The 72089-nt window shown below is 38.1% G+C and overlaps 1 protein-coding gene across 1 annotated transcript; it reads right to left on the bottom strand.

Moving 5' to 3' along the window:
• Positions 1-13034: 13034 nt before the first annotated feature.
• Positions 13035-70873, bottom strand: LOC149260783 (uncharacterized). Its single transcript, XM_089460967.1, has 3 exons — positions 70744-70873; positions 65355-65437; positions 13035-13365 (listed from the first exon to the last, which is right to left on the bottom strand). Exons 1-3 carry the CDS (start codon positions 70871-70873, stop codon positions 13057-13059), a joined length of 522 nt encoding a protein of 173 aa, XP_089317093.1. The 3' UTR covers positions 13035-13056.
• Positions 70874-72089: the final 1216 nt, after the last annotated feature.

Here is a 72089-nt window from a genome sequence, read left to right as displayed (position 1 = left end):
CTGCTAAGCAGTAAGCCATACACTTCCGGTATGTCCACAATGACAATGTTGATGCATTGGTGAACTCAGTCATCATGAGATAATCAGATGATCATGTCCCGAAGTTCACTAATGGCTGGTATGCACGTTCGATCTAACTGGATGATCTACGTAGATGTCTTGCTCCATTGCGCATTGATCTGCTTGGCAATGGAGAGTGGCATGACGTTGGCTGATGCACCAGAATCAACCAAACAATTGTGAACATTGCAGTTAAAATTTTCAAATGAAAGCAAGAATGGAGGGCAAACAAAGTTTTCTTCTTCCATCTGGAGTGTGTTGAGCACAGTTGTGAGTGAACCGAGAGATGTGCTTGCTCCCTTAGTAGTAGAGGTTGTGTTGTCTATAGATGCTTGCCCCAATGCGCGCAACAGAATATCCCGTTGACCCTGGATCTTAGGTAACTCGAACAAAGAGATGTTTGCATGAGTTTTCTTCATATCTTCCACAATATTGCAATCAAGAGCAAGTAAACTCATCGAGATGTGTGGGGTTAGACTCGTATTTGTACTCTCTGGCGAAGTGTTATGAAGTTTACTGCTCATGGATGTACTCTTGTCTGTAGCTGCCTTTTCAGACTTTCTTTGATATTTCTACTTTGGGACAACTGGTGGATCAACCTTCCCCGTCAGCAGTTTTAGCTTTTCTCGCGCCTCCCCAGTAATAGGGGGAGCTCCTTGAATTCTAAGATTTTATCGACTACTTTGCTTTGGGGGCTGCTTCTCGATGTTTGTTTTCTATGTTTCTTGTGAGCATTGATACATGTTGATCACCTGCCCAGTGCTTGGTGCCTCATCAGAGGCAGCATCTTCCTCATCATCTTCATCTTTCGGTTGACACTGCACATTGTTTACCACGTTTTTCATATTGACATACATCGAGTCTGCAACTCGTTTTTATTCCGGACAAGTCCCTTCCGAGTGACGATCTTCATGGAATGAGCAAAACTTGGAGTTCGCAAACATGTTCGCATGGAACATTGAGCTAAAGCTTTGTTAAGTTTTAGTCGGGAAGCAATTGCTCCCTGATGACATGATTCCCTTATTTTTTCTGGGAGGTCATATGCTAGCAGATGTCTCGATAGTTCGTTGCTTTAGCTCATACATCTTTATTGTCAAGTTCTTGACAAGACGCATAAGGGTTTCAATGTCACTTGCTTCCTTGTCTTTGCCCTTGCTCGTTGTATCCTGGGTCTTCCTGCTCGTATCTTTAGAGTTTTTTGTTGGTTCATCATCCTTGATGAATCCAATTGCACACACATCTTTTTCCACAGCGATCGCCTCTTCACAGTTCTCAAGTAATGTTGGTTTCTCATCTCGCTTGACGAACTGAACAATACTGGTTAGCAATGCAGACGTATAATAGTCGACAATGATGGAGTCATGAGGCTTTTTATCTCCTGCAAACTTGTTTAAGTTGTGTAAAAACCTCTGATTAAAATCTTTCACTTTTTCTTTCGACTGCATCTTCAAACTTCCCAATCTTTGAGAAACATGGAAGGGGTCCTGTAATCAACAAATGTTTCCAAAAACATTCCTTTGAAAATACCCCAATTTTGGATGGAGTTGACAGGAAGGTTGTGATACCATACAGCTGCTCGACCATCTAAGGTACATGGAAAAAATCTGCATGCAACATCGTCGTACCGTACCTCGAGTGTCTGTAGTTGTAGGTAGAAGTTTTCCCAGTGGTATTCAACCTTTACTTCTTTGTCTAGGTCATACTTTGTCAACATCCTCTCCAAATTCTTTGGCATCTTGTGCAAAACACCTGGGAGAGCCAATGGTCCCTGAGTCATCCATTCTAAGTTTTGGTCTACCATGTCTTCTTCTTCTTTGTCCTACACCTCTTCTTCAGAATTTGATGGTTCTAGCTCTGAGTCTACTGGTTTGTTTCCGTCTCCACCTCCTCCGTTTTCTTCCCCTCTGCCTCCTGCATCGGAGTCTGAGCCCAAGATCACGAGGGTGTCCTATTCTACCTGTTGGAATACTGGAGGTTCCTCTCCATTCTCAACAGCTTCTGCTAGACCTTCGAGTGTGGCAAGAACTTCTTCTTCCACTAATGAGACAACAACTCCTATGGGAGTGGTCTTTGGCTTCTTTTATGTGTATGAAATATCTTGTATTCCTAGGATCAGTCTGACTGGTTTGGAAAATTGACAGGTGATGGGATAGACAGAGCGGAAGTGCTAATACAAAATTTCATGTTCACGTCCAGGAGGTGAGGAGTAACAAATTTCAAAGTTGCGCATAGGTGAGAGGGAGTGCGAGTTACTACCTTGACTAGATGATTGATGAGTGGGGGTGATACGAAATTCAGCCATAAACAACTGGTGGCCCTCCTTCTAGCACCAGAAATGTTGACGGTGTTGGACCTGCCAACATTCAGGGGATCTCCCCAGTATGAAGTCCCAACTAAACCTCACACCATTTGGTGTAGGAGTCCCATCCGATATGATGAATTGGTTGCCATTATCTTAAATATTTTCCTTAGTTGTTACTTGTTAGGACATGAGAGTGGTTTACTTTGTCCGCGAACAATGAGGTTCGCGTGCCTAGTGAGTGCTTAGTGTCACTTGTGTCAAGGTTCTTTCACTGTGGAGGGAGAGGGTGAGAGTGAGTCTCAAGTCCAAAAGGAATAGTCCCAATTCCATTAAAGACACACAACACAAAAGGACATGTCCATCTTCCGACGGAGTAGTCCACACAATGCAGCAGTCACAAAACACAAGGTGAACAAATACAACGTACAACACTCAGTGGAATAGTCCACACAAGTGCGACAGTCATTATAACAAGTTTATGAAATTGAATTTGTCAAGTGTCCAATGGAATAGTCCACACGGGCTAGACAACGTTAACAACTGATACAATACATTTCCAATAACATATGTACTAGAACAACCGAAATAGTTCAACTGTCTTAATATAGGTTAAAGTAACATGCATTACAAGCATCCAAAGAATAGTCTTACAAACAAATACAATACATGTGTGAAAATGTGTTGGCCTGTTAACAGGCTTCTGAATTAAGCAAAAGTTCTAAGACACATCGATACACCATTACATCACTAACCATGATAGTGGGGCGTTGGAGCCACTACTCGCTCCTCGAAGAAAAGACTACAGACTCTCAAGGCTATGTGGGAGGAGCCAAGGTGAAAATTCCTTTGCATGTACAAATGAGGGGTATATATAGCCAAGGGTGAACTTGACCCTTGTGACTCTTCGAATTCCCTCATGACTGTTTCACTTACATGACTCTTCAAATTTGTATGTGGGTCTCTTGGAATTCCACGTTACATTGATTACAACAGTATGGCCCACAGTAGTGATGTGGCCGAGATGACTCATGACATGACTTGACATGACAGTGCTGGTATGTTCATGTTGATGGTGGTGTCCATGTCGAGCTGCAGTGCTGCTGAGTGATGAGTGTGCTCTTGGTGTATCATAGCTTCACCTCTGCATGGCAAGGTGTGCGGAGTCTTCGATGGTCTTGGTGTTCGCTTGATGCTGCATGTGCATGTATCCCCTTTGCTGGTACTTGGCTTGCTTCATCCACTCATCCATTCGTGAACCAATCTCCTAGCATGTGCTCCTTGTTCATCCCGTTCGTCGTCGCGCTATGTCTCATCCATGTATCTGTATCTGCAATAGCTCATGACGATACAACATCAAATACATAAATCTTCTAGTTTACCATGATGCATCATCTTTCATTTTCGAGTGTAGGTGATTGGGAGAGAGGACAAGGCTCTGAAACTACATAGATCACATTTCAGGTCGGGATGCGGGCCCTGTGGCACTGTCAAAGAAAATTGCACAGAGGTCACTGTGAGACTAGGAGCGGGCTGCGGGAGCTTGTTGACCAAAACCATGCAGAACTTGGAGGCATGCATGAAGGACAATTCTGCGCAGTTTCTGAGTTGAGCGGGGTATCGAGTAGCTAGAGGACAGTCCAAGAAAACTACGCATTTTTTAGGAGCAACAGGTCGGCTCATAGAGGGATTGGCTTACAGAACTACGCATTTTTTTGGGAAAGTGCAGTAACAGGAAAAGGGTGCTTGTCCCTCATGTATGTGTAATTTCTTCAGTCAGTGGAGGCGAGCATGCTGATAGCTTCTGCACAATTTTTTGGAGTGAAGCCCGGGGTCACTTCCGGGTCAAACTCTCTAGTTGACCAGTGGGAGGCTTGATAGATTGGCTTGTGGGAAATGCAGATTGATATGGATTCTTGGGAAACTTTTGCATTTATGAGTGACAGTTAGCTAGGCCAATGCCAAAATTGCACAGTGCAGATTGCCTGGGAGGTAGCCTCAAGCTCTGCACAATTCTGGGCAGCAGTACTTGATCACTGAGGGCTGAAATTGCATAGTGCAGCTCAATGGACGTCTGGATGATGGGGGGTGTTTCGATCGATAGATTTTCGGCAAAATGGCTAAGTGTGTGAGTAAGTGGACTTATGTATACATGACCTCACAAACACACACTCAACATGAAATAACGACAAGACACCTCGAACCAACAAGACAACACTTAGTGTGACTGACCAATGAGTGCGAGTAATAAGTGCGACACTTGAGATAGATTGTTGAATGACCGCGACGACACTTGGGCAATATTGTATACAACTTCGCGTGTGAGTGCAACAGATGCTTGCATAGCGAATACAACTTGTACACATGAAGATGAACCTTGAACATAGCCAGAACATGACTGCAAGCATGAAATTGTGACCAACATGCTAAAATATGTTCGGTGAACGGTCAAGCGAGGAGGGTGCAAAGACTCGACACGAGCTTGAGTGTTTGCAAACATCAAGGAAAAAACCAAGGAAGGCTCTGAAATTAGATGCAGGCCAAAGTTTTGGAGGGTGTTGCAGCCGCTACAATAGTACCCTAGGTCATTGCCAATAAGAAGTTTTAGGCTATTATAAATAAAAACCAAGTTTTTCTACCTTCCTTGATCCCAATTAATTTCTCTTCACCTAATCTAATCCAAAGATAAGCATAGGTGCTCTAATTCCTCTCAGGGGAAAAGGAATCCCCACAAATGGGGGAAACCATATAGAAAATTGTAGTAGCTCTAGGATATGTTTGTGAGTGAATAGAGTAAACATACTCTTAGTACCATACATGTTCTTCCTATTATGTACCTAAGCACCAACAAGGTAAAAGTTGCCCATCATGAAAATAGTTATAGGCTTCAAATTATACCATATGAGTGAAATCATGCATAAACGTACTTGCTAAAGCCATTATATGTATTAGTAGTTAAGTACATCTCAAACTTGAGTATCAGAGCTATGATATGCTCCAAGAAGTCATCATATTTCAAGCTTTGATGCATTGGATGAAATATTATACTTGTGATCATGAAGAATTTGGTACAAATTGTACTAATGCTTTATTAATTCACCAACATATAGTTGTTGAGATAGGAGAGATTACATTTGGGAAAATGGGCTTTTGGTATTAAGAAACTAGTAAACGACATTTTGAACAAATGTGGCAAAGGAAAGAACCAATTATAGAAACCCATAAAAAATCATTAAAAGTGGAGTAGGAAGAGAATCATTGTGATTTTTAGCTAATTCTGTAGAAAACGAAGCAGGTATATTTGTGAAAAAAGATAGGAATATGAGAAGCAAATGTTGCCAGTGGAGCATTGGGGAAAAGACGTTAATAGTCATCTACAATTGAAACAACTTGCTTTGATACATGGTGTGTGTGTATGTGTCCAAAAACAAGCTCATCTTAACATGGTTCCAGTTTTTGCCAACTACCTAGATTTTTCCTAGATTATAAAATTGTGAGTAGTTTAACAGATCGAAGTTTAGGCATTGATCACTAGCAACAATGGGAGGTGCTTCATATTTACAGGGTGCAAACAGTGTGACAAATTCCTTTGATACATTCTAAATGTCAAGGGAGAGACTTAATTTGGTGGCGAATTCTTTCTTCACAATGGAGGAGTGTTAAGAATTTTACCTAGTTGCTCAAATTTGTATTCTCCTACAACTAGGCATGATAAGCATATATAACATATCCTTGATGGTGTTACACTTCTAACAGAGAAAACTTGGTTCTAATTTGCAAACAACATGAGAGATTAGATAATCATGGTGAAGGTTTAACATTGTGTGCTTAACGGTAGTGCTAGAATTATGTAGGAGAGTGAATGAAGGAACAAGCATGCCAACCTCTTCCAATTATGTTTTCAAACAACAATTCTACTTTTGTTAGTTTTCCTATTTCAAAGTTTTTTCAATGCAATTATTATCATTAGAGTAGAGTGCAAATCACTCGGACAATGAGGGTGTTTGCAAGAACAATTAATGAGGACACAAATCCAAAGAGAGTGCATGCATTCACACAGCAATTATCCTCCGATTTGTGACACTTCTCTCCAAGCACAAGGACACGATAAGTGGGTTATGATTACAGTTATTCTAAGTCATATAGGGAGCTTCATGTGTGTGATCAAAGACGTTTTATCTTCTCTTTTTTTTTTTCTATTCTATATAAGAGATGCATAGTGCACCATTGTGTCAATTAGCAAGTTTAAGTTTTTTAACTCATTCATTGTCTTTTTGTACTTTACAATTTGAAATAAAACATTGATACAATTTTGGGTGGTCCTATTCAATGTGATTCCACTTTTCATAATCTATTTAGTCAACCTATTGGTTAATGTTTCGATTGAACCTTCCGACTTTTAAGATACGTAGATTTAGGGTTGACTTTTCTCAGTCTAGAATATGTGTACCATGGATTTGAAATTTAACAATATCAAGTTGCATTTACCTTAAAGAATTGTGACTTTTCCAAGGCCAACTTGACATCTTCAAGCTATCTTGTTAGTGGGGGAGAATTTAAGATTGATCCAAAGAAAGACATGCCATTGCCAATTGGTCAACACAATCAAATGTCCATGAAGTGAGGGGCTGTCTAGTTGCATACCAACAAATTAGGAAGATTGTAGCATCTTTATCCAAAGTTGCAGCTCCTTTATATGCCTTACCTTTTAGTAGCAAGGCCTCTATATGGGTGGAAACAAAAGAAGCCTTCCAAGTGTTGAAGACGAAAATCAACAATGTTCCTATTATGGCACTATCTAATTATAGGCAATCCTTTGAGATTGAGATTAATGCAAGGTTTGTAATGGGAGCCATTCTTAAGTTGGTTTGTTACTATTCCAAACTCTTTTCAAGTGGAATCTTGAACTATCCTCCATCACAAAATTGTATGCATTCATGGAAGCACCTTCTCAATGGCAAGGAAATAATCATCTATCGTAATCATCAACCTCTTCAATACTTGTAAGCACAAAGGAAGCTTCATTGAAAAAGCACTTAAAATGGGCAAAAAAGGTCTTGTAACATTTCACTCTGCTATCAAATAGAATAAGGGAGTCACCTATTACATATACAATGATGTGTAATATGGAAGTTAAAATTATAAAAATTTTAATATATGTAATATAATAATTTAAGATATTAAATTTATATATTCATAAAATATTTTTTAATATAATATTTGTATGATTTTGTTTTTGTTTTTTAAGTTACGTGAGTTTTAAGATGATTGGCATGTTTAATTTGTGTCTTGAATAGTTGCGATCTAGGGGCATTTAAGTTATCAAAATCATTCAAGGATTGCACTCAACCCAGGCCATCCCAGGTCATTCTAGCACTTAGCATGGTTGGATTTTTCCCATAGACTTTTGAATTTAGGTGAGGCTCTTATATTGATTGACAAACACCTTGCAATTATAGAGATCCACTTCCACCATTCAGAATATTTCTTTAAAAATATTTATAAGTCCAAAATATGTAGAAGATATATATCTCTATAAGAGATTGAATTTTTTATCACACAAAGAAATAGATTTTATTCACATTACATCATTGTTAATATTATTATTATACATTTTTAAATTTCAGTTTTTTTTTAAACATAATTTAATATAATAATAAAAAAATAAATATTATGAAAAGAAATTAATTTAAAATTAAATAATTATATTTTCAATATAAAATTTTTTATATTTTTTATTTATATTATGATATAAAATTGATTAATTTGAATTTTTTATATATTAAATATCAATAAAATAAAAAATTATTTTAAAAAATTAGCAATTACAATAAAAATAATTATAAATAAATAATATATAAAAATAATAAATATAAATAAATAATATATAAAATAATGAGTTTAAAGATAAATAAATAAAATATTTTTTATTATAAAATTAAAAATTTATAATTTTATTTAATAATAATATATTAAATATTATTTTTAATAATAATTAAATAAATCTATATAAAATCCATTTTTATTGGATTACCAAATATTTTAAAAATTATTTTGTATATGAAAAATGATATATATATAAAATAAATTTTAATATATTAAATATCAATATAATATATTAATAAAATATAAAATATATTTAAATAATTAAATTTTAATTTTAAAAGTGTATATCTATATATATAGCTCTAAGAGTTAGTTCAGTTGGTCAAAATAAGTGCTTCGCCATCCGAAGGTCACATGGTCCAATCTCCCCAAAGCCCTTGGGGTCAGGGCTTGCTAGTGGGCCGTAGGGCTAGATTCCCTTCGGGGTCGATTAGCCCAAATTTTTCCGTGGACGTAGCGCCACCCATTAGCAAGGCCGTGGGGTTAAATTCCCTTCGGGGTCGATCAGCCCAGATTTTTCCATGGACATAGCGCCACCCATTGACCAGGGTGTCCGTGAACCACAACCTAACATATATATATATATATATATATATATATATATAAAGTTTATTAGTAGTTGTTTACATATTTTTTAACATAATGATTTATTTTATTTTTTATATATAAATAATGATGGAATAAATTTCAATATATTAAATTAATAAAATATCAAAATATAATAAAAATTATTTTTATTATATGATGAAAAATATTTTTATATTGATATGTTAAGAGCGTATAAATAAATTAGTTGTTTTTAATAGATGATAAAGTTATTAAAATATAGATATATGATAAAATTATATTTATTATTTAAGATGGGAAAATTATTATTATTTAAAATTTAGTAAATGAAAATTAAATTAATTAATTAAAAAAAGAAAAGAAAAGAAAAAAACCATTTTTTTAAATATTTAAAAAGAGTTTCACTTGGTTTCGAGAATTTTATGATATAAATTCTCTATTAATGAGGTCAACCACGAGAAGGTGGAAGCTCATTTGGCCCCACCTTCTCACTTCTAATTTATGATTATACGATTTCACTCATCACTCTCCCAACCCCACCTCCTATTTGATTTCCCTATGCAATAAATTAAAGTTCATTTGACTCATCGCTCTCCCAACCCCACCTCCTATTTGATTTCCCTATGCAATAAATTAAAGTTCATTTGAGCTACCCCTCAGGGCTTCTATAATACTATTATTTCACTCAACACTCTCCCAATCCCCCCATTTAATTTATTATGCAATGACTTTAAATTGAAAATAGACACCAAATTTTCATCATAAAAAATATTATTGCAAATACAAACATTCCATATCAAATTTTCGCATTCCAAGCATATACACAATTACAAATGACAATCAACAAATAAATGAACAAACCAGTCAAACAACAATTATTAAGAGTAAAAAAACAATAAAAAATACATTCAACCAAGAGTATACACACATAATCAAGAATACATTTCAAGTTTTGATCCATTACGCACAAGATTGCATTTACAAACAATACAAAAGCACAATACATACATAAACATACAAACATAAAAAAACATTACAAATACACAAGCATAAAAATATCCCATTAAATCTTATTATTGCACACACAAAATTATAAAAGCATACAAACATTGCATTTCAGATTTTGATCATTACACACAAATGTTTTAAATACAATTATATAATCAAGAATACATATCAAATTTTGATCATCATACATATAAGATTGTAAACACCCAATCATACAAAATTAATGTAGACACTCAATCAAGCCATATGCTAAAGAAAATTCACATACATTTCAAAGCACATATCAACATATCATCCACATTCATTGTAAATGCATAACTATGTAAATGAAACCCAAACAAGAAACATTGTTTCAAAGAATCAAACATAATGTAGATACTAGACTAAGCATTGAGCCTAAAGAAAATTCATACATTTCAAATTATATGTCATCATGTCAAACACATCCATTGCAAATATAGAAACACATAGATGAAACTCAAACAACAACTATTGTCATACACAATTGCAAATAGACATCAAATATTGAACATCACACAAAAGATTGTAAATACACAAACATTACACATCAAAGTTTGGTCATCACACACAAAAATGTTTTAAATACACAAACTTATTATAGACAACAAGCATTAATAAAGGATATTCTCACACATTTCAAAATGTCACACATTGAGTAACCACAATCATATAAATGAATCTCAAACAACAATCATTACACATAATTCTGCATTTAAATTCATGAACAAAAAGTAGTGAAAAAACACATCAATCAATGTATACAATAAAAACATACAACTTGATCATACAAAAATTCAACCAATCAATATGCATACAAAATTTTTGCAATTACCACACCCCAATAAATGTATACAATAAAGACATACAACTTGATCATACAAAAATTGAACTAATAAACATACATACAAAAAATGTGAAATTATCACAAAAACCATGGTTGGAAAAATATTATATTGGTTAAATCAAATGCATATACATAACTTCAAGTTGATTTAAGATTTTAAATTTTCAATTAACATGTTATAATTATCTATATTGATGCATTATTTGATACTTTTAATTTACAATCTATTAAACTAAAACTATCTAGTTCTAAAATAAACAAATAAAAGTAAATGAAAAAGTAAGGTGGAGAGAGGGACACAATCCTCAAGAGCAATGAGAAAGGGCTTTTAGCCCCTTCAAACAAAATAATACTTTTTATTATTATGATGTTTTTAGAGTAATTACATAATAAAGATGAAAAATAAATGAATGCTAGTTTATTTTGGGTCATAATAACATAATGAATTCATATCTTCTGTCATGACATGTAGATATTTCATCTATCATGGCATGCTTGTATGTCCTTCATATCCTCTGCAAAAATAACAAATTATTAAAATTTAGTGGTCATCTATTCCTTATCTATAAAGTAGCAATTTTTTTTTGAATTAAATTTAATATTTTAAGCAAAGTGACTAACCTAATTTAATAATTGAAAAATTCTCAAAGACGGATCATACTCCATTACTCCACAATAAGAGAGCCAATGTTGGAGCCCATACTTTCACTAAAACCAAAAAATACACAACCACTTATTAAAAAGAAATTCAAGTAATAATAACAAAACAAAAATAATAAACATCGAAGTATAAAATGGTAATGCAAACGCACACGTATAAGTATACAGGTCTATGTCCATTGTTATATTATATGGGCTTGGAGAAAATTAGTAGAGAACCCATAACTGTGTTTCTAATTAGGAGAGGGGTGGAGAAAGGATTTAAATGGAGGTTGTTTTCATTCTAATGAAACCCTTTGCAAAGGGGATGTTATGATTCTGAGAGAGAAGCCAGGCTTGGTAGAGAACAAACACCTTCCTTATAAAAAGAGAATGTCAGTTTTTGGTTGTTCAGAATTGTTCTCATAAAAAAAGGGGAAAATGAGTTTTGAAGAGGATTCTTTGCAGGATGGCTTATACATCTATGGCAAATTCCTTCCCCATAGATGCTTGGCATCTTCTATTTCTAGCCATTATAAGTTTATGACATATTTTATGAAAGTTGTGAAAGATACCTCTCACATTATAAGCCATTTATAATGGGAATTCGCACGCTAAGTAGGGAATATCCCTTTGAGGAAAGATTATTTGTTATATTGGTTAATGATTCTTTTGTAAAAAAAATATTATTAACCATTATTTTTGTAATTTCTGGTTCTTTCTTGTCAATTTAAGTTGGGAGAGCATTGTAGTTAGGCTTATATATAGCTAGTTTGAGTAGAGTGATTCTACCGAGAGGGTGCCTCAGGCTTGTGAGAAGCCGTTGTAATCCCTTGAGGATAGCGGTATAACTTTTATATCGTGTGGATAAGAAAATATTGACTGTTGTTTCAACCTATTGTTTGTTGTCCACTATAATCCCTTGAGGACAGCGGTATAACTTTTATATCGTGTGGATAAGAAAATATTGACTGCTGTTTCAACCTATTGTTTGTTGTCCACTATATTCATGTTACTGTTTGTTGTCCACTCTATTCATGTTACTGAATTATTAGATTTAGTTATCTTCTAATATGCCATGTCTGTGGTCTTTGAGTTCACCATTCAACATATGTGTTTAAAAAGATTGGAAATTTTTATTGATGTTTTAGTATTGTTTTAGCTCACTTATAAGAAAGATGCAAATACAACAATACACCCATTCATCAATCTGATCCATTCAATACAATCCACAGTGCAATCAATAATGATTTTATAACACCCTGCAAGCTTAGCATAGTCAGTCAAGAAAATGCTTACTTATGATAGATGAATCCACAGAGGCGATATTTGCCCGTAACGAGTTTCGTTGTGCAATCATTTATTCTTTGCCCTGTTTCTCTGGATTTTGTGATCCCTCTGCCACGTCACCATGGGTGCAGAGGATCTAGGATTTAATTTTAAAAACGAAGAAAATAAGAAACAAAAAAAATGTTGCAATTTAATTTTAAACAAAGGAATTACAATTCAATTTACAGGAATGGAGCTATGTCAATGAAATTAAATCCATTAACCTATAATCAGAGTGATCGAATACAAAGAGTTGGAAAATAAATTTACCAGAGCCAAATGATATGATGGACGATGCATCCCTGGGCTTTCAAATGCAACAGATTCAGAAAAGTCAGATTGATTCGAGGGAGCCCTCCAAATCCAATCCGAAACCCCACTCCCATCTTCAATGTGACCCACTTTACCGCCAGGTTCTGAGGAATTTCGTCCCCAGAAAAACGCTCCCAGTGGCCACCGTCCAGATACCTCTGTCAGATGAATCCACAACAACATATCGACCCACTTTTTTGCTCCCAGTGGCCACCGTCCAGATACCTCTGACAGATGAATCCACAACAACATATCGACCCACTTTACCGCAGGCTCTGAGGAATTCCTTGTCCAGAAAAACACTCCCAGTGGCCACTATTCGACCATTGTTGGCATTTTCTATCACGGAGATGAGATGGTCATCGCCCAGATCCAACAGTGAGATTGGCAGGCAGAGGATCTATGCGAATGGAAGTTATGCCTCTGTGAATTAAAACTAGGCAGATTGCGACCTGGAGAGGCCTGGTGAGAGCCACTGGTTGAAGAATATTGGAAGGTATTCTGTAAAATTGATTCGCAATTTAGTGGTTTTATTGATTACTTGTTGCATAGCCATTGGCGCCGCTGCACATAGTAATGTTAAGCTCCATTAATTTAACACAAAAGCTACCTTGATTTATGGAGTTGCAGCTTTTCTTAACTTATGGAAACCAACTGCAGTAGTTTCCTTAAGTTAAGAAAATCAACTGCAATTACTAAATTAATAATTGGGAGCTACTAAAGTGGTCCATTACTTTGATCTCATCTCTACCTTGATTTGTGGTTTTTCTAACACATAGCATTTAGAAGCTTGATGGAAGCTTAGCTATATGTTTATCTGTTGATCCCCAAGCTCATATCTCAACCCCCTTCAGTTCTACACCATCTAGCTGAGATAGCAGAGCTCAGAAGTGCCTTCAGAAGTTTGTGTTCTTTTGCTTGGACAGAAGCTGGAGTGCTGAAGGAGAAGCTTGTGGACTGTGGCCTGCATCAATACATCACCGATGGCTGGAGGTAACTCGTATCCCTGGGCAATAAAGTTTAATGATTCTTTGAGTTTATTCCGCATGAAGAATCATTGTTAAAACTGTAGAATGTCTAACAGTTGGTATCAGAGCCCAATTTACTTCTGCCTGGGTGTGCGATTCGAATAGCATTAGAAATTAGTTCTGTTTTTTCGAGGTTTCATGATATGAATCCGCGTTCGAATTGTGGAGAGGCGTTTTGAAAATGTATACTTTTCACTGCATGAAGCATTAGCATGAGGATTCTAAGCTGGTGCTTCTTCGATCAATGGAAAATATACGTGCAGTTTTTTTTTGTGAAGCCAACGCTAACACTGTTAGCATGTTTTTTAAACTGCAAATTGTTGTCTTCTACTGTCTACGGCGATAAAGATAATGAAAATTGGGGCAAAGGTGATATGGAATGGGTAGAATTGAAGGGCAGAGGGAATTGGTGCCGAAGTGGTTTGAAGGTTGATGAGTGCTTTTAATGAGTGATATAAATTAGTGGGTTTATGGATTTTGAGTGTGTCGAGATTATCCAGAATCCGCCAAATAAAATAACAGATTCTCACTGCAAAGCAATGGCCACTACGGCGAATGCATTTGGAATGTTATGCATTACAGTATTCTTTAATAATTTATTTATTTTTACCGGTTCTCCCCCTCACATACTAGACGCTCTCCATGCATGCGCATCCTCGATTTGCATTCTTGTGCAAGTGTTTGGCTACAGAACTGAATATAATGTGAAAACTGTTATATTTTTTTAGAGGGCTGGAAAAAGGGATTAGAAGATGGGCTTTTTCCCTTTCAACATTCCCATTAAGTAATCAAATACCCGACTTCCACTGTCACGAATGCCTAAATTCATTTGTTATCCAAAGTCTGATGCCAGCAATCCGTGAAGCCGTATATTGAGCAATGTGGACGTTAACATACATGTCTTCATAATATACTGCCATCGCCTAGGATTGAAAGCAAGAGGGTCTGTGTAGTACTTGCTGTCCAAGTTGGAGAATTCATCAAATATTATGCACGTCCATCCTTTGGGAATCGTATATCCTTAAACAATAATTATGTATTCTTCCCTTCTTCAAAATGCAGTCTGCGCCCGAAGAAGTATTGATTTGGGGTATTTTGCCAATGACCATGTGGAGGTCCTGCTCCTGGGCCGGTTAAATCGCCCCGTTCAGCGTTTGCTGTTGCCCTGTTACGTATTAAAACTGGTTCGATTGCTGGATGCCAGATATGAACTTAACTCATTGAAACGGTTGATGTTAACCTGATATGAGTTCAACAAACACATCATGTTCCCCATTTTGTTCCATTTATTTATGAAAATGATGGTTTAAATATATTGCAAATGAGTGATATAATACATGGTGGAGAAGCGTACTTTGAGTTTAATTTATGTGCTAAATTTGATAAATGTATTAAATTCTTAATATATATTAAAGTTATTTGTGGTGGCATTAATATATGGTGTCACAATATTATTACAAAAGGGCCCAACATTGATGCCGAGCAATGCCCCAAGGAAGCTTTGATGCCCAGCAATGGCAATACAATCCTCCAATTCCATGCAATTGCATATCTTGCGTTGGATAAATAGCATATGGATCAAAATCAGTATAGCATTGGATAAATAGTTTTGCCATTATAAAAACGTTAATATATTAGCAGCAAGGAAACAAACGTATTGTTTTTGGAGCATATACATTGTAGCGTTGATATTGCATTGGTATTGCAGTGTTTTCGACCATTAGTGTTTTGACAGTGCATATGAATATGCACGATTGACTGTAGGGTATGGCAGCGTAAATAGATACAGAAACCGCGTCCATCGGTTGTGTGAAATGCCTGTATAAAATGTCTTATATTGTTTGTATCTTTGATGCGACCTGGCAACTAGGTTATAATAAGGACAATAGTTGGACGTAGATCCATGTGGCCTAGCAGCCTTCACTATTGTTTTATTTACTGCGTTCATCAAAATTTATTAGAATATTTCTGCTGCATAATATTTTTATATTATATCCGAGAATGGGAACCTGGTAAATTGTCATGTGGTAGTTGGATTACAACCTTTTATGTTGGATTATTGTTAAAAAGTCGTTTTATAACACATGGCATTACTTTTGATGATATACCATATTGTATGGTTTGTCTCGTTTGGTTATATATATTTTGGTTATAACTTTGGTTATATATTTTGGTTATATAACTTTAGATGATTTTATAAACGTATATTTAAAGTAAATGAAAAGGTCAACATATGACTTGATTCATTCAAAAATATTCATGACATAAAGGCTCTTACCAAAGTTTCGGGTATGAACGAGAAATGGTTGAAGTCTATTCTTTTTTATATGAGTCATGTTAAAGGAAATAGTTCATGCATTCTTAAATATTTCAATATTTCAATATTTGAAATAATTTAGTCTTTGAATATTTCAAATTTGCAGTTTTGTTTGCAAATTGTTTAGAGCCCATTTTGTAATTGATTTAAGAATTAGTCTTAAATAAATTATGGGACAGTGAGACTAAGGAATGTAAATTTGATTTTAATTCCATTTATCTTGTGAGCAAAATAGCTTGTTTGCTGGTCTATAAACTCCAGGTTTAGTTTATAAATTAAACAATCAACTTGTAGTCATTTTCGGTAATGCTGACTGCTTTTGATTTTGCTGGAGAATTATTACAGTTTTATGGAGTTTATTAAAATGTCATTTTGACTTACTCCTTTCAGTAAACATTATTTTTCTCTCTGGTTAAGTTTTGTTTATGCAACAAAATTAATGTCTAGCGATCCATGTAATTTTAATTAATTAGAGAGTAGCCACAGCATCTTTAATTAAATAAAATTATATATTGATTGGCAAGGTCACATAAAGATTATTTAGACATTAAATTGTAATTAATTACACTGAATATAATAAATTTTATCCCACAGGAATTTTTATTATATTTATGTGATTAATTAGGATAAAATTTCATAACCTACCCACAGGAGTTATGAATTAATAAGTTTTATCATAAAGTTTCATTGAATCTGCTTGAATTGAAAATTTAGCCCACAGGCAATTTTCATGTCATTTGATTCAATTTTTTTTAGCATGTTTTACATTGGTAAAACATGAAAGTTCATAAAGTTTTATTGAATCTGCTTGAATTGAAAATTTAGCCCACAGGCAATTTTCATGTCATTTGATTCAATTCTTTTTAGCATGTTTTACATTGGTAAAACATGAAAGTTCATAAAGTTTTATTGAATCTGCTTGAATTGAAAATTTAGCCCACAGGCAATTTTCATGTCATTTGATTCAATTCTTTTTAGCATGTTTTACATTGGTAAAACATGAAAGTTCATAAAGTTTTGTTGAATCTGCTTGAATTGAAAATTTAGCCCACAGGCAATTTTCATGTCATTTGATTCAATTCTTTTTAGCATGTTTTACATTGGTAAAACGTGAAAGATCATAAAGTTTTGTTGAATCTGCTTGAATTGAAAATTTAGCCCACAGGCAATTTTCATGTCATTTGATTCAATTCTTTTTACCATGTTTTACATTGGTAGAACATGAAAGTTTATTAAGCCTCAACATAAGCATGTGATTCTTTATTTTAATGCAGTAGTACAACCTGCAAATTTCTCTAAAATTCGTTCTGACATTCCCGAACTTGAGGAAGTAATCTCGTTTGTTTGTTATGAATCTAATATGGTTAACGTTAATAGCCAGTGAGAAGTGAGCAAAGCATCTTATCAGGAAACAAGATGGGCTCGCATGTGGAAGCTATAAGAACATGTTATTTAACTTTAAGTAGTGGCTTTGTTTTGGAGTTAGAAAAGACCTTTTATGTTCCAAGTTTTTCTAGAAACTTGATTTCAGTTTCAAGGCTTGTACCTTTTGGATATTCCTTAACCCTTTCAGAAGAATCTTTCAGTCTATTCTATAAATCTGATTATGTTGGGAATGGTATTTTGTCTAATGGTCTTTACTGCAAAACAAAGTCACATATGATTCAATGCATGTTCACACTGGCACTAAAATATGATGATTAATAACACTTCTTCATTAATGATTGATAACACTTCTTCATGAATAACACATCTTCATTGATTCCCCTCTAGTCATGGTGAGAAATTGGTTTGCAAGCTCAAGAAGTCATTGTATGGTTTAAAACAAGCATCCTCCCAATGGTATTTGAAATTCCATAATGTAATTTCTTCTTTTGGTTTTGTAGAAAACATTATGGATCAATGTATATACCTGAAGGTTAGTGCGAGTAAAATTTGTTTCTTGTTTTACAAATGGATGACCTTTTTGCTAGCAACCAATGATAAGGGTTTGCTACATGAGGTGAGACAATTCCTCTCTAAAAGTTTCGATATGAAGGATATAGGTGAGGCATCTTATGTCATTGGCATTAAGATCCATAGAGACAGATTTCGAGGCATCTTGGGTCTGTCCCAGGAAACCTATATTAATAAAAATTTTAGAGAGATTTCAGATGAAGGATTGTTCACCAAGTATAGCTCCCATTGTGAAGGGTGATAGGTTCAATTTGAACCAATGCCCGAAGAACGACTTAGAAAGGGAACAAATGAAGAACATTCCATATGCTTCTGCTGTCGGAAGCCTAATGTAGGAATGTTGGGACGATGTCAGAGTGATCCAGGTTTAGACCACTGGAGAGCTGCAAAGAAAGTAATGAGGTACCTTCAAGGGACCAAAGACTACCTGCTTATGTATATCCTGTTTGAGGCTGCTTTACATGGTGTATGGCTTAAGAATTTCATTTCTGGGCTTAGAATTATGGATTCTATCTCTAAGCCATTGAGAATATATTGTGATAATTCAGCTGCTGGTTTTATGGCTAAAAAAGTGGGAGTCGAAATAAACACATCGACATTAAGTTTTTAGCTATAAGCGAATGTGTTAAAGAAAATAAAGTGGTCATTGAGCACGTCAGCACTGAGTTAATGATCAATGATCCTTTGACTAAGGGCATGCCACAGTTAATTTCAAGGATCATGTATTGAATATGGGACCTGGTTCCATTATGCAGTTTTTTCATTGTATGGACAATGTTAATGAAATTCTTAATTATTGTGATGTTTTTTTCTCATATTATGTGCACCTTAAGTTGATTTGAGAAAATTCATTTAAGAAGGACCAAGAATAAACATAGGGTTTATTCATTAAGAAATTATTGCCACATAAATTATAATAAGAATAAATGCATAGTAATACATGGAAGGTAATACTCGTCATTAGAGGACTTATCGCCATGATTCATGTATCTATTACTTAATACAGATTATCAATGGTTTTTAAGTTGAGACATTAAGTTTGGAAGTATGGACCAAGTGGGAGAATGTTAAGCTCCATTAATTTAACACAAAAGCTACCTTGATTTATGGAGTTGCAACTTTTCTTAACTTATGGAAACCAACTGCAGTAGTTTCCTTAAGTTAAGAAAATCAACTGCAATTACTAAATTAATAATTGGGAGCTACTAAAGTGGTCCATTACTTTGATCTCATCTCTACCTTGATTTTTGGTTTTTCTAACACATAGCATTTAGAAGCTTGATGGAAGCTTAGCTATATGTTTATCTGTTAGTCCCCAAGCTCATATCTCAACCCCCTTCAGTTCTAAACCATCTAGCTGAGATAGCAGAGCTTGGAAGTGCCTTCAGAAGTTTGTGTTCTTTTGCTTGGACAGAAGCTGGAGTGCTGAAGGAGAAGCTTGTGGACTGTGGCCTGCATCAATACATCACCGATGGCTGGAGGTAACTCGTATCCCTGGGCAATAAAGTTTAATGATTCTTTGAGTTTATTCCGCATGAAGAATCATTGTTAAAACTGTAGAATGTCTAACATTGCTGTCCATTAAGTCAATCCAGGAGGCGCAGTATTTTTCAATCTCATCTCTCGAACATTGTGGATATTTCTGCATATTTTGAAAGCCATTTATGGAATTAGTACAATGCTTTGCTGCCCATGAAGTCAACACCACCCGACACAGTCTTCTTAAATCCCCATTGCCAAAACCTTGTGGACATTTCTGCATCTTTTGAAAAGAATTCAGGAATTAGTATGGTGTAACATCCCATACCCAATTCGAATTGCCTGTCAAGAAAGAAATCAGGGTTAGAAATGGAAATCAACGCAGAGATTCATAAGCATGAGAAGCCTAATCATTAAACGGTCCAGGAGTGAGAAGGCGGGACAAATTGCCCCCATAGACATCGTTCCATACTCCTCTCAGAATCAGAATCTGCAGGTGGTGCCAAATGTTACTAACCCAGAGGTAAATCCATGTCCATGAACCCTGGATCCATGACTGGCTGAGGATCCTTTCTCTCAATTTATGTGGAATGAGGGATATATGCAGAGGATCTGATTCAAAAAACCCAAGAAAACAAGACTCGTTAAAAAACACTGAAATTCAATTTACAAGCTATGTGGATGAAATTTCCAAGCTATGCTTCATTTACCTGTGATCCAGAGTCAGATGCCTCAACTAAGCTGTGATCCAGTCCCTGAGCTACCTGCCTCCTGCACTTGTCTTTGATGCGCTCCCTGCTTCCACCTCTCAGGGAACACAAGCATGCCTCTGCCTCCACCTCTCAGAGAAATAGACATACACATACAGGTAGACACACAAAACAGATACAGAAATAGACATAACAACAACATAGACCAGACCATATCCAACATGGAGCTCCAAACAAACATACAGACCAGAACGACCGCAGTTACTAGACTAGACCACACAATGCAGGAAACTCTGAAACTCCGAGAGGAGGAGGAGAGGTGAAGGAATATGAATGCAAAAATGGAATAGACTCTTAAAACAATCAAGATCCTTGACCGCTAAGATAGCCCATGCCACTTCTCTCGTTTGATAAGCAGCGCGAGTTATCTCTGGCATGTGGTGTTGCGATCATAGGCTGCTAATTCTGTTAACAACGGAGGGCTGGGATTGCAGCGGTGGTTGTCTTGCAGACGTTGTTGCCAATTCTGTTTGCAACTTAAGGGATAGGATTGCCAAATGTGGAAAGATGCTCCATCCAACTGAGCATGTAGTCACTTTCAGCCAGCTTTTATAGCTAGATAACTAAAAAGCACAATCCATGTCATCCCACCAAAAACAGAATCCACCAATCCACTATGGTGTTGGTTAAAACATCTTGTTTTTTAAGAAAAGAAAAAAAAACACAAACCATGTCATCCAAGCAAAAATCCACTATATTATTGGTTAAAAAAATTAAAATAGAAACATTTAAATACAACATAGGTCAAAAATATGTTTTTTCATTTCATTATGATGAAAGTTGTATACCTTAGTTTAGGAATTAAAAAATTGAATAAGAAAATAACTAAATATTATGATATCCAAAAATGTCAATGTCTTTTTTACTGAACAACATCAAACAATATAAATGTTGATAATGGCAATATACAACTAGATATTAATGTTAATAATTCAATCTCCACCTACCCTTAGTTTATTCTCATGGCTGAAAACTACTGTGAGAATAAGAATGAAGCTCTCTTCACTTCATCTAAGTTTCTAGATCAAGCAACAACTTGCACAATTAATCATAGACAATGGAAACAAAAAGAACTTGCTTTCTCAACAATTGATTGAAAAAATTCAAATTTCTACCACTCATCCCCAACCATATCATTTTGGATGCATCCATGAAGCAATATTTACTTTATGTTTGTAGTGGTTTATCAGATTTTCCATTAGACCATTCATTGATACAATTGATTGTGATGATACACCCTTCTATTGTTGAGATGTGATTTTTTCTGAGCCCTACCAATTTCACATAAAGACATAAAATTGTGGGTATTATAACTTCTACAAGCTCTGCAAGGAAAATAAGGTCTACAATGTCATCTCTTCTTTCCCTTATTTTGCATTTGCTAGAAGATAAGTTAATAACCATATAGATATCCACAAGCTCAAAATGTTTAATATGTTCTAATGTTCATCCTTGTTGGCATTCATCTACTTGCTTTATAGTACTCACACTTTTGCATGGAGATGTCTTTCAAAGCACCATTTACAACTCCAATCCTCAACTTACTTCAGACCATGCCCTAGTTAGCATCCTCTTCATGGTATCAAGACCATATTGTTTGCATAGGTGCCTCTGTAACCAACAATTAGCTCAATCTTTATTAGGAGGACATTCTATAACTCAACATCATGTCTTGCAGTTGTTCCATTCGCTCTCATTTCAACATCCATTCTTATAATAGCCAATTAGCTTATTCATGTCAACTCAGTTCTTACAAAACAATGATGTCTTTCACTAGAAAGAGTGTACAATCAATAGAAATTAGGGACAATTTATTTTCATCATGCCAAAACTCATCATACTTTGTCCGTAGTTCCTATTGGATTTAGTCCAAAATGTGATATATTTGTGTGTTATTTATTTTGTACTTTATGTCTTTTAGTTTATCTACCTTGTCGTGAATATTTCATTGGTGACTCGGTCAAACATGCTCACTCACCGAACTTTGTATCACATATTGTAACCCTTGGAGACCTGGTCAAGTATGATCACTCCCCACCATTTTTTCACAAATATAACCACATAAAACAATAGTGTACACCATGTATGATTTGATGTTCTCCTTTTGGTAATTTCATTCTTCTTTCTTCTGTAAATATGTACAATGCAGCGTACCTATACTCATATCAAATGGAAATAGAGGAAAATGTAGAAGGAAAATCCAAATTGACAAACCTTTCCATCTTTTGAAGTTTGTGAGTGATGTAGTATCTATTATAGATGGCTTTGTGATCTTGCACATAAGGTCTACCAAGGATTTTGCATGTGCTCTACATTGCATCCATATTATGGCTTTAAACCTTCCACAACTATAAGTTGTAAGACCTCGACACTTATTGTGAACACCATTGTACTATACGTGTCTCTCTGACATATGATTAGTTGGGAACTAATTTTTTCCATCTTCCCAATGTTGCTAGTGTTTAATTACTAAACTTCAATATGTTAAACTACTCACATTTTTATAATCTACGAAACAACTAGGTAGTTGGTAACAACTTGAAGCATGTTAAGATGAGCTTGTGTTTGGACACATACTTACACACCATTTATCAAAAGCTTGAGTTGTTACAATTATAGATGACCATTAGCGTCTTTGCCCCATTGCTCCACTAGAAAAATTTGCTTCTCATATTCCTATCTTTTTTCACAGAGATATCTGCTAGATTTGCTACAAAATTAGTTCAAAATCATGGTGTTTCTCTTCCTACTCCACTTTTAATGCTTTTTTATGGGTTTCTATAATTAGTTCTTTCCTTTACCACATTTGTTTAAAATGTTGTTTACTAGTTTCTTAAAGCCAAAAACCCATATTTCAAAATGTAATCTCTCTTGTCTCAATAACCATATGCTGATGAATTAATAAAGCCTTAGTACGATTTGTACCAAGTTCTTCATGATCACAAGTATAATATTTCATCCAATACATCCAAGCTTCAAATGTGATGACTTCTTGGAGCATATCATAGCTCTAATACCAAAACAAAATGGGCCCACTCTCAACATTGTTCTCATATGAGTTCCTTGCCATAAATTATGACTTCTATTAATAATAATGATGCCATCAATATGGTTAGAAGGGACTTTATATATCCCATAAGAGGGTGATTTTATGCCAAAAATTATCTCCTTTCGTAGGTCCTTTGTTGACTCAATACAATCTGTTAAAGCTAAATGTTCCTACTGATTCTATATAAATCATGAGACTCTTACTTGAAGTATACTGAGGCTAAATTGAGTGGGTGAACATCCAAAAAGAATGATTTAATCCTATGTACAATCTAGACATTATTAAGCCTAATCAAGTTTGAGATTAACTATATATAATGGCTTTAGAAAGTACATTATGTGTGATTTGATTCCTATGGTAGAATTTGAAGCTTATAACTGTTTTCATGATGGGTGAGTTTTACTTGTTGGTGCTTAGGTACATAAAAAGAAGAACATATATGGTACTACGAGTTTGTTTAATCTATTCACGTGCGAGTTATACTTGGTTATATCCAAAAAAATCGTGTAATAGTGAAAACATCACAGCGTTAGAGACTATTTGGAGTATTTTCTCCATCAATGGGACCGGATAATTATGTTTATATGAAGCTCTCTTGATGTTACATTAATTTTTTCATTTTTCTTTCTTACTGGAACTAAGTTAGAGACCCAGGTGGAATGTCTAACTTTAAAAATAATCTGGACATCCAATAATTTCTTTAACTCCTTTTGTATTAAGGGTTCAAGCATCAGATGTACCTTATTTAACATTTGTTCATGTGAATACATCTCGACATTGTTTGAATAATTGGATAAACACATGCCATTCTTGTGGAGAACAACAAGTATTGATATTGACATAGTTGGGGTCTTCATCTGTCCCTAGATTGATCTATTCATGTGATAAGGTTGAAATTTGGGTCTTCGTATTGGGGGGTCCTTTAAACCAATTATGTATATCGAAGAGTTCTCTAATGAAACAATTCCCTTAGGTAAGGGATTATTGTCACGTACAATAGACCTCCCTTGTAAAGCTTTATCGTGCTCATTTTCATCAATGGAAGTGTCTTTGAATATGTCCATGTTTGCAAGAAATTCCATAATTTGTTGATAATCATTAAAAATGCAGAAATTATTGATATTATTAGGGATGAAAGGTTTATAAATTATTTCTATAGAAAAATCGTCCCTAAGTGGTGTAAGCCTAGCAGTCGCATTGGCTAAAGTATGCACTGCGGAATTATTTATTCTTGGCATTGATTTTATATCAAAAGCTTTAAAAGCAGTAATTAGTCACGACACTTCTTGTTGGTAGTTTTTAAGGTTGGGTTAAATGAAATGAATGGTATTACATACTTGTTTAGAAATAATCCCATAATAGCATATTACCTTTAAACCTTCTACCATGAGGTTGATATCCTTCTTCAATCCAAGAATTAATTCCTCATATTCTTCAATTTTATTGGTGCACTAGAACTCCAAAAGACAAGAAATCAGGCATTTGTTCTTCTTGGGGTCAACCAAGATACATCTGGGACCAACTTCATCCTATGTTTTCAATCCATCATAATACAAATTCCAGAGGTTAGTACTGACATGGTTATATCTAAACTAAGATTATTTACATCTATGATAGAAGAGTCCTTTCACCAACTGGAAAACAAGGAAGGACTTCCAATTGTGTATCTTATGAGATAGGTGATGGTAGTGCCTGATATAAATCGATGTCTAGTTCTAAAAAGAAATTTCCAGATACTTCCTCCACGATATTAGTAGGCTCATTGGTTGCTTCCAACTCTATGATTGTACACTTCATGTGTGGTTCACTATTAACCCTTATCTCATTATTCTCCCCTTTATACGAGAGCCATAAATGAGACGAGTCTGAGGTGAAGTATCCTTGCAGCTTACTAGACCAATCTTTACTTAAGAGAAACCCATATGCTTTAAGAATGTACACGACCGCTATATCAATAGATTGGTAAACCCAGGAGCTAGAAGATAATCTAATCAATACATCCTTTAGTTCCCACACCACTTGAACTTGAGACCCATCAAGTTGTATGATCTTAGAATCTGTATTTTCTAGTTTATCATTTATATTTTTACATATCGATAAAGGCATAACATTTGTTGATGCTTCAGAATCGACAAGACAATTATGAACATTATAGTTAAAGATCTCAGATGCCAATAAAAAGGAGGCATAATAGATTTTGAATTAACATTGATTGCATTTATAATAGATTCAATATTCACTATGGCTTTAGACTTACCAAATAATAAATCCTTGGAAGAAGTTGCTTTGCTTGTCGCAGACGTTGATGCAAAAGTCGTGATAATCAATTATAATTGGCCAAGCAACTTGGTTAACTCAAAAAGAGATGTGTTAGCTCAATCCTTCTTCAAATATTAAATAATGTTGTAATTGAAATCACATGACACATTATCCTCTTTAGATGGATGGGTTGAAGATGTTGGTGGAGAAGTCTTATCAATTGCTTCAGGTGTATTATATTTACTTTTAACAATCTCTAAATCACTCTTGGAATCCTAACCAGTACTTGAATTCTAAGTGGGATCGTTAGGGGGTATAATTCTTCTCAAGAAAATCTTCCTTTTATCGTCTGCATTAGGTTTAGACAATGGTCCTTTACTCCTCAAATTGTATGTCTTAGGTGGTTCAATAAGAGGAGTTTATTGACTGAATCTTCACTGACTACTTGGGATTCACTTTCTATAAGCATATCCAAAATAACTATGGATTCTCCAGCATTAGTATTGCCTTTAGGTGAAGGAGCTTCATCTTCTTCCTTCGACTAATCAGGTTTTTCTTCTACGGTTTGATCATGAAGAACTCTATTTAACATTGTAGTCATGTTATGTGACCATTATTGACATATTTTATATGAGTGGCTTGCTTGATGGAAAGTACAATAATTATCCATACCAACCTCCTTGACTCTTAAGAACCACATTGGGGCTTTGGGCTGACCTAGTTGGCTGATTATTATTCTTCTTGAAAAAAGGTTTGAAGGACTTACTTGATCCGAATTGAATCCATAAACGACTGTCATAGAACTGTGACTAAAAAAGGTTGAACAAATCCTTGAAGAATCCAAAACAGCAATCGAAAACACCCTGACCCAATGGCCATGGCAGCTGGTGTGGAACGACGAGGACCTCAGTCAAAGTGTGTAACCGAGGCCCATGGAGACTGCACAGGAGGTCAAAATAGCCCTTGGGAGCCTCGGAATGGGAAAAGGAGTTGGTTTTCTATGCGTGTTAGCGCTAACGCGCATTGTTGGGCAAACAGGGCCGAAATGGTAGGGCTTCAGCACTCGGTCACATAGGGGAGCCAAAGGACCACTGGCGAAAAAAGGAAAAAGCGCCAATGTACAATGGTGGGACCCACGACTTGGAAACTGGTGTTTTGATCGGGATGCCCTTGAACGGTAAGAGGTTTTGGAGAAAGCAGAGCGATCACAATCATCGATCAACGCGTGGCAGCAGAGGAGAGAGAAAAAACCGCCGTGATCATGCGTTATCGGTCGAGCAAGTCAACCGTGCTCGACGTGCGAATGACGTTGGATCTGGAGGAGCCCAAATCGGACTGCTGAGATTGCGCCCGATAGACAGAGTGGAATTGACAGGGGATAAAGCCGTGATTTAAGAGGATTTGGAATCCTTTGACCGCCAATGTGGAGAAAGCAACGAATTGACAAGCGGGCTGGCGTAGTTCTGATGGAGACACGTGGCTACTTCTTGAGCGTTATGCTAACGCCGAACAGGGAATTCCAAGCAAACAGGCGACAGGTGAATCGACGCAGGAAGAAGAGGAAACGAACAGGTCGAGGATCGAATGACTAAATCCATGAACGGAGGTAGTTGAAGAGGAGATCAGAAGGGAGATTCAGATCGAAGAGTCCAAGTGACCAAGAGAGACAGTGAACAGTGAACCCTGAGAGGAGGACTGAGCACAGAGAGCAGTAAAGCCAAGCAGAGGAGACAGAGGGCTGAGCTGACGATAGGCAGCATCGAGCACCAAAGAGCTTGAAGAATCAAGCCTTCCCATAGAGGAATCTGTCCGGATTGAGCATCACAGTTGGCTCTTTCCACTGTAGACCGAGGGTCACAGAGCGGGTAGGAAGAACAAGAGTCTGTGTACTCCAAGTGGCTTGGGGAATCCAAGAATCACCCTGCCAAGCAAAATCTGCTTCAGGAGAACTCATATTGAGTCCCTGTATTGTAATTTCTCTAGTCAAAGACATAATAAAACAAGGCCACCACTGAAGCTGGACCGGAGACGTAGCCCTAGAGAATAGGGTGAACTCCTTATTAAAAATTGCTTGTGTCTTTGTGTCTGCTTACTGCATTTCTCTGTTGTCTTTCCATTCAAAATGTCTGTGTATTGGCAATCTGATCGATCCATTGTTTCAATAACACAGAACACACACACCAGCACATGAGTCTGTAATACCTTCTGTTAAATAAATCTTTACTGAGGTCACTCATAGGGTGATTATCAGATCAAGTGGTATCAGAGCTCTAGGCTGTAAGGTTAGACAAGCTTGTGTTGGTTTAGCTGTGAATGATCACTAGATCAAAGCTCAAATTAGGAGAAGGAGAATTGGTGGAAACTAATCCTGAAATTGGGAGAGTCTATTCTCGAAAGACAATGTCAGAAGAAGGTTCTGTAGGGCCAGACCCTCAATTCCTAGAAAGTTTCCTAGCTATAAAGTCCATGGTGGAAGAAATGTATAGGGACTTTAGAAAGCATAGGGGTGAGGATTCATCAGGCTCTAAGCAAGATAAAGAAGAAGATGAACCTCATTCCCATGACCACTCCAAAGGGAAGGGAAAAGAAGAAAGCTTCCCTACACCTCCTAGTAGCCCTGTGCATAATAAGAAAGCATCTTTGATTAAGTTAGATGTTAAATTTGATTTGCCTATATATGATGGAGAGTTGAATGCTGAAAAGTTGGACAACTGGATAAGACAAATTGATGTGTATTGCAGGGTGTAGAACATAGACTCAGACAAGAGTAAGATTCAGTTGGCAAGCCTACGCCTAGGAGGCATTGCCTTGGTTTGGTGGGAAGGCAGAACCCAAGCTGATGTGAAGAAGCATGGTAAGACCATCTCTGTCTAGAGTGATTTTGTTTTTGCCATCAGAAAGCAGTTCTATCCATTGGCCTACATGCAACAAGCCATGATGAGTTGGCAAACTCTTCAGCAGTTGAAAGGGCAAAGTGTACAAGGGTATACTCAAGAGTTCCGAAAGAGAGCATTGATGTTAGGTATTTCATTAGACTCACCAGAAACTCTTTTGAAGTACATTGGGGGTCTACACAGCTACATGAGGCACACTATCCTCATGTTTAATCCCACTAGTATAGATGAGGTATCTGTACAAGCTACTCATCTAGAAGCAAGAGGAAAGAATGGAAATCCAGAAGTTGGGGGACCATCCCAACCCACTATAAGCAAAAGCAAGGAGAAAAGAAAGTAGAAATGGAAAGCAAGGAAGGCCAACACTGCACAAAAAGGCAAAGCTTCATGCACTCACTGTAAAAAGGAGGGGCATGATGATGAGCACTGTTGGATTCTACATCCAGAGCTGAGACCTAAGAAGTTCGAGGGCAAGAAGAAGACGACTGCTGCAGTTATTCAGAAAGATTTGGGGTTAGACTTGGGAGATGAAACAATCATAGCAGCCACAAGTATAAAAGGTAAGAATTCTGAAGCATCTACTAGTAATTCTGCTCAATCTATTATTGATGAAGAACATGAGAGAAAAAGGCGTGAGCTTTTCCATATTCGAGTTGTTTCCAAATATCAAAATATTGATACTTTGTTTGATAGTGGCTCACAAGTAAATCTGATTTTTGAAGCAATTGTAAAGAAATTGGGATTAGCAACTACACCTCATAAGAAGCCATACCCATTAGGATGGTTGAATGATAAAGCACAACTACAAGTGACTAGACAGTGCAAAATCAAGTTTTCTTTTGGGTCAGCATTTGTAGATGAGGTTGAGTTAGATGTAATTCCTTTGGATATATGTGGAATTGTTTTAGGAAGTCCTTACTTGTATGATAGAAAGGCTATTTTCTATAAAGCTAAGAACAAGTATCTACTTGTTAAAGATGGAATCGAATACTTTGTAAGAGCTCATAAGCTCAAGAATAATTATACTCTCATAAACTCAAGACAGATGAAAAGAATGATAAATTCATGCAAACAATTCCTACTAATGGTTGTAAAAGAAAAGAAAATTGATAAAACTGATGTATTTGAGGGTTGTAATTCTGATTAGCAAGCTGATATAGAAAAGATTGTTTCAGAGTATGATGTCTTGTTTCAAGAACCTCAAGGTCTGCCACTCAAAAAGGAAATAGTACATGATATTATTTTGCAGCAAGATGTTCCTTTGCCTAACATTGGGATGTACAGGTTATCTGCTTTAGAGAATGCTGAAATCAAGAAGCAGGTGCAGGAGTTGCTCGAGAAAGGGTTCATCAGGCCTAGCACATCACCATGTGGGTCACCAATCGTTTTGGTGAGAAAGAAAGATGGCTCATGGAGAATGTGCATTGATTACTGAGCACTGAATAAAATAACGATCAAAAATCGTTATCCCCTTCCTCGCATAGATAATCTTTTAGATCAATTGAAGGAAGTTGTTTATTTCACCAAGCTGGATTTGCACAGTGGATACCATCAGGTCAAAGTTGTAAAGCAAGATGCATGGAAGACTGCTTTCAAAACAAAGCATGGATTATATGAATCGCTGGTTATGCCTTTTGGCTTGACCAATGCCCCTGCTACTTTCATGAGATTAATGAATGATGTACTCAGACCTTTTCTTGATGATTTTGTTATTGTGTATCTGGATGACATTATGATTTTTAGTAAAACGTGGGAAGAACATTTAAAGCATGTTAAGCAGACATTAGATGTTTTGAAAAGAGAAAAACTTTATGTTAAACTCTCAAAATGTGAATTTGGCAAAACCTCTCTAAATTATTTGGGTCATATAGTAGGGGGAGGTGAATTAAAAATAGATCCCTCTAAAGTGGCGGTCATTGTAAACTGGCCTAAACCCAAGTCTTCTATAGAAGTGAGAAGCTTCTTAGGAGTAGCACAGTATTAGAGGAAGTTCATTTCAAACTTTTCCTCAATTGCAGCTCCCTTACATGCTTTGACAGGATTGAACAAGGTGTTTCAGTGGGGAGGCAAACAGTAGAAATCCTTGGACACCTTGAAAGACAAAATTAGTACAACACCTGTACTAGCACTGCTAGATCTACAAAGACCATTTGAGATACAAACTGATGCCAGTGACTATGCCATGGGAGCAGTGTTGACACAGCACGGTAAACCCATATGTTATCATTCTGAGACTTTTAATCCTGCAGTAGTTAACTATCCTACCTATGATAAATAATTGTATGCATTAGTTCAGAGTGTGAAAAAGTGGAAACATTATTTAATGGGCAAAGAAACAGTAATACATACTGATCATCAGCTACTTCGATATCTACACTCCCAAACTAAGTTGCAACAATCAAGACATTACAGATGGATGGGTTTTCTACAACAGTTTCATTTAGTCATCAGATATAAAAAGGGCATACATAACAAGGTTGCAGACATGTTATCTAGACCCGTTATAAATGCATCTACCATCCTTAAGCATAATTATGTACTACACGAAAGCTACATAGAACGGTATGCTTAGGGCGTGGACTTTAAAGATGTATATGCAACTTTGAGTCAAGGCAAGAGAGTAGAATAATTGGACTATCATGTGAAGGACCGACTCTTATATCATTGTGGGAAGCTCTGCATTCCACAAACTGAGAGAGCAAAGATAATTAGGGAAGCACACACTTCTTTGATATTAGGTCACTTTGGGATAAGTAAAACAGTTGCACAGCTACAAAGGTCTTGTTATTGGCCAAAAATGAATGAGACAGTTTCTAGATATGTAAAGGGGTGTGCTATGTGTGCTAAAATCAAGCCCAACAATAGAAAACTAGGCCTGTACACTCCATTGCCAGTTCCCTCTCACCCTTGGGAGAGAATTTCCATGGATTTTGTTGGAGGACTGCCCAAATCTAGGAAAGGTCATGATTATCTATATGTTATTGTGGATAGGTTTAGCAAAATGTGTATTTTGATACCCTGTAGCAAACAGATTACAGCTGAACAAACTGCAAAATTATTCTTTGAACATGTATGGGTTCATTTTGGATTACCCACTTCTATTATATCTGATCGAGACACCCGATTTATGGGGAAGTTTTGGTCCAGTCTGTGGGAACTAATGGACACCAAATTAAAGAAAAACACAACTTTTCATCCACAAACAGAGGGTCAGACAGAAGTAGTAAACAAGATAATGATCCAGTTACTAAGAGGATATTGCAGCAAGCATCCTAAGCTTTGGGATGAGCACTTGTGCTATGTGCAGCATGCTTACAATAGAGCCAAAAACTCTTCTACACAGAGATCTCCTTTTGAGACCTGCTTTGGTTTCATACCAAGGTCTCCCTTGGATTTTGTCTTTGGTAAAGATACCATGGTTGATGGACACAGTGATGTGGACAAAGCAACTAGGTTCATTGAACAGGTCCAAGAGATCCACCAGGTAGTACAGGAACAACTAGAAAAGAGCCAGGCCAAGTGAAACGTTAGGCATGATAAGCATTGGATGGAGCGTAGTTTTCAAGTTGGAGACCAAGTCTGGTTGTATATCAGCAAGGACAGGATGCAAGGTGAAGGTAAGAAGCTAAAACCTATCAGGTATGGACCCTTTAGGATACTTGAGAAGATTGGTGAAAATGCTTTTCGCCTTGATCTGCCAACTTACATGCACATCTACTCAGTCGTGAACGCAGATTTCTTGAGATTGTTTGAACCTTCAATGGTTGAGGACCCTGAAGAGAAGAGTCAATTGCCTTCTGTTGATGATCTACTACCGGAATATCTTAATGAGTTGCAGGAAGATACAATGTTGGACAGAAAGGTAAGGACGACGCATAGTGGACAGGTGGAATACCTCAGAATTGGGCTTAAAGGTTCGAAGCCGAGCAATGCGAAGTGGATTGAGATTGGACAAGTGAGACAACAATTTCCTCACTTAGTCGATGCTTAAAAGAAAACCAACTTTTGGTGGTCCAAAAGCTTTTTAGTTGGGAGGCCGTGATCCGAATCAGATCCATAAATGACTGTCATAGAACCGTGACTAAAACAAGTCGAACAAATCCTCGAAGAATCCAAAACAGCAATCGAAAACACCCTGAACTAGTGGCCATGGCAGCCGGCGTGGAATGACGAGGACCTCGGTCAAAGCGCGATGACTGAGGCCCATGGAGACTGCGCAAGAGGTCAAAATAGCCCCTGGGAGCCCCGGAATGGGAAAAGGAGCTGGTTTTCGATGCGCGTTAGTGCTTAGCGGCAAACAGGGCCGAAATGGTAGGGTTTAAGCACTCGGTCACATCGGGGAGCCAGAGGACCGCGGGTGGAAAAAGGAAAAAGCGCCAATGTACGATGGTGGGACCCACGGCTTGGAAACTGGCGGTTTGATCGAGACGCCCTTGAACGGTAAGAGGTTTTGGAGAAAGCGGAGCGATCACAATCAGCGATCGACGCGTGGCAGCGGAGGAGAGAGAAAAAACTTCCGCGATTGCGCGTTATCAGTCGAGCAATTCAATTGTGCTCGACGTGTGAATGACATTGGATTTGGAGGAGCCCAGATCGGACGGCTGAGATTGCGCCCGATAGACAGAGCAGAATTGACAGGGGATAAAGCCGCGATTTAAGAGGATTTGGAATCCGTTGACCGCCACGGTGGAGAAAGCAATGAATCGACAAGTGGGTTGGCGTAGTTCCTATGGAGACACGTGGCTACTTCCTGAGCATTATACTAACGCCAAACAAGTAATTCCAAGCACACAGGCGACAGGAAAATCAATGCAAGAAGAAGAGGAAACGAACAGGCCGAGGATCGAATGACTAAAGCCATGAACGGAGGCAGTCAAAGAGGAGATTAGAAGGAAGATTCAGATCGAAGAGTCCAAGTGATCAAGAGAGACAGTGAACAGTGAACCCTGAGAGGAGGACTGAGCACAGAGAGCAGTAAAGCCAAGCAGAGGAGACAGAGGGCCGAGATGACCACAGGCAGCATCGAGCACCAGAGAGCTTGAAGAATCAAGCCTTCCCATAGAGGAATGTGTCCGGATTGAGAATCATAGTTGCCTCTTTCCACTGTAGACCGAGGGTCACAGAGCGGGTAGGAAGAACAAGAGTTTGTGTACTCCAAGTGGCTTGGGGAATCCAAGAACCACCCTGCCAAGCAAAATCTGCTTCAGGAGAACTCATATTGAGTCCCTGTATTGTAATTTCTCTACTCAAAGACATAATAAAACAAGGCCACCACTGAAGCTGGACCGGAGACGTAGCCCTGGAGAATAGGGTGAACTCCTTATTAAAAATTGCTTGTGTCTTTGTGTCTGCTTACTGCATTTCTCTGTTGTCTTTCCATTCAAAATGTCTGTGTATTGGCAATCTGATCGATCCGTTGTTTCAATAACACAGAACACACACACCAGCACATGAGTCTGTAATACCTTCTGTTAAATAAATCTTTACTGAGGTCACTCATAGGGTGATTATCAGATCATTACTACTAGAAGAGCTCTCACTAGTTTTCCTCTATTCTTAGTAGGAATATTTTCTTCTTTGACCATATCACGCTACTTTTGCAATCACTTCCTATCTATCCAAGAATGTGACATTTGTAGTATTTTGTATTATACATGAACAATGAAGTAGGTCATTGAGTTGTATAGCTTGCAAACCAATTTCTAGAATATTGATAAGAGCTTCTATTGCTTCCATAACCATTCCTAGTATAAGATCTACAATATCTTGCCTTGTGCCTAAAATTTGTACATGAAAAGAAACGTTCAAAGAATATGGTTTGATATTTGGAAGAGAAGACTTCCCTTGATTATTTCCTGAAACTACTTTTCCTTGGAGGAAGTTCAATCTTTGGTTGATTTTCACAATTGCTTATATTGAGAGGAGAATCCTTAAAAACATCGATATAGATTCTTGAGAGGTTACTACTTGCAACATTCTCATGAATTTCATTATGATTTGGATTTTGAATAATGACTTTGTTTTCAAGATTTTCTTCAAATTTATCCCTTGGGGATTTGACGTTTGTATCCTCTTTGCAAGGGGATTCTCCTGTATAACCAAGACCTATTTTATCAAATGGTTATCTCTGATGGCTGAGGATATCATCCAATGTGTAACACCCTCCTCCCACATCTACCCAAGTAACTGACCAACAGGGGTAAACATGTGACGAGAGGCTACTATGGTTGTATTCGACCTTCTATGTGACCTTAAGGAAGTGGAATCGATGGAAACATAACACACAGACCTTCCACATCAACTACATGACTCCTAAGAACCATGCCAACACTCAGGCAGCTTTCCCATAGGTCCTACTAAAGTTTGGATCAACCTAGCCCTCAATCTCTCTCATGTTATAGGCATGATAACGTCCAAGGACCTTCAGTTGCTCTCACAGGCTTTCCTGCCAGCGTAAAGGGACCCATTTGGTCAGTGTTGTGCCAGCGTCCCCTGGATTTGAGCCACTTTTTAAGGCCCAAAGCCGAGGTCACTTCCCAGAATGGAATGATAGCTTAAGACCAGTAAAATAACAGGGAAACATTGATGCATAAGTAATAAGTTAAATAAGACCTTAATTAGAACCCTACTAGCCACAACAGGCATTTCGTCAAAGATATCGCAAGCATGTAATTTACAGGTATAACAAACATAATTAAAATTGGGATCTCGAACTTATCTGAGAATTGCTAAGAACCATTGTTCCCTCATGTCATTTGATGCATTATCATATATTAGGTCATAGATACATTATCCATTTATTTAAAAGTAAAAACATGTTGAGAGCCATACATAGTTGTTGTCATTAAACATACGTATAACCAACATAGTAACAACATAAATACCATAAATATATCAGTCATAAAATCCATATATATATCAATACATTTACACATGAAAACCAAGGGAATGAATTTCTCATTAATGAATGTAATAAACCAACTGGAGATGGGACTATGATATTCCACTCGACTGAAGAATGGTTGAGCCAAATATCTCTTCATCCATTCACCCCCGTGCCATATTCCAAGCATGAATGTGCAAGTCAAACCAAAATAACCAACTAGGGCATCCCAAGGTTAAACCACCTCACCCTCATAAATAGAAATCGGGCTTTACTATAATCCATCCCAGATCGCTAGGCCAACACAATGAACACATCATAATAGGCTTTACCGTGATCTCCACCTGATCACTAGGCCAAACAAGTGCTAGTTTTTGTTAGCATCGGAAGTGTTGTAGCCTTTAAAATTTGTGGGGAGGCTAAGTCACATGAGTTCTAAAGAAAGCAAAAACCTTTTGGTGAAATTCCACACGGATTGTATTTTATTAAAATAATTAATATTTTTAATTGGGTTCCTAAGTCTAAACTTAGGAAAATTAAAATATCAATGGGTATTAATCAAAATATGGGTGAGAATGATCTAGAAGGTGGATCAAGTCATGTTTTAATATTAGCCGTTGATTAGAGACTTAATCTCAGTCGTTGAAGACTCAACAAGAAAAGTATAAGATGGAGGCTTGGGGTTCATTTGGAAACACAGAGAGAGAGATTAAGGAAATCGATTTTCTGAGGTGAGAAGTTCTCAAGAGGAAAATAGATTGGGGATATCTTGCAGCTGAGGGGCAGAGAGAATTTGGGAGAAGGAATTTTTGGAAAATACATAACAGAGAGGCAGAGAGGCAACGCAGTAGCCGAGACCGCTGATGCAGAAAAGATGCTTGTCATACAGAATCCAGAACTATCGAAACAGTCGAAACTGTCGGGAACTGCTGGAACTACAGGAATAGCTGGGAGAGATAATGCAGAGGCAACACAATAGCCAGGAGAGCTGACGTAGAAAAGATTCCTACCATGCAAAAGGAAAAAAGGGTGACGCAGGGCTGACATAGAGCCAGCGCAGAAATAGTCGGGGTTAGGCAGTCTTGTGCCGGATCAGCTGGAATTCTACCGGGTGAAGTGAGGTAAAAATCACTTAGATTTTCCCCCACTATTTTCTCTGTAAAGGATTGCTAGATGAGAATCCTAGAGTTTTATTCAGATATTTCTTCTGCATAATAATAAACCCTCGGAACTGTTGCACCGGTTTTCCCGCAATGGGTTTTTCTAGGACTGTTGTGTCCAAAAATGAGTGTGTCCTATGTATCTTGTTCTTTGCTCTATTTTCTTTTTCATAAGATCAAATGTTTAATTAGTGTGGGCTACAAAAGTAATTTGCTTCATTATTCAAAAGAATAATTTGATGAATGTAATTTAAAAATCAAGTAGGTGAAGTAGATTCAGATTTGTTGCAGTAGGGGTTCCTTCGAGTGTAGGATTTTTCACATGGAATCAAATTATTGATTTTGAAATAGGAAGATCAGATCCAACGTTAAGTAGTGAGGCCAATAGTTGCATTTGGCAGAAATTTGAATCCTGTTGAAGGGATTCCGCAATCCTTACCAAGAAGAAGATCTGAGGAAATGTCTCTCTGAGTGAGACGACAGAGAGGTATGATTTCTAGTTTGTGATTTTGCAGAGGTAGAGGGAGTGGCGCAGAGCCTCAGAGCAGTGCTTGAAGGGAACAATTTATACTGGGGAAGAAATACCCCAGAAAAGAATGAAGACACGTGGAAGGGGAATTTTCTTCTTAGAGAGCTTTTCGCCAGAAAGTTCGAATTCCCCACTTGCTGAGAAGCTGAGCATTGCTAAGCAATGACTATAGGAGTTAGTTTGATAGTTGGGTGAGATGGTATCGCATGGTATCATAGATATAGAGAGGTTGGATAAAGCCTCCAACTATTTCATATGGAAGACTGAAATCTTAACTATTCTTGAGGAATATGATCTCGAGGCCTACGTCAAAAGTGTTGTAGTTGTTCCTACTAACAACGATCAAAAGAAGAATTACAAGGCTGAGCATGGGAAGGCAAAGAGGCTCATTCTTGATGGAGTTAGAGATCATGTGGTCTCACACTTGCAGGTCAAGGATACAGCCTAAGAGATGTGGGAAGCCTTGTTGTCTCTGTATGAAGGCTCTTCCGAACAACGGAAGATGTATTTAGAGTAAAAGTTGCAGCAGATTTTGATGCAGGAAGGAGAAGGGGTGAGCCTTTATCTTTAGTGCCTTCAGGACACTAGAGACCATCTTGCTGCTGTGGGGTCCACTCCTCAACCAATCGTGATGGTGAAGATAGTCGTGAATGGAGTCTCGGATGAATGGAAAGTTTTCATCCAAATCATATTGGGCAGAGAGAAACTACCTTCATGGGAGGAGATATGGGTGGATCTTCAACAGGAGGAGTTAAGGAGGGATCTAGTCAAGGTCAAACTCAATGGCGGTAGTGGGAGTGCCACAAAGACGAAGGAGGAGGAGGAGAACACAACTCTAGCTTTGAAGGGACAACAAAGCTTAAGTGAAAGAAGGACATTTCGAAGGTGAAATGTTTCAGTTGTGGCAAGATGGGCCACTATGCATCCCAGTTTCCTTTGAAGAAAAAGGATAAGTATGAGAAACATGATCCTAAGTCTGCTTCAGCAAATATTGATAAGGATGAGTTTGCCATGAGTGCCCACACATCTCCAGGAGGGAGATGGGGCGATATTAAGTTGTAGTTAGGAGGACTACATGTGGGCAAGATCCTTGATGAGTCTAGCTCTTCGATCAATTCCTTGCTATGGGAGCCCAAGATTCAGCAGTAGTGACATGGACTTAGTGTCAGATCATGCAGTGGATTGTTTGGAGGATAGATGCAGTAGCTTGGGACCAGAGGTTGATCAACGCAAAGCAAGGTTGGCAGCAGTGTAAATGGCACAGTGCAGAAGTCAGAAGCAGCATAGAAGATTCATAGAGTCAGCAGGAGTCAGATTCCAACATTCATTTTATTATGTTGAACACAATTAAGTTCAGTTAATTTTGGATGTTTTTCAATTGCTTCTCTCAGCAATTGAGTTGCAGTACGAATGTAGTGTTACTAGTGGCAGTGCTAGCAGCATAGCAGATGCAGCGTTTGAGAGGGAGTTACAGTATAGATGCAGCAGTGGCAGTGGCATTGTCATGGGTAGTAGTATAGTAGCAACAGTAGCACAGTGTTGGTGGTAGCAACAATGCAGAAAGGAGGTGCTTCAGAAATAGAGCAACATGCAGGTGGACATTTTTTCTAGATCACTTTCCTCGCTAAGAGGGAGTGTTATTTTTTGGTAGCATTGGAATTTCTCTAGCCTTGAAAATTGGTGGAGAGGCTAAGGTACATGATTTATAAAGAACCCAGAAACTATTTGGTGAAATTACACCCAGATAGTATTATATTAAAATAATTAATGTTTTTAATGGGGTTCCTAAGTCTAAACTTAGGAAAATTAAAATATTAATGGATATTAATCAAAATATGGGTGAGAATGATATATAAGGTGGATCAAGTCATGTTTTACTCTTAGCCATTAATTAGAGACTTAAACTCAGTCGTTGAGGACTCAACAGGAAAAGTATAAAATGGAGGCTTGGGGTTCATTTGGAAACACAAACAGAGAGATTGAGGAAATCAATTTTTTGAGGTGAGAAATTCTCCGGAGGGAAATCGATTGGGGAGATCTTGCAGCTGAGGGGCAAAGAGAATCTATGAGAAGGACTTTCTGAAAAATACAGATTAGAGAGGCGGAGAGAGCTTGTAGAGAGGCAGCACAATAGCCCAGAGAGCTGACGCAGAATCCATAACTGTCGGAATTGCCAGAATAGTCGGGAGAGCTAACACATAGGGCATAAAAGGTGATGCATAGCCAACGTAGAAATAGCCGGGGTTAGCCAGTCTTGTGCCGGATCAGTCGAAATTCTATCGGGTGAAGTGAGGTAAAACTAACAAAGATTTTCTGCCAGTATTTTCTCTGTAAAGGATTGCTAGATGAGCATCCTAGAGTTGTATTCAGATATTTCTCCTGCATAATAATAAACCCTCAAAATTGTTGCATTAGTTTTCCCGCATTGGGGATTTTCGGGGACTATTGTGTCCTATGTATCTTGTTCTTTGCTCTATTTTATGTTTCATGAGACCAAATATTTAATTAGTGTAGGCTACAAAAGTAATTTTCTTCAGTATTCAGAAGAAGAACCTGATGAATGTAATTTAAAAATAAATTAGGTGAAGTAGATTCATATTTGCTGCAATAGGGGTTCCTTAGAGTGTAGGAATTTTCACAACAAGCATAGATGCCACCGAATTTCTCCACCTACACCATGAGGAATTTACATGCCTCCTAGTCTCTCAAGCTTTACCACAATCCAATCCCAGATCACTAGGCCCTAAACCGATACCCACTCTCCAAGATTTACCGTATATCCCAAACCTGAGATTAATAGGCCCAACAGAGAGAAAACCATCTCTTGGCTTTACCGTATATCCTACCATTCACCGGGAAGGATTCCTAGGTCCACCGAGGCAACACAATCCTAGCTTTACCACAACCCACAGTCTGGCTCAAAGGTCACTAGGCCAGTGGCTTTACCATGATCCACAGTCTGATTTAGGGACCACTAGGACATGTGCTATATCATTGGGAGATCCACCTCACTCAGCTTCGAATCCATCCGGCAATCGAGCTCGATCAAAACATGAGAACCCTATCACACCATGGCTACCCAAAAATGGCAAGGCTAGGCTGAAAACACTGTCACACCTGGAAAAACCCATGCCATAACAACAAAAGAACCACATGCAATACCATGCATGCCAAATCTAGCAAGGAAAATACACATGCAAATTGATACATGTAATGAATCCTGCTGTAACTTCTTGATCCTTCCTTTCCCTGCTTGATCTTTGCTTCCTCTTTCCTTCTTTTCCTTTATTGATCTAATGCCAAAAATGCTCCAAGAAAACTCTGAGTGTCCAAGTGTCAGAGAGAGAGAGAATAATGAGAGAGCTTTAAAATTGAACTGACAAAAAGTTACCAACTGATCCTCAAAAGCCTTTTTATGAATGAGGCCTCTATTTTCTTCATTTTCCATTATTTTCTTTCATTTTCCTCCTCACATGAAACCTGTGACCTTTCACCTCCATTTTCTCCTAATTTCCATTATTTTCATAAATAAATGTGCCAAAAATGCCATTTTGCCTTACCAAATCCTTTTCCAATTTCCTTATCCATAAACAATCAAATTAACACCCCCTAGGATGTTAAATTTTATCACATCGAATTTCCCATCAACCATGGTTATTATTTTCAACTTTTATCACGTGGAATTTTCATCAGGGTTGTTACACAATGATTCAAAAGTCTTTAGACTCTTGCATAACTTGTAAACTTCATTTTTTAATGAGACAATCTCTTCTCCATGATTCCCACACTCTTCATCTTTCTTCATCAACTGAATCTTCAATGCTTCTTCTGTTTTCTTTGCTTCTTCTAGATGATTTATCAGGGAGATGACCTCTTCTTCATGTATCCTTTCTTGTTGACCAATTTTTGCTTCAAATTTGTTAAATTCCTTAGTTTTTTCCTTTTAGAGGACTGATCAAAATTTCTTCTCTTCTTTTTGCTTCTTCTAATTGGAGTCTTAGGAGGATAACTTTTTCCTTTGTATCATCAAATTCATGATTATTTTCTTCAATCTCTTGCATTATCTTCTTGAGTTCTTCATTTTATTTTCTCAATTTATTTATTTCTTCTAGATCAACCACAATATTTTCTTTAGGATCTACTCTAACATCTACCTTAGAGTCTTCTTTATCTTCATATTTTTTCATGTTTTTTGTTCCTTCATTTGTTTCCTTTGATTATTTAGCATCTTTGTGTTCTTGTTTCACATACTTTGGTTCTAGTTCAATAGACAGAAAGCCAGATTCTCCATTAAGTTTTTGTAGTTTTTCCCAAAAACTTTCAGCTGAAGAACATTGACCCACTTGATTATTACAAAATCTGATAGACTACTCAAGATTTATTTCATCACTTTTGTATTGCATTCTTTCAACTCCTATGTATTTTTCCTTCCAAAAATAATTGATTTCCATACTTCAAAACCAAGAGCCATAAAAAAAATCACATTCTTGAGTTCCATAATACATAGTTCATTTAATCAAACAATGGAGCTTTGCTAACCTGTTTGACTTTTGATTTCATGACTGAGGACTAGATATCTTCGGAGGGTTTGGAGGCTTTCTTTCTCAACCTTTCCATTTTTTCTAGTGGATCTTCCTTCCATCTATTAGGCTGGGACTAAAGGAATTGGTTCTAATACCAATTGTTGGAAATATTGAGAGGGGGTTGAATCAATATTTCTTTCAATTGTTATCTTATGCCAGTTAATATTTTTCACAAAACAAAGAACTATTAATTTTAGAAATGAAAACAAGTCTATTATTGAAATAATAATAAGGACTCCAATCCTCATTTAAGAATCTAGGCTCCAACCTGTACAGCAAAATATTCCAAATTCTTCAAGGCTACAACCTTGAATGAGGGCACCAATCCTCTTAATCAACTCCAGGAACCAACCTGGTCTATATGAGGACACCAATCCTCCTTGGTGAAACTCGGCACCAACTTGGTCTATATGAGAAGAATAATCCTCCTAGGCTCCAACATTTACAAAATACTTCAAATACAATCTAATCACTCTATTAAGATAGATTAAGATATTCCTTCAAGTTTTTTTCAGTAAGTAGCTCAATTTTTCTTCAAAGACTGCTCCAAACCCTTCTTCAATGATACCTCAAAGGACTCTCCAAGGTAAGCTCCAAACCTGGTTCACAAAGGCCTAATCCAATTCTACTCCAAAAAGGAACTTCTTCATAATTCAAGTTATGATCTAGGTCTACTCAAAAGACTTAAATATGTTGCTAAAATTAGATTCAAAAACAACTCCATGATATCTTCAATAGCTACTCAAACACCTCTTCAAAGGTTGCTACAAAGTGTCTCCAATTCTGCTTCAAGTTGCTACTCCAAGAGGCTCTCCAAGGTTTTCCAAGGATGAATTCAACAAATTCTCTAGGTTCCTTCAAATAAGATGGGAATCAAGCTCTTTTTCTATACTACTATAAGTAATAAAGTCTACTAAAAGATAGTTGTAATATTTTCTATAATAGGGTTGGAGATGTGGTATGTTATTAAGTTCAAATCATAACCCAAATAGAGGTCGAATATTGCGGCACTATAGGCCTAAATACTCCTGAAACAAGAAAATAGCTAAGGTCGAATACTAGTATGGGGAAATCCTAAAACAAGGTCGAGATTCCTGAGGATATGCCAAATTTTTCATGACAAGGACAAATACAAAGATAGGTTAATACAAAGCCAATGTTTATCCTTTCCACGACATAGAGGCCTAAATTTCCATAGGTCTGAGTTTTGTTTTACATGCCTAAGGTCAACCTCACTTTAGGACTGAAGCCTTCCTTACATGGAAAATTTTAGGGGCTAATATTCGCAAGTGGGCTAATTTTCCAGTTTTTCCAAAAAAAATATTCGTCCACTTCCATTTTTTTCTAAAAATGATTTGCCCAAATTTTATAGTATAATTTTTTTTACCTTAAAAATTGCCAAAATTGTATAAAGACTATATATAAAACTATTAGAAATTTGCATGTTTTTAGAAATATATCAACAAACATTTTATAATTTGCAATTTGGGAACTAGTAAGATTCGCCATGGTCTCTAAACTTTAAGACAAATGTTCATCCTTAAATTTTTCCTTGCTTCCTTGCCTCAGGGTTGAAGTATGAGGCTAAAAACCTAGTTTCTCCACAAGCTATAAACTACACTTTCCTCAATCTAATGATGCTCTTTTCATAGTCCAAAATACATACTTTTGCTAGGCTAATACTGCTCATAGATGAAGACCGAAATTTGTACTAAGGAGACTGAATTCATGTGCTATAAGGGAGGTTAAAATATGCTCCAAGAATAGACAATGTTCTACTCCAAAGTCTGATAAATGAACCTTAAGAAACCTTATCCAAAACCAAAGATAAAACAAGAGTTATGCTCCTTTAATAATATTCCAGATTCATGAGATACGAACCTCTTAATTCCTTCCTCTGATCTAAGTACTTTATTTTCTTTCTTGACTCAGTTGTAAGTCAAAATGGGAGAGAGAAGGCCTTTATTTATACTATTCAATTACACAAACTAAATCAAAATGTCTATAGGGGAGAGCCAAGTTGTTCTTAATAGGATCCAACTTGACATCTCATGATGGAGCCAACCAATACATAAATGATGTTTTTAATTTGAAACAAAACCATGAAAATATTGGGGTCGACTAGACAGGAGGAAGGTTGATCATGTATCAGATAGGTATGTTTGAATGTTGATTTATTCTCAGACTTCAAATATTCTACTTGTTCCATCATGTCATGAAATTTCTTAGCTACTTATTCACAAAACTTTCAAGTGTATATTATAATCAACAAACCACGTGTCTTCAATTTCAAATAAACACTTGATGTTGTATGTCCACACCTATAATTGCTCATGGGGTTGCTCACAATCTTATACATCACACTACAATGATATGATGTCATCAACTCCATCGATATTTCCTATTACTTTGACATCAATAATAAACAATGTCCAACACTTCCATCATGACATTTTGACTTCCATGTGACTTTTCATTTTCTTTTCATATTTCTAATTACAAAAATATATTGTTTACAAAATTAGCATTAAAATTAAGAAAAAAAAAATACATTCATGTGAGGATTTGTGTAATGGGCATATCCAACACTTTGATATGAAGTTCTTTAGTCGCATATTCGTTCCATGCTTTATACTTTGCAGCTAAGTCTTCCACCTTTTTGGATACTTCTCAATCATATCTAATCCTACATTCTAAGGAATCCAGTAGCACTATCTTTGATTGCACTTGAAACTTGTTTTAAAGCATTGTTAGCTTCGTATGCAACTTGGCAGGCTTTGTAGCATATTGAATAATGTCCTCTTTCATCACTTCTAAGTCCTTTTGTATAGCAGCATACCTAATGTTATCCAATGATTCTCACATCTCTTTCTTGATTTCTTCTTTAGTACTTACTTGTCTTGGTACACCAACAAAATATATCTTGTACATCTTGACCAAGGCCCCTAACCCATTGTGCAACTTAAGATAGGATGATATGGTATTAATCATACTTTTTCTTTATTGTTCATGCCACTGCACAAACATTCTTACTTCCACTCTATCTGACTCAGCCTCTATCCTTCCCTTCTTTGGAAATACTATTGGGACATTGGGGTACTTTGTATTCCATTCTTGAATAATATCAACCGCGAAGAGAGAAAGTCTTATCATCCTTCCTCTTTCCTGTGATTCCTTTTGCATACCAATTAAAGGATCTACTACCTTATGTAGTGTGATCATCGCATCATACACTTGATTCATAATTTCAACTCATTTAGCTCTTTAAAAATTTATAATTGCAAAATTTCCCTATTGGAACTTGTGGTGGAAACACATTGACTCTCTATGAGGAGTTGTTCATTCTGATATTGTGCATTGGCTAACTCTTTCTTCAACCTTTCAACCACAAATTCTTGATATAGGTAATTAATGTTCTTCTCAGCGCTGCTACAAATGTCGTTCTTGTTGAAGTTATTTCCTTAGGCTTGGTTATTGCATTTGCCACAATTTCCTCTCCAAATTGATCGAGATAGGCCAATCTATCTCATTAGAATAATATTTTCTTCTCTCTTGACAGATCTTGTGCTTGAATTGGTCAAAAGTGAAGTTTGAGATGTCTAGGATTATTTCTTCTCCTTGGACCGTGATTCCCATATCATTGAGTGGGAGATGTCCTCTTGTAAAGGGAGTTAGAGGTCGAATGTTCAAGGTAGCCACAATTAGTTTAGATTCCACATTCTCCAATCTGATTCTATGCTTCTTATTAGCTAACCCTTTTGAAATTAAATTTTTTTCCAATTGCTTGGTCGTTGCTTCTTATTTTAGTTGTTTTCTCTTTCGCTCCTCTTCTTTCTTTTGTTTCTTCAGGGTATCTTCTTCATTCTTCTACTTTGATACCTCTTTATTTTGTTGTAAAGCCTCGTGCTTTTGCTTTTCCTCTTATTTATTCTTTGCTTTCTCCTCTTCTTGTTTTCTCTATCCACCCTCTTGTTATTTCTTTCTCCTCTCATCTTCTACCAATTTCTTCACATCTCTATCCACTTTAAGCTTCTTATTGACTTCCTTATTAGCATCTTCATCATGCTTTCCTTTAAGTTATGCATTTTTTTAGGTGTCCAAGTTGTCTTGGGCTTCCTTTCCCTAATCATTTTGAACACTTGTAACCTTGGATGGACCTCCTTCTTTGGTCGCTTCAACTGCTTTAGTAGCAGTTAGTGTCGGTCTTGAAGCCCTCCATCAGCAATCAAAGCTCTTTGAATTTGCATAGGTAGGTGTCTCATCAGTGTCAAGTTTTGCATCCCGTTAGGCATGCCATAACCCTGATGGAGGAGCTGGTCTATTTATACCCCTCTTGGCTTTGCTGGATCAGGTCATTTCAGTCATTAAGCTCTTTTAAGCTTGTCTTGTTTTGTCTTGAGGTCAAAGTCCTAGGTCTAGGGTTTTGGTCATTTATCTCTGCAAGGTCATGTCTCTGAAATTCCATGAGTGCTCAGCAAGCCAGAGGGAGGATTGTAAACATTTTTCTTTGATATTTTTATCTTGTACAGTGAATTTTCACCTTGGATTTAAAAACTTTGTTTTTAAAGCCAAGGTCATTTTTTTTCAAATTTTTTGTAAAAAGTGATGAAATTTCAAAAGACTACAGCGGACATCATGAAAACCCTGGTCCCCTTGCCGAGATCCCTCAGATGATCTACTTGCAAAAAGAATCAAGAAAAAACACTAAAAGAGTTGATTTCAGGGCAAAAGGGAGCCAAAAAGTCAGTTTTATAAAGTGTCAAAGATAAACTTTAGAAAGTGGGTTTGAGCATTAAATTTTTTCAAATGGAGTTTATAAAAGTTCAATTTCCCTCCTATTAGTCTCATTGTGCATCCAAAGCATGGTTGAGAGAGAGTGAGCAAACATCAAGAGCATTGGGCGAAAATTGGTCAAGGTTCGAGCTCAAGACAGGCGCGCGACCCGTCAAGCCAGGCGCGCGACCCGTCAGAGGCCATCAAGCAGTTCAGTTTTTGAACGGGCGCGACCCGTCAAGAGCGCTCAACACATTGGGAGGGGCGCGCGACCCGTCAACCTGTTCTCTGCAATCTCCTTTCAAATTTGCTCAATCTTCCTCCAAGTCATCGAATTTGTTCAAGCATAGAGTTCAGCACTTTTACAAGCAGAAACAGCAGTACATTTTGTCCACTCTGCTCCTCAAACATGTCAGAAACCGAAACATATGAGCAGAGTGATGACCAAGCATCAGTGTCAGAGGTTGAGGTACAGAGGAGGCCACATAGAGGTGGAAAAGGTGGCCATCACAGGAGAGAGGAGCCTACTTCTTTGGCAGGTCTACAAGCTTGTCCTTTGGTAGTTTCTTGCTTTCAGTACATGTCCTGTTATGAGTTTTGTGAGAGGATCTCTCAGATTCAACATCACCGAGAGTTGGCCCACCTCTTTGTCTTGCACTTGCATGAGGGACATGTTAACCTTGCTGGGGTGGATTTCATTTTGACACCCGAGATCATTGCACAGGCTACAGGGATTCCAAATGTCGGGGAAATTTGGAATAAGCGTAAGGTATTGGATACAGTTCACTTTGAGCCTTTTGTCCGGCCACCATTCATGAGACATTTGGCTGGTGTGTTTCCTTTCAGGTTCCTCCGGAGTCAGTATGCCCCCATGTTGAGACTCATTATGCTTTATTTCACCTGTGAGGGCAGATTTTCCCAGGTATACTCATATCACATTCGCCTCTTGATGCACTTCATTTGAGTGCGGATGATGAACATCCCGGTCTTCTTTTATCAGAACATTGAGAGGATGGTCTCCGTCATGCAGAGGAAGAGCCCGGCCCAGCAGTACAGGAGCCTATGTCATTATGGTTTGATTCAGCTCGTAGTCTTGCATCAGTTGGCTCAGCAGGGCATCTCATGGGAGGAGTTCATTTCCCGTGAGTTTTTCACAGCACCACCCCAGCCACATCCTGAGGTCATTCAGGAGGAGGGAGGACCATCTCAGTAGCCTGATATTCCGGTCACTCGACATGTTAGTTCCTCACCTCAGCTCACTTATCAGAGAGGCCAGAGGGCCTTGTTTGCAGTAGCTCGGCGAGTACTATCTCCACAGCAGGTGGAAGGGGTCTCGCCTTCATCATCGGCTCAGCGAGTGTTATCTCCACATCAGGTGGAAGGGGCCTCGCTTTCTTCACCAGCACAGGTACCAGAGAGGGGAAAACAGCTCATGATTGATGAGGGTCCATCAGGAGTTCCCGATATTGAGTTTGTTGACCTTGAGGCCAGTTCTCCTAGCCAAGAGGCAAAGGAGATCATTCAGCATCTCAGAGCTGAAAATGATGCCTTGCAGAGGAGATTAGAGGGGGCACAATGGACCATCACCTACCTTGAGCATTGCAACAAACAGTTGGAAGATGAGCAGGCACTTGATGAGTTATGGAGGATTCGTAGTGACCGAGCCTTGAACCGAAGAAGACCCGGTGATCCATTGCCCGCTGACCGAGAGTCCATGCTCATCCAGGAGAACGCACACTTGGAGAGGTTGTTGGCTAAGGCCAACCAAGAGAAAAAATTGTTGAGGGACATGAAAAACCATTACTGGGCAAGAATGCATGTGTGCAAGGCCAAGATGAAAATGTTTCAAAGGCGGTTGTCCGAGGCCCTTAAATGGAAAAAGAGGACCAATCCACTCCGTATCTTGGCTAAGGCTTCCCTCAAAGATCAAGGCACTAATTAGCCCAGCCACAGCACAAAACCCAAAAAATTTTGAGAATTTTTGGTGAATTTTGACATTTTCAGGCAATTTGCAGGTTTTTCCCATTAATGGGTCTCACCCCGCGCGCGACACTTCATCATGGCAACTCCTTTTGGCGAAAACTCAGCATTTCTAGATTTGTCCTACAAAGTTACATATGCCCATGGATGGACTTGAGATTTTGTGCAGTTTTGGTCCCCCAAAAGGTCAAAAAACTACCAAAAAATGACTTTCTGGCCCTTTTTTGAGTTGCAGAAACCAGTCTTGGGAGAATTAAGTTTTGATAGGGAAAATGACCTCCAAATTCAAAAATTCCAGTTGGGTTGGAAAGTAGACTCACAGACCTTTCCAACAAGCCCACTTTTGCTCAATTTGGACACCTGAAAGTGCCTCACACATCGCTCCAAAGGCGCGCGACCCATCAGGCAGGGGCGCGCGACCCGTCAGGCAGTTTTTGCCAGATTGCATTGTACAGCCCACAAAACGCAGTTTTGACCCAGTTTGAATTTTTGGGGTGGAAGATGATTATCTTTGATGTAATTATTGTAACTCTAAGACACTTTTACTCTTGTTTAACACTTCTAGAATATTCATTCATGTAAAGGGTAAATATTTAATGAATGGATTGGTTTCCTAGCTTATAGAGGCAAGTTGTTTTGACTACCTAGATTGTAGTGCTTAGTTTAGAAGTGGTTGAAACAGCTCCTAGGATAGTGAGCTCGACCCATGGAGGCAGGGAAAGAGGTTAGATCATCTATATTATGTACTTTTTTTCTCATTTTCATGGTTGGACTCTTGAGGGAGAAGCTATCATTGTATTATTTCATTGTATCTCTGCAATTTTTGGCTAAGGAAGACCAGGGTTTTGCAATCCTTTTTGGGATTCTTGTGGTTTCATGTATTGATGGAGTGCTTCTTAATGTTCTTTTAAGTGTGTTATGTGATTCATCTCCTTTCTTTCCTTCTGCATATTAAACAAATGAAGTGTTAAAGTAAGAATTCATGCTTGCCATGCTCTGCTTTTAAATTTGTTTAATTTCTATGTTTTCTACTGTTTAAGGAGAATTCAAAGTATTATTTTCTCTCCTTAGCTCCTCACCGGTCTTTTCCATCCACTCACCTCAATCAAAGGCATCAATACGGTCTTCTACCTCGCCCCAAAGAACCCCCTGCAGAAACTGTGTCAAATCCCCGCACCCAAAATTGCAATTCCTCAATTTGCCACCAAAAACCCAAAAAACCCCAAATCAACCTTTTTAATCAGTTTACTAGCCTAATATCAGTGTTACCTTGTTGGTCATCTCATCCCATTGAAGATCTGCCGAGATTGACCGGAGAGAGCCTTCTCCTGCCTCGTAGGGCTAGCTACGAGGCTAAATGGTTTGATGTAGCCTTGAGGTTTACCTTTCTCAGCCTGAGGTGAAATTTCAAGCGCTAACAGTAGCATTGAAGAATTTCTTAATATTTTCTTCATCCGCCCAAGATGTCGAAGCATACATCCAATTATATCTTATTCTCACATAGTGCTAAGTGGTGATGCCTCGGGGATCATATCTATGGTAGTATAAGTCATCGAACTTGAACTTATCTATTTCCTTTGCTTCTATTTCTTCTTCCTTCGAGTTCTTCAAGCTAATGTTCCTATACATGGTGGGAAGATCGACCATGGTGACTTCTTTGCCTTTTGAAGTGAACTAGATAATCTTGTAGAAATTTGGTAAGCTATTTCTTGCATTACCATTTTATCTGTTACAAATAGAGGCAATAGATGTGGGCTTCTATATGTGCCAAAGACTTGGATGAATGTTCCATATGGAGCAATAAACCAACATGCAATATCTAATAGGGACGATCTTGCTTTGTTTAACATACATGGTGGTCCAGCATCAAAGAACATTTGATACAATGTTGAGATGAAATGTTTAATGATCTTTTCATATGCCCCTTAGTAACCTATTTCCCATATCAATATGCAATATATGTGAACTAGAAACACATTATTGGTGAATTTCCACTTCCATCCCGTTCCTATAAAATCATTCTTTGCATAGATTCCCTCCCACAAGTAAGAGGAAATATAAATCCAGGTTTCTCCCCTTCTACAGTAGTATTGGCCTTTCTGACACAATTATATAATGAAGTTGCTATTAGATCAGCCCAATTGAAGATGATCCCTTTGGTTTCACATAGGTGTACCATGTATACCAATTTCTCTTCAAATAATTCAGTGTTCTCCCACGCTTAAATTCTACATCATATCACCATCAGCTATAGGCATACTCTCCTCAACATTTAGGTCTTGTATATACCTTCACGACTATGTCTGAATTTACTTCTTGTGGCTTATGAAATTTGTAATACATGTGCATATATGTTGCGAGATAGGAAGCCAATGGTACACCTTCAAAACTTTGAACTATAATGTTCTCGTGATCAATGTGTTGTGGGATCCACTCCATCATTTCTGCACAAGGAAGCACAACTGCATGGGAAGCCACTTTGTAAAACCTGTACTTTTTGTTGTTAATGTACACATCTCTATCCTCCTTTTTCTATGGAATTTCTTTTCAGATAAATTATTTAAATATCCCATTCCATGACATAGATATTAATTTATCAATTTAGTAGGTTGTGTCCTTAAGAATGGGAACTTTGGACTTGGGATTGTCTACAACACTTCCAATTACTTCTTTCACGGGTCATTTTCTCGTTAGAGGCATACTTTCAATTGATGAAGGTGAATTAAGGCAATGTAAATCAATTGTTCCTAGAATGTCAAATATGTTCATTGTAGAGAGACAAAGTTAGTCCAAAAACCTTATTCTATCTTCTATTATATTTCTATATTTTCCTTATAAAATCATAATGCATTGGGAGTCACAGACGCACTTGACAGAGGTACGTAAGGGTATTTGCTTTCCGCAGTTGGAATTTGTAGTGCTAGAGAGATCGAAAAGGATAAGAGGCTAATATGTGCCATTGCGCCAATAAGGAGAATGGAAATGTATAAGTCGTGGACAGAATTCGAAACAATAGAGGGTCAAAGCTACGATTCTCAGTATGTGATAGCATGATAAAAGGGTTGCTTGATGAAAATCTATGTTGTGATCGGAGTTTGCAGCGACTAATGGTATCTGGCATACATAGCTGATTCGGGCTCATGCGACAAGCATTTGTAAAGGACTAATGTTTGGTCCATTTGGGGAAATCAGTGACAAGGGTTTCAAGGCAAGATGGCTACACCCTATGAGTGCGACAAGCGAGACAAGTGTTAAGGCACATTCAGAGTTTGAGAGGATAATTCACAAAGGGATGAGGTAGGTCTTGATTTGCATGATAGCACATGTGAAAGAGATTATGGAATCACTTGAGAAAATTATAGACGAAGGAAAATCATGATTAAAAATTATAGGTGAAGGGAATTTAGACCTTTGGCTCTAAGAGTGGGACTATACGAATGGGAAATTCAAATTGGTGCTAAGTATTATTAGGGTTTAGTCTAAGGAGAGCACAATTCATTGTTAAAATGAAAACATCTTAGATATATATACACATTAAACCAATCATAGGAATACCAAATGTCGCAAGGAGATGAAGAGTCGCTCCCAAAAAAAACAAAATCACATAAATCAAAAGGCAACATAAAAATTGCAAATTTTAAGTGTGAGAGGGATGATGCCTACCTAGATTAGTTGGACGGGTGTAATCACACTTCACAAAGGTGGATGAGAGCTCTGTTAAACAATGTGCGTGGAGCTCTTGTGACCAGATAACATAGTGAAATGATTCATGGGGTCAAGCCCCTTTAATAATTTTCTTCACATGTGCGATGAAAGGCATTATAAATGTTTGATCACATTCTATAGTGTGATAAGGCATAGAAAGGTGCAACAAATTCTCAAGTTTAAGCTTACAACTAGTAGGTGTGATTGAACTAGTGTTCAAAAGTGTGTTGAGCTTGGAAACTACAGCTACGGTTTGCTAAGGTATAATGTGACAATAATTTTGACAAGCAAAGATACTTAGAAATTTTTTAGGAGGCTTGTTCCTTTGAGAGATTGATGGGGCTCCAAAATTTGAAGAAGTCAAGAATTTTGGTGGGTTGTTGTGCCAAATACAACAAGTTTTCACATTCCACTCTCAGGTCTGATAATCTAGGGTGTGTGTGAAGATTTCCATACAAAGTGTTAACTTATAACCCAAGCTACTGGAAATTAATCACTTATTAAATTATCTTGTTATAAATTAACTTCCTGCAAATATAGTGAATAAAAGACAATGCCTAAATTTTAGCTGATAAATACAAGATAAATAGTGGAAGCAAAATTAAGATCAATTTTATACACATGAACACCAATAATTTTTTCACTTCAAATTTATTGTTTCATTAATTAAAATCTTCAACATACAAGGGTTCCCTTATTGGTAAAATAATCCTCTGAGGAAAAATACAAACAACAAAATTCCACTATATCTATCTCAACAAGTTTAGTGATTGAAAGCTTAAACAACAAAGTAATATATTGATCTTAAAAACTACAACATAGACCTAGTAGCAAACCAAAAAAGTATATTGCACACATGGGAAAAAATAATTATATCTATCACAATGCCAAAGGGTTAATTGTTGCATATATCTTGAACTATAAAAAAGATTAGTAAAAAAGCATAAATGTGCAAAGGGGAAATCTAGTGTTTCACCTATTTTTATCTTGGACCTAAAATTCAACCTAACAACTTATATATTGATCTTCATGACTACAACATAGCTCTAGAAACAAACCATAAATGTGGATAGCACACATAGAAAATAATTTTTAACTAGTACAATTTCAAAGAGTTAATTGTAGCCTAGACTTAATTTCCAACTTATCTATATCATACAAAGGAAATTTCTTTACCTTTATAAAATGATGATGGGAATTAACAATAAAACATTTGCATAATAAAACCATTGTGAAAGGATTAAAAAAATTAAGCCAAAATCTAGAAGTAAATTTGAAGGTGCCAAATATTTGTTCATGGGAATGCAATAACAATGACGTCATTGGTTCAAGGGGTGTATCATATTTTATACATATACATATATACATACATAACACAAAAACATTAAAATCATATTATTCACCACGTCTCATCAAGTATCAATATCAACATTGATAGTAATATAATATTAAATGGAAAGAGTCAACATTGAGTAATAGGGAGTATTATCCTAAGACGAGAATTTATGTTTTCAATTTTTACAATACTACAAATTAATTGAGAATTCAATTCAAAAGATGTTATACCTAGACATTTAAAACAAGACTAGACTGCTCATCAAATTCATGATCCAATGCCATGAGAGATGGAATCCTTATTATATGCATCATGTACATACTTCATTAAGATGCTCTCTATGTTTTGGAACATTTATGAGGGCTTCAAATCATAGGCAACAAGAGAAGCCAATCTAGTTGAATCTCCTAATTGACATGCCATATTCATTTGTCACATTTCTTCAAAGGAACTTTTTGTAATTGTTGACAGTGTTGGACCCTCTAACATTCAGAGGATCTCCCTGGTATGAAGTCCCAACTAGACCTCACACTGTTTGGTGTAGGAGTCCCATCCAGTACGAATTATCTTAAAGATTTGCCTTAGCTCTTTCTTTTCAGCACATGAGAGTGGTTTACTTTGTCTTCTAACAACGAGGTTCATGTGCCTGGTGAGTGCTTAGTGTCACTTGTGTCAAGGTTCTTTCACTACGCAGGGAGAGGGTGAGAGTGAGTCTCAAGTCGAATGGGAATAGTCCCAACTTTGTTAGAGACACACAACACAACAGGAAATGTGCAACTTCCGGCATAGTAGTCCACACGGATGCAGTAGTCATAGAACACAAGGTGAACAGATAGAACATTCAACACCCAACAGAATAGTCCACACGAGTGCGATGGTCATTATAGCAAGTTTACGAAAATGAATCTGTCGAGTGTCCGACGAAATAGACCATATGGACGAGACATAGTTAACAACTGATACAACACATTTCCAATAGCATATGTACTAGAACAACTGAAATATTTCAACTATCTTAATACATGTTAAAGAAACATGCATTACAAGAGTCCAAAGAATAATCTTACAAACGAATACAATACATGTGTGAAAACGCTTCGGCCTGTTAACAAGCTTCTGAATTAAGCGAAAGTTCCAAGACATATCCGTACACCATTACATCACTAACCCCGATAGCGGGGCGTTGGAGCCATTGCTCGCTCCTCGAAGAAAGGACTACAGACTCTCAAGGATATGTGGGAGGAGCCACGGTGAAAATTCTTTTGCATGTACAAATGAGATGTATATATAGCCAAGGGTGAACTTGACCCTTGTGACTCTTCGACTTCCCTCATGACTGTTTGACTTACATGACTCTTCAAATTTGTATGTGGGTCTCTTGGACTTCCACATTACATTACAATAGTATGGCCCACATCAGTGATGTGGTTGATACGACTCATGACATGACTCAACATGACAGTGCTGGTATGTTCATGCTGATGGTGGTGTCCATGTCGAGCTGCAGTGCTATTGAGTGATGACTACGCTCTTGGTCTATCATAACTTCACCTCCACATGGCAAGGTGTGTGAAGTATTCGATGGTCATGGTGTTTGCTTGATATTGCACATGCATGTATCCTCTTTTCTTGTACTTGGTATGCTTCGTGTGTTCATCCGTTCATGAATAATTTTCCTAGCATGCACTCCTTGTTTATCTCGTTCATCGTCACGCCATGTCTCATCCATGTACATGTATCTACAATCACTCATGACGAGATGATATCAAATCCAGAAATCTCCTAGTCTACCATGATGCATCATCTTTTGTTTTCGGGTGTAGGTGACCAGGAGAGAGGACAAGGCTCTGAAACTGTGTAGAGCACATTTCGGGCTTTCAGACGGGCTTCGGGGCACTATCAAGGAAACTTTCATAGAGGTCATTGGGAGGCTGGGATGAGCAATCCATAACAATAGTGACATTCTGCGGGATCTGGCTCAGTGTTGGACACAGATTGTTATTGATGTCAATATGGCAATATTCGAGGAGCAGACAGAGCCACCAGAGGAGCAAACAGAGCCATTGGAGGAAGCAAAATAGAGCCAGCAGAGAGCATATATATATATATATATATATATATATATATATATATATATATATATATACATACATGCATTTAAACAACAATCGGGGGCCATATATGCCACAGAATATAGTGTATATGTAGGCAGAATACACTATCGGGAGTAGAACTCATATATATATATATATATATATATATATATATATATATATATATATATATATATATATATATATATATATATATATATATATATATATATATATATATATATATATATATATATACATATATATATGCATTTATGCTATCGGGCCCGTAGAACCCATATAGCATCACCCCTGTGTATTTATTTGTTTATTGCCAAATGCCTTTTACACAGAGAAATCACGCTAAACACTTAGCAGATTTGGAAAGCGGACTTGAAACCTTATACATGGGAGTGTTGAGTTGTATCGGGTCTGGCACATAATATCACATTGCTATAAGTGAGTGGTCTACGTTAACGTCGAGCCCTAAACCCTTGCGATTTGCGATTGCCGATGTATATCACATCGGCACTTCGGGAGCAGAGTTACAATGTGTCAAGCGGTCCATTGTGATCGCCGATAGTGATTAGTGATGTCGCATCGGACCTCCGCCAAGGGCAACCCCTGATTGCGATATATATACACGCAGAACCGACTCAACATTATAAATGGGCCTAATATAATATCGCGTCCAGTGGAGGATCGGCCATCGGCCATTGGCGATGCCATGGTCTCGATGTATAAAGGACCCTCGGAAGCCTTGAGTGTCGATTGCGATTATACTGCGGACCCGATACAGTATAGATGGGGGTGTAATATTTTTTGAAGTCCGCCATTTAGTCTTTTTTTGCATGTTTTACTCCAATTTTCTGTGTAATTGAATATTTGGCTTGCGCGGCGTTTGGAGGCAGAAATGCACTAAGGGATGCTCTGAATGGTTCAGGAGGCCTAAACGATAGCTCAGAAGGCTAGAATCAAGCCGATTGCGATAGGACGTGGCATGTCCGTTAAACGAAACAGTCTCGGTGGATGCCTGTTATCATTGAAAAAACGGGCCTGTGTTACAGTTTTAACACATGGTGACCATAAAGCCAGGAAGCGGAATGGAAAGCCAGCACAGAGGAAGCCACAGTGACCAAGGAGGAAGCCAAAAAGGTGGTGGAAAGCAGAAACGAAGAGTCAGAGGCATTTGATATATATAAAATCATAAAAATAAGGTGGGTTTGATGTTGATGTATGTATAATTAGTGAGAGAGGAAGAGGAAGAATAGGCAAGAGGTAGGAGAGGCCAGAGAAGCAAGAGAACAGGAGAAAAGCAAAAGCTCAACAGGATTGGGATCAGAGAACTATAGAAGAACAATTAATATCAGGTTTGGGTTGGATCCCAAGAGGTTGGAGCCTCAGAACTGAACAAGATTGAAATCCTTGGGAGTTGGTGCTCCTAAGTGCAGAACTATTCCAAGACAGAGTTGGTGCTCTAGAGGTTGGAGCCTCATTGAAGTCCAATTTGGAGCTTGGCAACTAATTACAACCAGCTATATATATATTGTATTTATTTGATTACACTGTTTTGTGTTAATAAAAGCATTAATTCCAGCTATCTATTTCTGTGTTCCATATATATGTGTGTGTGCTTTTGGTAACAACAAGAACAACAAAAAAAAGAAATATTGATTCACCCCCCCCCCCCCCAGTATTTCCAACAATTGGTATCAGAGCAGGCTTCTTCATACTAGCCTAACAGCTTGAAGAAGGATCCACAACCATGATGAGAAATCACGAAGCATCAGGAAGACCTCCTCTGTTTGATGGCACTAACTTTGGTTTCTAGAAAAAGAGAATGACCTACTACTTAATGTCCCTTGGACCTGAAGTCTGGCATTTTGTTCAAAATGAGTACCATATGCCTACCACTCTTCCAACAGATCAAGATGAGAGGAAAGCCTACATTGCAAATGCAAAAGCCTTGAACTCCATCACTAGTGGAATCACTGATTCGGAGTTTACAAAAGTAATGAATTGTAACTCTGCCAAAGAAATGTGGGATAAGCTAGTTGGCTTATACGATGGAGACTCAAAAGTCAAGAAGGCAAAGCTTCAAACTCACAGAAGACAATTTGAAAGTCTAAGGATGGAAGATGAAGAAGATATTGCAGCATACCTCCTCCGAGTAGCTGAAGTGGTCAACTCCCTTAAAGGATTGGATGAAAAAATTGAAGAAAGTACCATTGTTCAAAAGGTATTAAGATCTCTTCCAGACAGATTTGACTCCAAAATAAGTGCCATAGAAGAAGCAAAGGATCTTGATACTCTCAAGATGGATGAACTCCATGGAATCCTCACTGCCTATGAGATGAGGAAAGGTGGCCCAAGCTCCAAAGATGCAGCATTCAAGGCTTCAAAATCAAAGAAGGGGAAAGAAAGGAATGACTGTAGTGATGACTCCGATGTGGAATCCGAATTGGCTCAATTTGTATGAAATTTGAAGAGAGGATCTAAGCTAAAATGTAAGTACCCTCTTATATGTTTCAAATGTGGAAAAATAGGTCATTATGCTGCAAAATGTCCGCATAAACATGATAGTGATGATGAAGGAAATTCTAAAAGAATGGCACACAAAAAGAAAGGGTTCAATAAGAAAAACTTCTTCTCTAAGCAAGATGAGTCTGATGAGGATGAATTTGTAGTCATCAAAAGGAAATCAGATGAGGAAAGTGACCATGATGAAAGCCAAGAAACATTATTCATGGCATTCACAGATGAAGATGACTCAGGGCTAGAAGGAAGTGTACATGAAATGTTAATAAGTGCCATTGAAGAAAATGAGAAATTGCATAATAAAATCATTTCTCTCAAGGTAGAAAATGAGGAAACAAGAAGAAGAGAATATCTCTTGGAAAAAAACTAAAAGAAAAAGAAGAGACTTGTGAAGAACGTGAAGCCGAAATAGTATCTCTAAGGAAGGAATTGGAGCAAGTCAAAAAGAGCTGGAAAAGATCTCAAATACTTAAGACTATCCTAAAAAGTCAAAAACCTCAACATGACAAGTCTGGAATAGGCTTTAAAGGAGAATCTTCAAGCACTAAGAGTAGTGCGAAAAGCTATGCCGATGCACTTTCCAACAATCCAAAAGAAGAAAAAGTATGTCATCAAAAGTGCATCCCAGATCCAAAGAATGAAGAGAGAATTACTCCAAAGAAGAATGTGGAGTCGAATCAGGGATACTACAACAAATACAAACCAGTATTCCACCAAAGGCCCATCTCAAATCCAAAGAATGAGGCGGGAGTAATTCCAAGGAAGGAAATCGACTCAAACCATGGCTGCTACAACAGGTACAAAACTATCTTTCTTGGACACTGTTTTCACTGTAAAAACTTTGGTCATCAAGCCAGACATTGCATGGCTTGCAGAAGTGAAACACCAAAGTTAAAGGACCGAATAATCAATTCATATGCCCCCAAAAGGCAGGGACAAATCAAAACCTTCAACTCGTTTGATCCCTTGACCAAATTTGATCTGATTTGCTCATTATGCTACAATAATGGACACTTTGAACAAAACTGCCCACTCAAAGGAAGAAAAGCAAGTAGTGAGAAACCCAACTTGGATAAATGCGACCTGGCTCTATATGCTCAAAATAATGAAAATCATTGGTTTGTGGATAGTGGGTGCTCCAGACACATGACAGAGGACAAAAGGAAGTTTGTCTCGTTGAGCAAAAATGAAGGAAATGCGTCCTTTGAAAATGGATCTGGCAGAATTGCGGGAAAAGGAACTGTTACTCTTATCAATGGAAAAGGAAAAGCTCATGATGCTCTGCTAGTAGACGGACTCAAACACAACCTCCTAAGTGTTAGCCAAATTCTGTGATCAAGGACATAAGGTTGTCTTCAGCACCAAAGACTGTGAAATACGGAACTCTTCCTCAGGGGAACTTGTGGCAAAAGGGGTTAGAACACTAGACAACATTTACATTCTGAACAAGATTCAAGAAAATAAATGCTACCTGAGTCAGACAGATGAGAGTTGGCTATGGCACAAGCGACTTGAATGTACAAGCTTCAAAAATCTGATCAATATTAGCAAGATTAGAGTTGTACGATACATCCCAAGGATATTCAAACCAAATCAAGGAGTATGTGGTCCATGTCAACATGGAAAGCAAACCAGAACCAGCCACAAGACAAAGGAGCTCTATACATCAAAGCCCTTGGAGATCATTCAAGTTGATTTGTGTGGACCAACTAGAAATCATGCACTCCAAGGAGAAAGGTACTTTGTGTTATTTGTTGATGACTATAATAGAATGATGTGGATATATTTTATAAAATATAAATCTGAAACTTTTGAGTGTTTTAAGAATCTAAAAGCTCTTGTAGAAAATGAAAAAGACTCAAAAATTAAGTGCCTCGGAACAAACAGAGGGGGAGAATTCACATCAAAAGAGTTTAATGAGTTTTGTAATATTCATGGAATTAAAAGGGAATTCTTTGCTGCTAGAACACCCTAGAAAAAAGGGGTAGTTGAAAGAAGAAACAAGACAATTCAAGAAATGGAAAGAACAATGTTATTAGCAGCAAACTTGCAGCCAAAATTCTGGAGAGAAGTAGTCGGGACAACTGTCTATACCTTGAATCAAACTCAATTAAGACCAAATTGTGAAAAAACTCCTTATGAATTATGGAAAGGAAGACCTGCTTCAGTAAAGTACTTCAAGATCTTTGGAAGCAAGTGCTTCATAAAAATCAATGATGGCTCGCCAGGAAAGTTTGATTGTCGGGTTGATGAAGGGATATTCCTTGGATACTCTACACGGAGCAAAGACTACAAGTGCTACAATTTTTTACTAAAGAAAATAGTGGAAAGCATTGATGTAAAGATTGATGAATACCTTCCAGAAAAAGAAATTGAAGAACATGAAGATGATCTTCTCATTGAAGAAGAAGAACCTAAAGAAGAAGAAATAGATGAGGAAGAAGAAGAAGAGGAGAAAGAACCACCTCATACCCCTTCAAAGATGAAGTTTATCTAGAAATATCATCCAAAAGAGAATATTATTGGCAATAGAGATGAAGGGATGCATACCCGAAGAAGGACAATAATTACACCAAAGATAAATGTTATTGCTCTTCTATCCATGATAGAACCAGAAACATTTGCAAAAGCAAGTAAGGATCCTCATTGGGTAAAATCCATGGAAGAAGAAATGTCCCAAATTGAGAAGAACAAGACATGGGAGCTGGTACCTCGTCCAAAGGACAAAAACATAATAGGAACCAAATGGGTGTTCAAAAATAAAATGAATGAAGAAGGACAGGTTATCAGAAACAAGGCAAGGCTTGTCTGCAAAGGCTATTCACAAATTGAAGGAATTGACTTTGAAGAGACATTTGCACCAGTAGCTCGTATGGAAGCTATTAGGATGTTCTTGGCATTTTCTTGCTCAAAAGGATTCAAAATCTATCAAATGGATGTAAAATCAGCATTTCTAAATGGGGAACTCAAGGAAGAAGTCTACATGGAGCAGCCAGAAGGGTTTGATCTAACAGAAGGAAAGGACTTAGTCTGTAAGTTGAAAAAGGCTTTATATGGGTTGAAACAAGCTCCTAGAGCTTGGTATGCAAGATTGGATCACTATCTACAACAACAAGGCTTCAAAAAGGGAGTGGCTGGAAGTAATCTATACATAAAGACAGATGAAGGTAAGTTACTAGTTACTCTTGTTTATGTCGATGATCTGATTTTTGCTAGCAATAATGATGAAATGAGCCATGAATTTTCTCAAAACATGTCAAAAGAGTTTGAGATGTCAATGATAGGAGAGATATCTCACTTCCTTGGACTTCAAGTATCTCAAACCAGAGCAGGATTGTGTATATCTAAAGCCAAATATCTAAAAGACATGATCAAAAGATATGGAATGGAGGATTGTGCACCCATGAGCACACCTATGACCACAAATTGCAAATTGAGCAAAGAAGATAACTCCCCTCCTGTAGATGCAACTCATTACAGGTCAATAATTGGAGCCCTTCTGTACTTAACAGCTACAAGACCAGACATAATGCAGGCAGTAGGAATGGTGGGAAGATTTCAATCTGCTCCCAAACAATCCCATTTATTAGCTATAAAAAGAATTCTCAGATATCTGAAAGGAACTCCTGATTTCGGTCTTTGGTACCCTAAGAGCTCAACACTGACTGTAACTGCATACACCGATGTTGATTGGGATGGAAGTGTAGATGATCGGAAAAGTACTAGTGGAAATGCGTTCTTCCTAGGAGACTGTTTAGTATCCTGGCTTAGTAAAAAACAATCATCCATATCATTATCCACAGCTGAAGCTGAGTATATAGCTGCAGCAAACTGTTGTACTCAAATACTATGGATGAAGGAAGCTCTAAAAGATGTCAACATAGGTACAGATCAACCGATTACCATCTATTGTGACAACACAAGTGCTATCAGTCTCAGCAAAAATCCAGTGATGCACTCAAGGACCAAACACATACCAATCAAGTATCATTTCCTCCGTGAGCAAGTAGCTGAACAAAACATCATCCTGGAATATATCAGTACAAAGGAGCAAATAGCTGATATTTTCACAAAACCTCTTCCTCAAGAAGCATTCGAACATCTGCGTCAAAAGATGGGGGTTATCTCTTTATCATCACTCAAATTCATTCATAAAGATGTAGTAGGACAGGGGGAGCAATTTGATAGGGGGAGTCCGTATGCATTCCTTTGTCATTGATGTCAAAGGGGGAGAGCAGAAGAATATTGCCATCAATAACAAAGGGGGAGATTGTTGGACACAGATTGTTATTGACGTCAATATGGCAATATTCGAGGAGCAGATAGAGCCACCATAGGAGCAAATAGAGCGAAGAGCAGACAGAGCCATTGGAGGAAGCAAAACAGAGCCAGCGGAGAGCAGATCGGAGCATAGATATATATATATATATATATATATATATATATGCACTTATGCTATCGGGCCCGTAGAACCCATATAGCATCACCCCTGTGTATTTATTTGTTTATTGTCAAATGCCTTTTACACAAAGAAATCACGCTAAACACTTAGCAGATTTGGAAATCGGACTTGAAACCTTATACACGGAAGCGTTGAGTCATATCGGGTCTGACACATAATATCGCATCGCTATAAGTGAGTGGTCTGCATTAACGTCGAGCCCTAAACACTTGCGATTTGCGATTGCCGACATATATTGCATCGGCACTTCGGGAGCGAAATTACAATGTGTCAAGCGGTCCATTGTGATCGCCGATAGCAATTAGTGATGTCGCATTGGACCTCTGCCAAGGGCAACCCCCAATTGCGATACATATACATGCGGACCTGACGCAACATTATAAATGGGCCTAATATAATATCGCGTCCAGTGGAGGATCGGCCATCGGCGATGCCATGGTCTTGATGTATAAAGGACCCCCAGAAGCCTTGAGCACCGATTGCGATTATACTGTGGACCCAATACAGTATAGATGGGGGTGTAATATTTTTTGAAGTCCACCCTTTAGTCTTTTTTGCCTGTTTTACTCCTATTTCCTGTGTAATTGAATATTTGGCTTGCGCGGCGTTTGGAGGTAGAAATACACTAAGGGATGCTCTGGATGGTTCAGGAGGCCTGAATGATAGCTCAAAAGGCTAGAATCAAGCCAATTGCGATTCCGATAGGACGTGGAATGTCCATTAAAGGAAACAGTCTCGGTGGATGCCTGTTATCATTGAAAAAAGAGCCTGTGTTACAGTTTTAACACACGATGACCGTAAAGCCAGGAAGTGGAATGGAAAGCCAGCACAGAGGAAGCCACAACGACCAAGGAGGGAAGCCGAAATATCAAGCTAGTCAGAGGAAACGACAGCGACCGAGGAGGAAGCCAAAACGACGGTGGAAAGCGGAAACGAAGAGTCAGAGGCTTTTGATATATATAAAATCAGAAAAACAAGGTGGGTTTGATGTTGATGTATGTATAATCAGTGAGAGAGGAAGCCAAAGAACAGGCAAGAGGCAGGAGAGGCCAGAGAAGCAAGAGAATAGGAGAAAAGCATAAGCTCAGCAGGATTGGGAGCAGAGAACTACAACAGAACAATTAATATCAGGTTTGGGTTGGAGCCCAAGAGGTTGGAGCCTCAGAACTGAACAGGATTGAAATCCTTGGGAGTTGGTGCTCCTAAGTATAGAACTATTCCAAGACAGAGTTGGTGTTGTGGAGGTTGGAGCCTCACTGAAGTCCAAGTTGGAGCTTGGTAACTAATTGCAACTATATATATGTGTGTGTGTGTGTGTGTGTGTGTGTGTGTGTGTGCGCGCGCGCGCGCTTTTGGTAACAAAAAGAACAACAACAAAAAAAAAGAAATACGGATTCACCCCCCCCCCCCAGTATTTCCAACACTCATCTCGGAGACAGAAATGTATAATTTTTTCAGGGAGGCAGTGCGGGCAGCGGGGAGGACACTGACAGTGAAAACTGCGCAAATTCTCAGGGGAGGCTGGGAGCGGGCTGCGGGAGTTTGCTGGAGAAAACTTTGCAAAATTGGGAGATAGGCATGCAGGACATGTCTACACAGTTTCCAGGCTGAGCGGGGTGTCGAGCAGTAGGAGGACAGTCCAAGAAAACTGTGCAGTTTTCAGGAGGAGCAGCAAGTCGACTGACAGAGGGACTGGATGACATAAATGCACAATTTTCAAGGACAGTGCAGTGACAGGTAGCAGGTGCCTGTCCCTCATGTCTACACAATTTCTTCAGTTAGTGGAGGTGGGCATGCTGACAACTTTTGCGCAATTTTTTGGAGGAGTGAAGCCCGGGGTCACTGCCCGGTCAAACTCTCCAGTTGACCAACGTGAGGCTTGATATATTGGCTTGTGGGTAGCACAGATTGAGATGACTTCTTGGGAAACTTATGTGTTGTTCTGGGTGACATTCAGCCAGGTCAATGCCAGGATTGTGTAGTGCAGACTACCTGGGAGGTGACCTCAATCTCTGCTCAATTTTGGGCCGCAGTACTTGATCACTGAGGGTTGAGACTGCATAGTGTAGCTATACGGAGGTCTAACTGATGGTGGGTGGTCCGGTTGACAGAATTTCTGCAAAATGACTAAGTGTGTGAGTAAGTGGACCTGTGTATACATGACCTCGCGAACACATGCTCAACATGACTTGACGAAAAGACACCTTGAACCAACAAGACAATACCCAATGTGACTGACCAATGGGTGTGAGCGATAAGTGCAATACTTGAGATAGATCGTTGAACGACCACGACGACACTTGTGAGATTTTGCATACAACTTCGTGTGTGAGTGTGACTAATCCAAGATCTTTTGCTTATAGATGTATTAAAGAATTACATGCATAAATTGTAGCTTAAACATAGAAATTTAATGTGCACATGAGAGAAGAGGAGAAACGCATAAAGCATGAAAGAAGATAAGAAACTTGATAAGGAGTTCATCTGACTTGGACTACGTCTCCGGGCCCTGCTCGATCAATGGGGAGGCCTTCATTCATTAAGTGGCATGAGAAAGAAGAGTACAAGCATCAGTTACAAAAAGAAGTCTTATACCTCCATACTGAAAAATGGCCGAATAATGTAGAACTTTGTTGGAGAAACAGACATTTCCATTGCATTTGTGGCATCGAGAAATGCTGAAACCATATAAAATTTGTCAAAATCTGACAAAATGAAAATCTGGCCCCTGGAGAAATTGCTCAGATCATGGTTCCGCCCCTCTCTTTGCACTGCTCATGGTTCCGCCACCTGCAAAATAGCTTGCCTCAAACTATGTGTGCGCTCCTCCATGGCGCACTGAGCAAATAGGTTTAAATATGAACTTGTGGGCAGATTACACAACAAATTAGTTGTGGCGCAGTGGCAAACTTGGAAAGTAGTTGAGGAGGGGTCGGGGGATCAAATCCTGCCCCTCCCAAAATAATACGCAACAGTTTGATGGTTTTAAATTATGGCGGTAGTGTTTAATGGTGGTTGGGTATGTGCCCCAAGGGTCGGCCCACCACCTATTTTGCTGCGTGCCATGGTTCCGGCTCGACCATAAACCATGGGTCCCAATGGTTATACCAAGTACAGGGGGGGGAGGGGCCGGGGGTAGTGGCCCACCCCTCCATTAATAATTGTTGATAAGGATTGGGGTGGCAGGGTTGGTGGCCCGCCACCCTTTTTTAAATAATTTTTTTGTTATAAAAACAATATGGTTGTTTTCAAAAATCCAGATTTTAGGCCGAAGGAGACATTTTAACAAGGCGACAATTTCGCCTAGAATCCGGCCGAAGTTGGCCGGATTCCATCTACTGGAAAAAGTCCAAATTGTGTCTTCATTAATCCTGCCCAGTCAGCAAAAGTCAACCAAACTTTGACTCCCTCTATCTTCCTCATCCGAACTCGGATTGGAGTGTCGTTCGCACTGTTGGAATCAAGGCAATGAGCACTTCGATCTGATGTCAAGTTAATTGTCTTTCTGATAATTTGAATTTTGAGCCTTTTCCATGCCACTGGTGTTTGGAGATCCACCTGGATCAATCCTCCCCATTGAAGAGCTTTTGGATTACCAAAAGCTTTATCAGTTAATTGGAAAGTGAGGGAATTTTTCCCTCACTTTTTCTTTTTCCAACCATTTTGCCTTGCTAGGGTGCATTCCCTTGAAACCAACTCGAAGGTATTCCACATCTCCCCATTGTGAAGTCCTGGTTCTTCTGTCAAGGATGATATCTTCAGGTAACTCATCAAGGTAATCTAGTGCAAAGTCATCAACTATAGGAATTGTGCCCACCTCTTTGGTGTCCACAATCAATGGTGGCTCATACATCTTTAATTTTTCCACATTCACTATGGAGTACATTTGCATATATGTCGGCAAATTGAGACGGAAGGCATTGTTTTCAATCTTCTCCAAGATGGTGAATGGACCATACCGAATTGGTCACAACTTCTTCCCTTCTCCCTTCATCTTGTCCTTGCTGATATGGAACCACACTTTGTCGCCCACTTGAAATTGATGTTCGACTCGGTGTTTGTCATCTCGAGCCTTGTACTGAGCTTGACTTTTCTCCAATTTCTCCTATACTGCTTGGTGAATCAACTAGATCTGTTGAATGAACTGTTGCACTTTTTCCCTGTCATCATGTCCACCGGAGTCATCTTCCCTTCCAAAGACCATATCAAAAGGATCTTTTGGCAGGTAGCCCAAACATCTCTCAAATGGTGAATGATGCATAGATGAGTGTACTATTCGATTGCAAGAATGCTTCACATATGGAAGATGTTCATCCCACAACTTAGGATGTTTCCCACAATAGCCTCACAACAAGTGTACCACGGTGCGGTTGACAACCTCTGTTTGTTCGTCATTATTTGGATGAAATGTCGTGCTTCTTTTAAACTTGGTGTCCATCATCTTCCACAAGCTGGTCCAAAACTCTCCAAGAAAGCGAGAGTCCCGATCTGACACAATCGGTGTGGGCAACCCAAAATGGACCCAAACATGCTGAAAGAAAAGAAAAGCAGTCTGCTCTGTAGTGATATGCTTTTTACAAGGCATTAAAATACACATCTTACTAAAACGGTCAACGAAAACATACAAATAATCGTGACTTTTTCTAGACAAAGGAAAACCTCCTACAAAATCCATAGACACACTTTCCCATGGATGACTCGGAATAGGAAGTGGTGTGTAGAGACTGAGTTTTCTATTAGAGGGCTTTGAAACATAACACATCACACATCCCTTTACATAGCGAGTTACAATGTTCTGCATATGAGGCCAAAAACAAAATCTTGGTACATGACACAAATTTTTTTCAACACCAAAATGACCAGACACAAGGGAGGTGTGGGCCTCCCAGATTACATGTACCCTTTCTCCTATGGGTATGCACAATTTGCCAAGGTGATACAATAGTTTCCCCTGCAAGTGATAGTTGTCCACTTGTGAACCATGGGTTAGTTTTGCATAAATATCCTTAAAGTCATCTTTGTTAACATATTGTTCAACATAACTTTCAAAAGATAATGAAGCATTATGCAAAATAATAGAATTAGAAATAGGAGGGCGAGATAACATATCAACCACTTTGTTGCTAGTGCCCTTCTTATACTTTATTACCAGATGAAACTGCTGAAGAAAACCCATCCACTTGAAATGACGAGATTGCTGCAACTTGGTTTGTGACTGAAGATACTGCAAGGGCTGATGATCCGTATGGATGATGGTCTCCTTGCCGATCAGGTAGTGTTTCCACTTTTTCACACTCTAGACCAAGGCATATAACTCCTTGTCATAAGTGGGATAGTTTATCATAGCCTAAGAGAACTTCTCTAAATGGTAACATATTAGCTTCTTTTGCTGCATCAGTACAACTCCCATGGCATATCCGTTGGCGTCTGTCTCGATCTCGAATGGCTATTGGAGATCTGGTAAGGCCAAGACCGGTGTGGTGCTGATCTTTTCTTTCAATGTTTCGAAGGACTTCTGCTGCTTTCCTCCCCATTGAAAGACTTGCTTTACACTTGTCAATGCGCATAAAGGTGCTGCAATAACAGAGAAATTGGCAATAAATCTCCTCCAATACTCTACTACACCCAAAAAGTTGTGAACCTCGGTTACACTAATAGGCTTAGGCCAATTTACAATTGCTTCAACTTTAGAAGGATCAATTTTTAGCTGACCATGACTAACAATATGACCTAGGTAAACCAAAGAGGTTTTCCCAAACTTACACTTTGAAAATTTTACATAGAGTTTTTCTTTTTTCAATACATCAAGCACTTTCTTCACATGGCATACATGTTCATTCCAACTTTTACTAAAGATAAGAATATCATCTAGATATACAAGAACAAATTCATCAATGAAAGGCCTAAAGAGATCATTCATGACCCTCATGAAAGTGGCTGGAACGTTGCAAAGTCTGAATGGCATCACCATCCATTCGAACAACCCCTATTTGGTCTTGAAGGCAGTTTTCCACACATCCTGCTCTGCAATTTGGACCTGGTGATAACCACTACACAAATCCAATTTGGTGAAATAGATAGCATTCTTTAACTGGTCTAATAAATCATCTATGCGGGGAAGAGGGTAACGATTTTTCACCGTGATTTTGTTTAGTGCTTGGTAATCCACGCACATCCTCCATGTGCAATCTTTCTTTGGAACTAAGACAATCGGTGAGCCGCATGGAGAAGTGCTCAATCTAATGAACCCTTGGTTCAATAGTTCCTGCACCTTCTTTTTTATCTCCTCCATCTCAATGGTCGACATCTTGTACATGCTAATATTTGGTAAAGGAGTGTCATGATGCAAATGGATCTCATGTTGGATTTCCCTCTTCGGAGGTAATCCCCTTGGTTCCTGAAACATCTCATCATAATTAGAAATTAATTCACATAATTCCTTTTTATGCACATGATCACAACCCTGGAAAGCATCAGATAATTATGCATCTTTCCCCCTTACAACCATAAGCATGCAACCCTTATTGGAATTCACCAACCTCTTCATTTGTCCTGCACTTACAAGGTTGGCATTGATTTTAGTTTGATGATCCCTTACAATATATTCTACCCCATCTTTTGTGATTTGGTATTTGTTTTCATGACGGAAGAAGATTTCCTTTCTATCATATAGATATGGACTCCCTAACACCATGCCACAGATATCCAATGGTATCACATCAAGTTTTACCTCATCCACTAACTTAGAAGCGATAAAAAATTTAACCTTGCACTGGTTAGTTACATTCAGTTTTGCTTTATCATGTATCCATCCAAGTGGGTAAGGTTTTGGATGTGGTTTGGTTTCCAAGCCTAGCTTCTTTACCAAGGGCTCTGAAATTAAGTTTGATTGGGATCCGGTATCAAATAGAGTTTCCACTTTTGTATGATTTATGATAACTCTAATATGAAATAGCTAAATTCTCTTTCGTTCATTAGGAAGAGACTCATCTATTGAACTAGTGCTTTCATGTGATTTAGAATTAACATGAGGTGTAAGAGTACCTTTTGTTCCTGTTGTTGTCACCAATGCTTCATCTCCAGAATTAGATCTAAGGTCTTGCTGCACAGTTGCCACTGCCTTCTGCTTGCCTTTTCCTCCATACTTCTTTGGTATCTTTTCTGGGTACAGTTTCCAACAATGATCATTGTCATGACCTTCCTTTTTGTAGTGAGTGAAATAAGGCCTTTCTCCTTCATCTTTCTTGGTTGATGTCGTCCTCTTCTCCTTTCCTTTTCCTTTCACTTTGGGTTTCCCATTTGGAGGTTTGAAAGGTGGTTTCTTGAAATGACCATCTCTTTCATTTTTTCCCCTGTTCTCAATATGGATGGCCTTTACACTGGTCGAGTCAATAGTGGTTGGTTCAAACAATAATAATGAATGTCTAAGGTAACTATGTAATGATCCAATATACTTAGTTACTACTTCAGGTGAGTCAAGTGAAATGCCCAAATTAAGTGCTTGTTTTCTAAACTCCTCTGTAAAGCTTTGAACATCCTGACCTCTACCTTGCCTTAAGTATTGCCAATCCATTAAGGATTTTTGCTTATAACCCAAGGGATAAAATTTTTCCTTTAATGCAGAAATGAAACTAGGCCATGAGGAAAGAATATTACCCACACTCTTACTGCTTTGCAATTTGCTCTCCCACCAGACGAGAGCGGTGCTACTCAGCTGAAGAGAGGCCAGCTGAATCTTTGCCTCGTCCTCTTCGATCTGCTAAATCCTGCAATAGATTTCAATCTGCCTAATCTAGTTATTAAGCTTTTCTGCATTACTTTCACTGTTAAACATGGGAAGATCAAATTTGACATCTAATTTAAACAAAAGGTTTCTTAGATGCATCCCTTGAATTTCTATGATGATGGTGATGAGAGGAAGAAGAACTTTCACTCGTGGAAGGAGAAGGAGGGGGTTCTTCTTCACTATTTCCATGCATTGAACCTTGTTCTTCTGCCTTTTTCCCTTCTGCTTTCTCTAGCCTCGAAAGCAATTGACCGACATTTTCTGCCATTGCATAGAAAGTTTTGTGGAAATTGATCTGCTCTTCATAACGAGCCTCTTCATCTGCCATGTTTCTCCTTCACTGTGAACGCCCCGCTTAGGGATCGAAAGACTTAGTTTCCCTTCACCTCTTCAGAGCATGTTTCTTGTTAGAATACAAACATGCAATTCACATCTACAAAGACCTGCTCCGATACCACTTGATCCAAGATCTTTTTCTTATAGATGTATTAAAGAATTACATGCATAAATTGTAGCTTAAACATAGAAATTTAATGTGCACATGAGAGAAGAGGAGAAACATATAAAGCATGAAAGAAGACAAGAAACTTGATAACGAAGTTAATTTGACTTGGACTACATCTTCGGGCCCTACTTGATCAATGGGGAGGCCTTCATTCATTAAGTGGCATGAGAAAGAAGAGTACAAGCATCAGTTACAAAAAGGAGTCTTACCTCTATACTGAAAATGGCTGAAAAATGCAAAACTCTATTGGAGAAACGGACAACACCATTGTGTACGTAGCGTCAAGAAATGCTGAATCCATATCAAATTTGTCAAAATCTGACAAAATGAAAATTTGGCCCCCTAGAGAAATTGCTCAGATCATGGTTTCGCCCCTCTCTCTACACTACTCATGGTTTTTCAACCTGCAAAATAGCCTACCTTGAACTACATGTGTGCTCCTCCTCCATGATTCACTAAAAAAATAGGTTTAAATATGAACTCGTGGGCAGATTACACAAAAAATTAGTTGTGGCGCAGTGGAAAACTTGGAAAGTAGTTGAGGAGGGGTCGGGGGATCAAATCCCGCCCCTCCCAAAATAATACACAACAATTTGATGGTTTTAAATTACGGCGGTAGTGTTTAATGGTGGTTGGGTCCATGCCCCAAGGGCCAGCCCACCACCTATTTTGTTGTGTGCCATGATTCCGGCCTGGCCATAAACCATGGGTCCCAACAGTTATACCAAGTATAGGGGGGAGGGGCCGGGGATAGTAGCCAGCCCCTCCATTAATAATTGTTGATAAGGATTGGGGTGTTGGGGTTGGTGGCCCACCACCTTTTTTAAGAATTTTTTTGTTCTAAAAACAATATGGTTGTTTTCAAAAATCCAGATTTTAGGTTGAAGGAGACATTTTAACAAGGTGATAATTTCGCCTGGAATCCGGCCAGACTTGGCCAGATTTTGCCTACTGGAAAAAGTCCAAATTGTGTCTTCATTAATCCTGCCCAGTCAACAAAAGTCAACCAAACTTTGACTACATCTATCTTCCTCATCCG

The sequence above is a fragment of the Pinus tabuliformis genome, chromosome 6 (genome assembly GCF_031772625.1).
Source record: "Pinus tabuliformis cultivar Carrire ecotype Pingquan chromosome 6, CPIR1, whole genome shotgun sequence".
NCBI classification, from domain to species: domain Eukaryota; kingdom Viridiplantae; phylum Streptophyta; class Pinopsida; order Pinales; family Pinaceae; genus Pinus; species Pinus tabuliformis.
Note: the sequence above shows the minus strand (reverse complement) of the source record. Positions and strands in the feature narration are given on the sequence as shown.

Coding starts and splice junctions, on each gene's coding strand:
- LOC149260783 (XM_089460967.1), bottom strand. CDS start 70,873: ATGGCAGATGAAGAGGCTCGTTATGAAGAGCAGATCAATTTCCACAAA. Junction 65,438..70,743: donor GAAAAAGGCAGAAGAACAAG/GTTCAATGCATG, acceptor ATATGGTTTCAG/CATTTCTCGATGCCACAAAT. Junction 13,366..65,354: donor GGCCATTTTTCAGTATGGAG/GTATAAGACTTC, acceptor CCATTCGCATAG/ATCCTCTGCCTGCCAATCTC.